Raw genomic sequence first — 71,498 nt, forward strand, 5'->3', positions numbered from 1 at the left:
GGACAGGTGAGGGGCGGGGCTTCGCCCACTTCCCGGGAGCCGGATTTTAATGCAAACCCGTTCCAAGTTGTGGTTCCTGCCCCGCCCAGGGGTGGCTACCCTGGCTTAGCCCCTACTAGCTGGTGGGGCTTGTCGCTCTCGCTGCATTACCTCGATATTTGCACGTCGAAGAATTATTTCTCACCAGGCAATTCCTTTAAGCAGCCCACTCTGGACAGTACCAAATCCCCCCCCCCCTTGGTAATTAGGCTCGGAGGTGGCCGCACGTCTGCACTGATCGAGCTCCCAGAGGGCCATGCTCATTGAATGAGTGGGTGGGCCCCCGCGCCCTTGGGGCATCACGGAGGACTGTGAAGGGAAGCGGAGTGGTTCTCTTGTGAGCGCCTGGAATGGGGACGAGACAGCCTCGAATGCAATTCTAAAGCTCCTCCAGGAGCCATTGTAATGACAATGTCAAGGTGTTTTTAAAATATAATGAGGACATCTTCACGGTGATGATCATAGAATATCAGGGTTGGAAGGGACCTCAGGAGGTCATCTAGTCCAACCCCCTGCTCAAAGCAGGACCTATCCCCCATAGTTGCCCCAGATCCCTAAATGGCCCCCTCAAGGATTGAACTCACAACCCTGGGTTTAGCAGGCCAATGCTCAAAACCACTGAGCTATCCCTCCCCGCAAATGATATGGACCTGTGGGTGCATGTGCACTCACAGGTTACACCCGGGTTCTCACCCTTTTTCTTCCTGAGGCCCCTCCAATGTGCAAAAAAACTCCATGGCCTGCCGGTGCCACAACAACTGGTTTTCTGCATATAAAAGCCAGGGCTAGTGTTAGGGGGGAGCAAGCAGGGGCCCCAGCTTCAGTCTCCAGTAGTGGGGCTCAGGGCCTCTGGACTTCAGCCCCATGTGGTGGGGCTTCAGCTTTCTGCCCTGGGCCCCAGCAAGTCCAACACTGGCCTGCTTGGCAGACCCCTGAAACCTGCTCGTGGGCCCCCCCCACCCTCCAAGGGCCCTGGACTCCTGGTTGAGAACCACTGGGCTACACAACACCCACATGACTCCAGCCTCACTGCCGGGCCATTTCATCTGCCTTTGTTTTAAAAGCTCTCCATGGACTTGCTGCAATTTACCTCTCTTCCCCTTCGCAACTTGCAAGTGCCCTTGGTGCAGGTACCTTCCCCTGTGCAGCTCCTGCCACCTGGCTCAGCCTTTCTCTACCCCAAATCGTGGAAAGAGGACAAAATAATGGAAAGAGGAGAGGATGATGGGTGGGATTAAAGGGTTGTCAACAGCTTCACCAAAAGAGATCACAAATGGAAGAACTAACGTCATTTTAATATAGTATCAAAATATAATAGAGCATGTTTTAAAGACCCACCCATACATGCTAAGTCATGACATCATAGGGATCAGGATGGAAAAGGCCAATGAAGGACTGCCCCTGCAATGTTCTTACGTGCTCTGTCTAGCATAGTGTAAAATGTTTAAGTGATGAAACAGTCCAATAGACCTCTGATATTCCTCCCCCGCACTCTTGCCCCCGCCCCAATCTCATCCTACTTTCCCTAGGGCCAGATTGATGTGTGTGTGTAGGAGTTCTCTGTACCTGGATTACCCCTTTCTGTGTGAATGGGGAACTCAGCACTGTTCTCCATCACCTCTCCTCCAACCCAGTAGAGACCTCTCCATGCTGGCCAGTGGCCATGGACAGAGCGGAGACCGGATGGGCTGTGAGGAGTAGGAAGATCAGGGATGAGGCCAGAGAGAATGCACACCACTTACATTATATAGAGAGCCAGTATATTAGGCAACATAATATATTTGCAGCCATCAGCACCAATACACAAGTCAAATGGTAAAGAATTCTGAGAGTCCGTTCAGAAATACTCAGCTACTGTCTCTCTTCTTCGACCAATTTATCCATCATAGCTTATTAAAGTCCTGATCCTGCAAAGAACGACTCAGGTGTTTAGCCATATGCACAGTCAGCAACCCCATTGACTTCAGTGGAATTGATTACTCACGTGCGTACAGTCAAGAATGTATGTCAGTCTTGGCAGGATCGGATCCTAAGTGTAAAAGTCATGGCGGTGGGAGAGCAAAGCGGGGAGGAATACAAAATCACTTAGCTGTTTCCAGCCTGGGAATAGATTCACTCTTCATTCTCTCAGACAAGCAATTAAAGCAATTTCCCCAAGTAGTTCCCACTCAGTATGGAGTCCCAAAATATGAAAATTCTTTCCTCTCATATTATTTTCCAGATGTTAATTCTGTGCTTGCCTTTATTAAGGCTTCTATTACCAGGGTGACTCATTTAATAATTAGCTCAAGCATAGGGTGTAGCATCTGTTACAGTTTTTACCTGTGCCTCTAAGGCAAAGCTTCTTACCTTAATTTTTTATCCATCTCTCCCTTATCTTCTAGGATTTTAATAACATGTAAAAAGGTCTTTAAATTAATGGGAAACCCTGATTCTTCAACCAGGTCACCATATGGCTCATTTGGGCCTGCCTTCAATTCTGTAGCTGGAATGTACCAAAACAGAGGTGAGCCAAATCAAGCTGTTACTTCCCTAAGTCCTGCAGATCGAACAGGAAAGATGCATTCATCCTTTCCCTAAAAAATATTTCCCAACGTCTTGCCCTAGGCTGCACTAACACAATAATATTGTATGACCTCTTGTATGCAAATCCCAGATTCAGACTTTGAGTTCTAACAATGCAGGCATTTTGGTGACTTCCAGACATTGGCTTTAATATTGCTGGATCTTCTGCCATTATTTGTGGTGTTCTTCAAATCTGGAGCTCTCTTCTTTTTTTAACATTAATAAAAAGTAAATATTTAAAATGAGAAGGGACATATACCTTCCAGACTACAAATATACTGAGAAGTCATAACGTCCAGTGGATGGGGCATTGGGCTGGGACTCAAGGCTCCTGGCCCGTATACTGAACTTCACCACTGGCCTGCAGTGTCACCTTGAGCAAGTCACTTTTTTTTGTTTTTTCTCATTTCTCCTGCAGCTGCCACTTTAGTTTAGTTTCTTAACTATTATCTCAGACTGCTCTCTGTGATGTGGAATGGATCACGCCATTCACTTCTTTGCTAGTAATTGCTTTTTCCATCAACTTACTGAAGTCTTTAATTTGCAAAAATAGTTTGCTTTTAATGTGATGAAACATTACGACAGCAGCTGCAGTAACATCATGAAATACTTAGAAGCAGTGGGAATTATGGACACAGTGCTAGGTGTACTGACATTGCTTAATGCTGACTCCTATCGCTAAACACTGTTGTCCATTCTCCATTGGGAGTTTACTGAAGAGCTCATAAAAAGCCATAATACAAAGTGTGTGTTTGTAGATGCAGAAGAACTGATCCTGATCTCACCCCAATTTTACACTAGTGCAAACACTGACTAACATTAGTCAGCTCACAATCAGGCCCAGAGTTTCTGAACCTGATTTTCATCAGTTTTACTTTAGTGCACTGCACTGAATTAATTAGTGTCACTGTTGTCTTACAGCAATATATCGGAAAGGTCCTCAGTTTTGATTAAAGCAACAAAATTCAAACAAACAATAATGAAGTCTGAACTGTAATGTAAATAAAATGTCCTCAGTTCCTAGCAACTGTGTTAAAACAAATAGAATGAAAATTCATTATCTTGTTCACTGTCAGTTAAAAAATTGTGAAACTAAAGCCCAGAATGTCACAGTGGCTACGAGCCAGCTTCATTTTAACGCTGACAATGAAAGATCATGGCACAAGAATAAAGCCAAACATTTGTAATATATTGGGTAAAATACATTTTATTATTTTTCTTCTGGATGAGTGTCATAATTTTATTAAAGTCCTCCTGAAACGAAATGATGATACCTTGTTTATCTGTGGAACAAATGCCTTCAACCCTTCTTGCAGGAATTATAAGGTAGGTGTTGTGTTCAGGAGATTGCCGCTGTGCTCTGAAAAATGTAACAATTTATTTTGACTGTGCAGTTGGCAGCACAAAATGTATCGTTCAGGAATACAGAGTTTATCCTCACTTGTTTGACTTCTTCAGCATTCTACACAGCAACTCAGTGTGCAGCAAGCCAGGATGTGAATCGACAACGCGCTGCCCTGCCATGCACTGTCTGGCTGCGTGGGCTGTGACTATGCACTGAAAGTTCTGTAAAAAGAAAAGGAAGACTTGTGGCACCTTAGAGACTAACACATTTATTTGAGCCTAAGTTCTGTAGTGCCCTTTGACACATTCCAGTTTAAAACAGGAGTATGCCCAAGTGTACTATGGAACTTTTTAGAAGGGACCACACAGTGGACTAGTGTGCTGAAAATTCACATCCTGGCTTGCCACGTTGTGTAGAAAAGCCCTGAGTAAGACATGAATAAAGACTGAGAGGAGATTTTAGGATTTTGCCCTATGTAAAGATTTCAGGATCTGACCCTGCTAGTAGACATGATTATCTTCTACCACTACTCACTGTAGCTGTAGCCTTTGCTGTTTGCTACTGCTTGGTCCAAATCCTGAAGTCCTTACTCAGTCTTTACATAGCCCATCAGAGTGAGTTCTCCCTGAGTAAGCCTGAAGTAGGGAGTGTAGGATTTGGCCCAAGGGAGTTTTGACAGAATACAACTGAGTCAGGTCATCAGGATCTGAACCTCTGCTGCTAGTACTCTCGGCCTCTGTTAGGCCTTGTCTGCACTACACAGGCTTGGCTGATACAGCTACACTGCTACAACTATACTGGCAGAACCCCCTCATGCAGATGCAGCATATGCCAATAGAAAGAGGAGTTCTGCAAACATTAGTAATACCACCTCCCCGAATGACAGAAGCTCTCTTCTGTCTGCCTAGCTGGATCTAAACTGGGGGTTTAGCTGGCGTAGCTCTGTCACCAGGGGTGTGTGGTTTTGTCGCACTCCTGACTGACATAGCTCTGGTGTTTGTAGTGTAATCCTGGCCCTAGTCTTTTACCGCTACTCTTCTCTGCCTGTAAAGCTTAACATCTTAAGCAGGTGCGTAATGTTTAGCATGCGAGTAGTCGCACTGACTTTGTTACTGACTTCAGTGGGGCCACCAACTTGTTTAACATTACACACATGCTAAAGTGCTTTGCTGGATTGAGGCCTTTCTAAGTGGCATATCTGAGTACTCCAGGGAAGCAATTGCTACTCAGCCTCTTAGCTCTCTCTAGAGAATTAAAAAAATAAATCTGAAAATAATCTCCATGTCGTAGAGTGCTGCATGGGAATGTGTCACATTGCTAGCCCAGACAAGATTTCCTGTTGCGCAAGACACTTCTGAAAGGTTTGGTCTTTGTTCTGTATGCTTATTGCTAGGTAATACAGCAGAGTAATACAGCAGAGCGGCACAGGAGCTAGCAAACAGAGCTGTAAACAGGGGAGTTTGAGTGGGAGTTCTGTTGGAGGAGAAGGTATTTGTGTTTGTTTGGTTTTGTATTGGTAGTATCTGTATGTGTAGAGGCTTGTAGGGGCTTTGTGCTGGGAGAGAAGCTGAGCCCTGATTAGGGGGCGGGGCTTCACTGACTAGGGGTCCTATAAAGGCAGCAGCCAGTCAGGCAGCGGCACAGGAGCTAGCAAACAGAGCTGTAAACAGGGGAGTTTGAGTGGGAGTTTGACAGGGGAGTTTATCTTGTGGTGCTTGTGTGGGGTTTGTTTTTGCTGTGGGTGGTGGTGTTTGGGTGTGGTTTGTGTTTCCCTGATTAACAGGATTTAGGTGGAAAGGCTATGACAGATTCAGAGGTGGCAGTGGGAGTGACCCATGTAGCAGATGACACAATGAAGATGACTGGATGTGGAAGCTGTGGTATGTACATGATCCTGGAGGGGGCACCTGGTAAGAGTTTTGTCTGCATGAAATGCCGTCTGATAGAGCTGATGGAGGAAAAGATCAGAGGTTTGGAGATGCAGGTGGAAAGTCTGGTAGAGTTTAGGAAGGGGTTTGAGCAGATTATGGAGCAAAGACATGAGGTATCTGAAGGGAAAAGCTCAGACTTGCAGATGGAAGCAGGACTAGGGAATTCTGAGGGGAGACTGGGTGAGGAAAGTGGTCAGTGGAAGCATGTGACTAAAAGAACTAGGCAGAGGAAAAGACGGGCTAGTGAAGGAGAAATAGAGCTTCAGAATAGGTTTGCAGAGTTGGAAAATGACGAAGGGGCTCAGCAGGTAGTCACTGAAGGTGACAGGGCAAGGAAGAAGAGAAGAGCGGTTAGTCCTATAGGAAAAGGGGAAGAGTTAATGGAGATTACACCAAATATGAGCCCTAGGAGGATACAGGATGGGTTAAAAAGGATTACAAGGGAGAATGGGAATGGAAAGAACTTGCAGCCAGAGGGAACAGGGGATAGACTGGAGAATAGCACCGTCACTAGGAAAAGGCAGGTCTATGTGATTGGGGACTCTTTACTGAGAAGAATAGATAGGCCTGTAACCAGAGCTGATCCAGAAAATAGGAGGGTGTGCTGTCTTCCAGGTGCTAAGATACGGGATGTAGACCTGAGGTTGAAAAGGATTCTAAAGGGAGCGGGAAAGAATCCCCTAATTATCCTTCATGTGGGAACAAATGATACGGCTAGATTCTCGCTGGAAAGTATTAAGGGAGACTATGCTAGGTTGGGGAGGACGCTTAAGGAAATTGAGGCTCAGGTGATCTTTAGTGGGATTCTGCCTGTTCCTAGAGAAGGGCAACAAAGGTGTGACAAGATTATGACTATCAATAGATGGCTTAGGCAGTGGTGCTATAAGGAGGGCTTTGGGATGTATGGTCATTGGGAGGCATTCATGGATAGAGGACAGTTCTCTCGGGATGGACTTCATCTGAGTAGGGAAGGAAATAGACTTCTAGGATGGAGGTTGGCACAACTGATTAAGAGAGCTTTAAACTAGGAATTTGGGGGAGATGGTTGGGAGATGTCCAGGTAATCTCCACGCCAGAATTTAGCATAGAGTGGAAAGAAAATGAAGTAAGAGTGGATACAGCTGTAGGTAGGAGGAAGGGCAGTGTAGATACAAGTCTAATAGGTTATACTGGTAGTAAAATAACCGTGCCTAATAGGGTACAGAATGTGAGTGAGGCCAAACAGCAAAAATTAAGATGTTTGTACACCAATGCAAGGAGCCTAGGTAATAAAATGGAGGAACTAGAGTTACTGGTGCAGGAAGTGAAACCAGATATTATAGGTATAACAGAGACCTGGTGGAATAGTAGTCATGACTGGGCTACAGGTATTGAAGGGTATGTGCTGTTTAGGAAAGACCGAAATAAAGGTAAAGGTGGTGGAGTAGCACTGTATATCAATGATGAGATAGAATGTAAAGAAATAAGAAGCAATGAAATGGATATGACCGAGTCTGTCTGGGCAACAATTAAATTGGGGAAGAAAACTATTAGAGCCTCCCCTGGGATAGTGCTTGGGGTGTGCTATAGACCGCCGGGATCTAATTTGGATATGGATAGAGCCCTTTTTAATGTTTTTAATAAAGTAAATACTAATGGAAACTGTGTGATCATGGGAGACTTTAACTTCCCAGATATAGACTGGAGGACGAGTGCTAGTAATAATAATAGGGCTCAGATTTTCCTAGATGCGATAGCTGATGGATTCCTTCAGCAAGTAGTTGCTGAACCGACTAGAGGGGATGCCATTTTAGATTTGGTCTTGGTGAGTAATGAGGACCTCATAGAGGAAATGGTTGTAGGGGATAATCTTGGCTCAAGTGATCATGAGCTAATTCAGTTCAAACTGAATGGAAGGATTAACAAAAATAAATCTGCAACTAGGGTTTTTGATTTCAAAAGGGCTGACTTTCAAAAATTAAGGAAATTAGTTAGGGAAGTGGATTGGACTGAAGAATTTATGGGTTTAAAGGTAGAGGAGGCCTGGGATTATTTTAAATTAAAGCTGCAGAAGCTATCGGAAGCCTGCATCCCAAGAAAGGGGAAAAAATTCATAGGCAGGAGTTGTAGACCAAGCTGGATGAGCAAGCATCTTAGAGAGGTAATTAAGAAAAAGCAGAAAGCATATAGGGAGTGGAAGAAGGGAGGGATCAGTAAGGAAAGCTACCTTATTGAGGTCAGAATATGTAGGGATAAAGTGAGACAGGCTAAAAGTCAAGTAGAGTTGGACCTTGCAAAGGGAATTAAAACTAATAGTAAAAGGTTCTATAGTCATATAAATAGGAAGAAAACAAAGAAAGAAGAAGTGGGACCGCTAAAAACTGAGGATGGAGTGGAGGTCAAGGATAATCTAGGCATGGCCCAATATCTAAACAAATACTTTGCCTCAGTCTTTAATAAGACTAAAGAGGATCTTAGGGATAATGGTAGCATGATAAATGGGAATGAGGATATGGAGGTAGACATCACCATATCTGAGGTAGAAGCGAAACTCAAACAGCTTAATGGGACTAAATCGGGGGGCCCAGATAATCTTCATCCAAGAATATTAAAAGAATTGGCACAAGAAATTGCAAGCCCATTAGCAAGAATTTTTAATGAATCTGTAAACTCAGGGGTTGTACCGTATGATTGGAGAATTGCTAACATAGTTCCTATTTTTAAGAAAGGGAAAAAAAGTGATCCAAGTAATTATAGGCCTGTTAGTTTGACATCTGTAGTATGCAAGGTCTTGGAAAAAATTTTGAAGGAGAAGGTAGTTAAGGACATTGAAGTCAATGGTAAATGGGACAAATTACAACATGGTTTTACAAAAGGTAGATCGTGCCAAACCAACCTGATCTCCTTCTTTGAGAGAGTAACAGATTTTTTAGATAAAGGAAACGCAGTGGATCTAATTTACTTAGATTTTAGTAAGGCGTTTGATACTGTGCCACATGGGGAATTATTAGTTAAATTGGATAAGATGGGCATCAATAGGAAAATTGAAAGGTGGATAGGGAATTGGTTAAAGGGGAGACTACAACGGGTCCTACTGAAAGGTGAACTGTCAAGTTGGAGGGAGGTTACCAGTGGAGTTCCTCAAGGATCGGTTTTGGGACCAATCTTATTTAATCTTTTTATTACTGACCTGGGCACAAAAAGTGGGAATGTGCTAATAAAGTTTGCAGATGATACAAAGCTGGGAGGTATTGCTAATTTAGAGAAGGACAGGGATACCCTACAGGAGGATCTGGATGACCTTGTAAACTGGAGTAATAGGAATAGGATGAAATTTAATAGTGAGAAGTGTAAGGTCATGCATTTAGGGATTAATAACAAGAATTTTAGTTATAAGCTAGGGACGCATCAACTAGAAGTAACGGAGGAGGAAAAGGACCTTGGAGTATTGGTTGATCATAGGATGACTATGAGCTGCCAATGTGATATGGCTGTGAAAAAAGCTAATGTCATCTTGGGATGCATCAGGAGAGGTATTTCCAGTAGGGATAAGGAGGTTTTAGTACCATTATATAAGGCACTGGTGAGACCTCACCTGGAATACTGTGTGCAGTTCTGGTCTCCCATGTTTAAGAAGGATGAATTCAAACTGGAACAGGTACAGAGAAGGGCTACTAGGATGATCCGAGGAATGGAAAACTTGTCTTATGAAAGGAGACTCAGGGAGCTTGGCTTGTTTAGCCTAACTAAAAGAAGGTTGAGGGGAGATATGATTGCTCTCTATAAATATATCAGAGGGATAAATACCAGAGAGGGAGAGGAATTATTTAAACTCAGTACCAATGTGGACACAAGAACAAATGGATATAAACTGGCCACTAGGAAATTTAGATTAGAAATTAGACGAAGGTTTCTAACCATCAGAGGAGTGAAGTTTTGGAATAGCCTTCCGAGGGAAGTAGTGGGGACAAAAGATCTATCTTGCTTTAAGATTAAACTCGATAAGTTTATGGAGGAGATGGTATGATGGGATAACATGGTTTTGGTAATTAAATATTCATGGTAAATAGGCCCAATGGCCTGTGATGGGTTTTTAGATGGGGTAAGATCCAAGTTACCCGGGAAGGAATTTTCTGTAGTATCTGGCTGATGAATCTTGCCCATATGCTCAGGGTTTAGCTGATCGCCATATTTGGGGTCGGGAAGGAATTTTCCTCCAGGGCAGATTGGAAGGCCCTGGAGGTTTTTCGCCTTCCTCTGTAGCATGGGGCACGGGTCACTTGCTGGAGGATTCTCTGCTCCTTGAGGTCTTCAAACTACAATTTGGGGACTTCAATAGCACAGATATAGATGTGAGGTCTTTTTTAGGAGTGGTGGGTGAAATTCTGTGGCCTGCATTGTGCAGGAGGTCAGACTAGATGATCATAATGGTCCCTTCTGGCCTAAATATCTATGAATCTATGAATCTAAGAGTATATATTTGTGTTAATTTTCTCTTTTGTATATCAAGTCAAATTCTGCTCTGCATGACACCTCAGAATTGGGTTTCCCAGACGTTGCCAGATTAGTGAACTACAAAATCAAGTACTGTTTACATTTCAGGAAAATGTTTTCAGCAGAGCTCTAACTATTGCTGTAAGATATTGGCTTACCAGGACAGAACAAAGTGTGGGATGGATACTGCTCAAAATCCTGCTCTATGTTCCACTAGGTTAGGCATCTGGGAAGAGACAAGAGTCCACTCAAAAGAGAAGGTGACCCTGGTTGCTTATAGGAAAAACGTAAATGCCTCATGGACTAAAAACTATTTTAGAAAAATTCATAGTCACGAAAATGTAAGCATGCAAATTGATTTACTAGCTACAGTCTATGCACAAGAGAGGATTCCATAACAGTTTCCAGCAGTTTTTTTCCAGCAATATTTTTAGTCTTTCCCCCACCCTCCTAATCATGCTTAAAGTTATGTGTATTTATAGGATGATGGTCTGCTCTCAAAAAGAAAAAGAGGACTTGTGGCACCTTAGAGACTAACACAAACAAACACATTTATAAATGTGTTAGTCTCTAAGGTGCCACAAGTCCTCCTTTTCTTTTTGCAGATACAGACTAACACGGCTGCTACTCTGAAACCGGTCTGCTCTCAGATACACTGGTGTCAATCCAGAGTAATTCTATTGAGCTACTTTCCACTTTGCCTGCAGCTGCTCTCTGAAGTAGCCTGGCACACCTCTTCCTAAGCATCCACCCAGGGGTCTGGTCCCCCACCTAGAAGAATACTAAACATACATTGTGACCCAGTTGCTTCTAGAATTCTGCAACTATAGTATAGCCAAGGCCTGGTGTATTACCTGGTAAATTGTACCTCAGCCCAGTAGCAAGTTTCCTGAATTCTTCAGCACTCTGGTGAGGTAGAGGGGACATTCTGTGGCAGTTTTATTCATATTTTAGGAAGGAGGGTTTTAGTGAATTAAATGTAAAAATGAATAAGACAATTGGTAAAGCGGCCCTTCTGTTACCAATTTTGATGCTGAAGTCAGCCTTAGCTCCACATTTTCAGTGTCTGATGTGCTTTAGATGTTGTGTTGACAGCTACATTATAGAAGTTATCAGGGAGGAAGCTGGAGGTTTTGGCAGCTGGATAGAGGAGGTGGGGCTTTGGGGACCTGGGATGGCATCAGAGGCTGTTTGGGATTATTGGATAAACACATTAGCTGAGTGTTTCTACTAAAGTGAGCAGAAGTGAAATAGTTAACAATGTTGATAGTTAAATAATCATCTGTAGGTTTCAGAGTTAACAGTTTACTGAGATGAGCAGCAAAGGTCACTCTCCCCTAGAACTATAGTTTCAGGTTGCCTTCAGTCTCTCAAGGACAGCACAGTGTTAGTTACACTTAGCTGACCTTTTAAAGCTGTTCTTCACAGCCATAAGGGCTAGAAAGATTTGGGTTGTTTGTTTATTTAATGAAAGCTCAACTTCCTGACTGCAGTTCTGAAGCAAGGGGTGGATTCAGTGGCAAATTCTACAGCCAGATTTCCCTGACTATCCCATAGGGGAATTGTAACAGAGTGAACACTGGTCCCTTAAGGGAGCTGTGATGGGGTTTGTACCTAACACAGGTAATGAAAGAGTTAACTGGAGACAGGGCTATCAATGCACCTGACCACACCTGTAAGGTGGGCCAGGCCCAGCTGGAGATGTAGCCCAGTTTGGAGTGAGCATAATGGGAAGAAGCCCAGATGAAAGGGAGGGGGCAGCGAGTGAAGGGAAGAACTCTGCAGTCCCTCACTGGTTGTTAGAGTGTGAAGGAAAGGTCTAGAGAGAGGCTGATGGACCATGAGCCCAGGGAGGAGCTATGGGAAAAGGCCAGAAGGAAGGCCAATGTAGGAAGAAGTCCAAGGAGGCTGTGATGAGTCTGAGGGAGCAGATCTTTGCTGCTTGCCCTTGGGTCCATGGGCTAGAAACCAGAGGAGAAGGAGGGCCTGGGGTCCCCTAAAAGTCTGCTGGAAAAGGTGGTACAGAAACACCCTGACACAAGGGGGAGGACTACTGAGTTTGGAGTTGGCCTCTAGGGAGAAAGCCCTGGGAGGTGTTGCTCTGTGCAAGGTGGGGGGGTAGGGGGAAGAGGAGACCCCTGCAGAGCCTGGGCAGGAGTGAAGAGGCTGTGGTGGAGCAAGCTGGGTAGGGGTGAAGAGTGATGTTTATTTGAGTTTAGTTTATTGGACTCTTTGTACGACTCAGAAGTGAGACTAAAAGTGACCTGGCCAGAGGGCTGTCATGAGAAGAGGCAGATCCCTGCATGACCAGAGAGGCTGTTGATGCTAGAGGAGGAGACCCTGCTATGCCACACCAAGCCACAAGGAGGTGTGCCAGCCGGGAGTCCACTTTTCTACAAGCGCCTATAGGCCAGGCATAGTCCTGGTCTATGTGCAGTCCTTAACGAGGGCATTTTGGGGAACGTAGTCGGGGGAGAGAGACTGATGTGAGGAAGTCCAGGAACTTATCATTAAGGTCAGATCTTAAATAATTGAATATAATGAAAGGTCTTGGAAGCATAGAAATGTAGGGCTGGAAGGGACCTTGAGAGGTCCTCTAATCCAGTCCTCTATGCTGAGGCAAGACTGAGTAAATCGGGACCATCGCTAATAGGTGTTTGTCTCACTTGTTCTTAAAAACCTCCAGTGACAGGAATTCCACAATCTCTGTAGGTAACCTGGTTCAGTGCTTAAGTAGCCTTAGAGTTGGAAAGTTTTTTCCTAATATCTAATTTTCCTAATAACGTCCTCATTTCTTCTTGGCTTCGTTTGGGAGAGACGAGGGTGGGTTGGGAGTGTAGTACTCTCCCACTATTACTGGGATAAGAGCCTAGGAGAAGCTGTGAGAAAGAGGCTGGGAGGAGGCTAGAGACAGGCTGGAGAAGAGCAAGGAACTCCAGGGAGGGATAAAGCACATCAAGGAAAAGGCCTGAAGCAATATAGCAATGGTGTGAGCTTGAATCTTGGTGTACACACCTGTGCTTCCCCAACAGAGAGTTCCAGTGAGAACTGGAGGAACTCCACCTGCACCCTCCTGCATCAAAGGAGAGTTGAAGCTGTGGCCTGGGGAGAGCCATGGAAGGAACTGTGTAGCCGTGGGAGGACTAAGGGACTGTTTAATCTAGGGAGGGTGTTGGGAGCTTAGTTGTGTGTCAGTGGGGTAAAAGATTGTCAAGCTGGGGGTGGCTGAAGGAGTAATGAGCCCAAGAAGGGCAAAGGGCTGTTCTGTTTTGAACTCTCTTTGTTGCTGTGGATGGGGAGAACTTTATGGTTTGGCCAGAAAAAAACCCGCCAGAAAAAACCCCACCAAAAACCACCCAGAATTTGCCTAGTGTAAGGGGGGGAGGGGGGAAATCAAGACAAGCTCTGCAAAGGAAACTGAGGCATGGTCATACCTGACAACAGAAAGACAGGTTTGGTTAGAAGGACAGAATGATTCAGTAGCAACTCGGCGAGGGGAACTTCAAGGAGTTTGCAGTCTGTACATTAGATGTTTTCCCACAGAGATGAGCTAGGCCCACAAACTACTTGTGATTGAACAGGAAAAAAGTGCAACAGCAGACTAACAACTGACACTCTCTCACCTTAATTCCTCCATAATACTTAGACACAGCTGTGTCCTTGGGTACCAGTGGTCTAGTACTACACACTAGGGGTCTGATCTTCATCCTACTGAACTCAATGACAAAACTTTCAGGACCTCTGAAGATGATGCAGGCTATGCCCCTATCTTTGCAGGACTAAAGTATCTGGCCCACATCCTTACACTGACTAATGTTATGTTGCTGGCTGAAGAATGTAACTTTCAAGTGAGGCATATGTAGTGTGGAGGGAGGCAGAGGAACTCCTACCCTGGCGGGAAAATCCAGGATTTTGTGCAAATATTCCGAGGTCCAAATCTTGATCCTTCAAGCAAAGCATGAGTAAAAAGTCTTTGCCCACGGGAAATATGTGGGGTGTGTGGGGAAGGGCAGAATCTTCACCTGCACAGCCAGGCTGCAGCTACTACTGTAGCCTATGCAGAGGTGTAGCACGTACAGCCTGCTGCATCCCTCACAAGTTTTGTGGCCCACTGGCACTCACCCATCCACTCTAGCTTTATACTGAACAGGAGGGTCCAGTGCCTCTAGGCTCGGGCCACCACATCTCTGGCAGCACTGAAGAGCAGCCCTGCTGCTGTGGACTTGAATACACCTATATTATACCTCTCTAATCCTCAATGGGGAAGAAATCAACGATTAGAACCCCAGAAATATACCATGTGGGAGGAGAATTTTTCCCCCAATAGATTTTCTCCTGCAATGCCGACGTGAGGGATCAGTGTCTCTTCAGATGTTCAGACTAGATGAAATCACTACTGTCCATTTCCTAAAGCAATACTGCAGAAGAACCTAAACTTTTCAGAAACACTGTTGAGTGGCACAAATAGTGAAGCTCTATGCTTTACCCACAGAAGGTCTCAACAGCTGTGTGGTGCCAGCCATGTGTTCCAGCTGACTAGACAAATGAGCACTCCTTCTGTAGTTAATCTGTTGTGTGGCCACTCTGTGGATCGTGTTATAAAGGTCTGATGACATATAGGGCTAGATCCACAAAGAGGTTTAGTTTAGGCACCTAAATGCCACATTAGGTGCTAAAGGCCATGTTTACAGTGCTATTTATGTCAGGAAAATGTATGTCACTCAGGGGTGTGAAAAAAAACACCCCCCCTGGGCAACATAAATTATGCCAGCATAAGTGCTCAGGTGCACAGTGCTATGTCAGCGGGAGAGCTCTCTCCTGGCGGCACAGAACAGCTACGCAAGAGATCTTACAGCTGTACCGCTCTAAACTCTCTCGTGTAGACATAGCCTTAGTCTGAAATTTAGATCCTCCAAGTCCTTGCCCAACGCTTTAGGTGCCTAGATTCTCTAGCCCGCCGACGTTTTTGTGGGCAGGCATACACACAGCTGCCTAAAGTTCCAGCTCTGCCAAGCAGCTCGGTGCCAAACTCACACCTAAGCTCTGGCGGGATCCTCAAACTAAGCAGTCTCCTGCCTGTGGGGCACCGTCCCGTGTTTGGAGGTAGCCCAGCTGATCAGGCCACATGCAGCTGTGTCTCCCCTGCCCCTGCCCTGCACCTCAATAGCCCAGTGATTAGAGCACTCCCATGGGATATGGGAAACCTTGGTTCCAGTCCCTGCGCCAATGGATATTTAAGTATTTTACAAAAAAATAGAACAACTTCAACAGGAGAGATTGAAAGAATCCCCTCCGCCCCCCCCCCCCCATCACCAAGTGGTTGGGGTACTCAGCTGGCAGGGGCAGCCCCGCCTTCAAGTCCCTGCTTCACAACAGGCATAATGGAGATTTGAACCTGGGTCTCCTACAGGCCCAGGTGAGTGCTGTGACTATTGGGTTAAGGGGACAGTAATATCTCCTCTTCATTTTTTTGTGAGAAAGGGATGACCTGGCTTTGGTGCCTCCCTCCAGAAGAGGGTGCAGAGCTGTGAACCCCAGGTGGAGATAGGCATGTTTCTCCAGTCCAGGTTTAGGGGCCTAACCCCTTTTGAGGGGTGGGGCTTAGGCCACATCATCTCCTGGGAAATTCCTATTGGTTAGTTTAGGCAGCTGCTTGCTCAACATTCTGGCTTTTGTGAAGCCCCTTTTAGGTGCGCAATTCTCCTCATGCAGTGTATGTGTAGGAGCCTGGGGATTCCCAGTGAGTCTGGGTACCTAGCTCAGAGCTGTGGATTCCATTAGGCAGCAAGGCACCTAATTGCTAAGCATGGCAAAGCTGAGCCTAAGTCCCCTTTGTTGGTCTAGCCCACAGAGCCGATATTTTCCAATATCACTTTCAGTGCCTATCCTAAGATGCCTTTTAGGCAGCCTGATTTTTCAGAGGGTGTGCATGTGTAATGTATAATAATCACATAGACACACCAATCAGGAAAGGGTTAATCTTAAAAAACTAACCTCAGTTTAGCTAGATGCAGTCAAGGCGGATACATCCTCCAGTATACATAAACATAACACTGTGAACGAGCAAGTGAGTTAGTCCCTCACTATCACATCGAACTTAGCCAACTAGCCCAATGCTTAGCTATCATGTTATTATAAGAGCCCCTTTTAATTCTAGCGGTCACCTTCAGCCCCCAACTAAAACCCCTCCAACGCATTATTAAGGATCTACAACCTATCCTAAAGGATGACCCAACACTCTCACAAGTCTTGGGAGACAGGCCAGTCCTTGCCTACAGACAGCCCCGCAACCTGAAGCAAATACTCACCAACAACCACATACCACACAACAGAACCACTAACCCAGGAACTTTTCCTTGCAACAAAGCCTGTTGCCAATTGTGCCCACATATCTATTCAGGGGACACCATCACAGGGCCTAATAACATCAGCCACACTATCAGAGGCTCGTTCACCTGCACATCCACCAATGTGATATATGCCATCATGTGCCAGCAATGCCCCTCTGCCATGTACATTGGTCAAACTGGACAGTCTCTACGTAAAAGAATAAATGGACACAAATCAGATGTCAAGAATTCTAACATTCATAAACCAGTCGGAGAACACTTCAATCTCTCTGGTCACGCAATCACAGACATGAAGGTCGCTATCTTAAAACAAAAAAACTTCAAATCCAGACTCCAGCGAGAAACTGCCGAATTGGAATTCATTTGCAAATTGGATACTATTAATTTAGGCTTAAATAGAGACTGGGAGTGGCTAAGTCATTATGCAAGGTAGCCTGTTTCCCCTTGTTTCCTCTTGTTTTTTCCTACCCCCCCCCCCAGATGTTCTGGTTTAACTTGGATTTAAACTTGGAGAGTGGTCAGTTTAGATGAGCTATTACCAGCAGGAGAGTGAGTTTGTGTGTGTATGGGGGTGGGGGGGATGTGAGAAAACCTTGATCTATGCAGGAAATAGCCCGACTTGATTATGTAAAGAGTTGTCACTTTGGATGGGCTAGCACCAGCAGGAGAGTGAATTTGTGTGGGGGGGTGGAGGGTGAGAAAACCTGGATTTGTGCTGGAAATGGCCCACCTGTTGATCATTTTAGATAAGCTATTACCAGCAGGACAGTGGGGTGGGAGGAGGTATTGTTTCATATTCTCTGTGTGTATATAAAGTCTGCTGCAGTTTCCACGGTAAACATCTGATGAAGTGAGCTGTAGCTCACGAAAGCTCATGCTCAAATAAATTGGTTAGTCTCTAAGGTGCCACAAGTACTCCTTTTCTTTTTGCGAATACAGACTAACACGGCTGTTCCTCTGAAACCTTTTAATTCTGGCTCTCCTCCTCTGAAGTACTTACGTGTCTGTTTGGGTCGATAGATACAGAATGCTTTTGTCTATTCATAAAAAAATACCAATGCATTTTTAATAGAAACATGAAGCCCAGCAAGATTTGAATTTACTGGGGCTGATTCTCCATTAATGCATTTGCATCAGATTAGTGTCACTACGCTGACTCCAATGGAGTTACATCAGTGTAAAACTGGATCCCACAGTGGAGAATTAGCCCTACATTTTTTAGCACAAAACTTGCTCACTTGCGATCTTCAGATTTTGTTTTCTCCTGAACGTTCAGAGGCTGTATTAGCCAGCAGAGGGAGCCCATACTGTCCTATGAAGATTTATGAAACAAAGAAATAATGATCACTAGGACTGCAGAGTTCAAAGTGCTTCCCTGGGGTCATATCAAGCTCTGCATGTGGTGAGACACACAGGAAATAATTGTAAATTCCCAAACGATAGATTCTCTACCTTTTGTTGCTGAAGCAGAGCACGAGAGAGGCACTATTTTGCCAGGGCTATCTCCCGATGGGAGATCTGCAAGCTTTGCAGGCCCTCTCTGCTCCAAGAGGTGGCTTCCAGTGGCCACAGGGGAGCATGGAATTGTGGCCACTGAGTTCTTGCTTTTCAAAAGCAAGACACAACTACTCACTGTTGTTAATAGACTCGCTGTCATGGGAGCCAGAGTGTAAAGATAGACACCAACTGTAGCTGAGTCAGGTGGTGGTGAAAGCAAAATACACAATTTAGCTAGTATGTAAAAATATACATGCCACTTAGTGGTTTGGTAGATATGGAGGCTTGACTCCCTCATCCTGCCACCACCCATATGGAGCCCTAGAAAGGAGACTTCAATCTTCCCTCACCTTTCCCACCCTAGTTGCCATAGTTGAGAGAGGCTAGAGCCACATGGACCAAGAAGGCAGGAGAAGCAAGGCTGGTTCTTTCCCCACCCACAGGAAGTCCTGGAAATAGGGTCTTTCTGTTACCTTCCCCTCTGCAATGGAAGGAGTGTCTGGAGGCATATGGATTGAAATGGCAGGTCCATAGGTACATTTAGCTGCCTCAGCATCATCTGATTATTCAGCCTGTTGCTTAAATCTGTCTTTGTGGAACATGCAGTGTGGATGGAGGGCAGATTGGGTTAGCTATAACTAGCTGGGTAACCTTGACAGCGGTTAGCAGAGTGGGTGATGGTTAGTCAGAGGTAACCTAATAGTCAGACAAAGGCTAAACCCAAGGAAAAAAATGATATGAACTTTGACCTATGTGACATTTTGGATACTATTGTCTAGGGTGGCCTCTTTCAGATTGTCCTTGGGGACCTTAGTCCTTCAGAGGTAACACGTGCTAAGTCCTTCAGAGGTAACACGTGCTAACATGTCCCTAGAAGTTAAAAAGTTGATTAAGACCTGCAAGCCTTTGCTCGGCCCACTAGTCCCATTAAACTCAGTGGGACTCTGGGAATGAGTAAGAGTTTACCAGATCAGATCCTGTAACTTCAAGCAATGAAGTGACTAGGGTTTTCCATTGTGTGGTTGGAAGCTGCTTTGAGACATCTTGGCTAAATATGAACTATGACCTACACCCTCAAAAGGTATTTAAATCAATGGGAATTAGGTTCCTAAATACCTTTGAGAATCTGGATCGGTGTGTCTCAGGATATGTCTATACTACCCGCCAGATCGGCGGGCAGCGATCAATCCAGCAGGCGTTGGTTTATCACATCTAGTCTAGATGTGATAAATCGATCCCCGAGCACTCTCCTGTCAACTCCTGTACTCCACCACCGCGAGAGGCGCAGGCAGAGTCGACGACGGAGCGGCAGCAGTCGACTTGCCGCAGTGAGGACACCATGGTGAGTAGATCTAAGTACGTTATTCATGTAACTGAAGTTGCATAACTTAGATCGATCACACACCCCACCTCACCCCACCCCCCACCCCCCCGGCAGTGTAGACCAGGCCTCAGAACAGCAGATCTATCAAGCTCTCCTACAATGACAACAACACAGGATGTACTTACAATGACTTTGTTTATAGTAAAAAGAAAAGGAGTACCTGTGGCACCTTAAAGACTTACAAATTTATTTGAGCATAAGCTTTCGTGAGCTACAGCTCACTTCATCGGATGCATTCAGTGGAAAATACAGTGTGACAGAGCAGGGGAGGGGGGAGTGTTGACATGGGAATGTGGCAGGGGAGTTTCAATGGGAGACCTGAGAGCCTGTAACCTGAGCCAGGAGGGGGACGGGGAGGTAACACCTCTGCCCAGGAGGAAGCCTGCTGGGGGAGGGAGGTAGTATTTTTGGGACTCCTTCCTGCTACCTCCTGTATTATTTTCCACTGAATGCATCCGATGAAGTGAGCTGTAGCACACGAAAGCTTATGCTCAAATAAATTGGTTAGTCTCTAAGGTGCCACCAGTACTCCTTTTCTTTTTGCGAATACAGACTAACACGGCTGCTACTCTGGCACCCTTATAGTGTAGATGGGGTAGGAAGGAACTCATTTGCAGCGTGCTACCCTTCTTGCATACAGAATCCCATTTGTATCTCTTTTGGATCCCAGTATCAATATAGGTTAGCCAGGGTTGCTTTATGTACCAAGGTACAAAATTACTGTTTATTAAGGATGGGTAAAAGGTGTGACCAAATCCGGGTGACATTTGAATCATTCAAACCAAATACTACATGACAATGCACCAAGCAATCCACTGAAGACTGAACAGTGAGGGTGGGAAGATGGGGCATCACAAAGACATGAGGAAGGGTGGCAGGGGGAGAAAGAATGTCTGTAAACCACATCCCCCCCAACTCACCTGCAACACAAATGCAGCCGTCAAAGATAAGAAGGTAGGAGAGTCTTGGGAGGGGTAGGGAGTTCAAAGAGAGACAGCTACTGAAATACTTAAGTCCTGAGTTTTTCTGATTAACAGCTGTATCTCCTTAATAGGCCAAACTTCCTGCCAGCCAGAAAACCAGCATGTGTCCTGGTAGAGCTACCAGCACTAAAACTTTATTCTCTTGCGATATTACAACAGAAAAACTTCAAAACCAGACTCCAGCGAGAGACTGTTGAATTGGAATTCATTTGCAAATTGGATACAATTAACTTAGGCTTGAATAGAGACTGGGAGTGGCTAAGTCATTATGCAAGGTAACCTATTTCCCCTACCCTCCCTTCCTCAGACCTTCTTGTTAAACCCTGGATTTGTGCTGGAAATGGCCCACCTTGATTACCATACACATTGTAAGGAGAAAAGGAGGACTTGTGGCACCTTAGAGACTAACCAATTTATTTGAGCATAAGTTTTCGTGAGCTACAGCTCATCCGATGAAGTGAGCTGTAGCTCACGAAAGCTCATGCTCAAATAAATTGGTTAGTCTCTAAGGTGCCACAAGTACTCCTTTTCTTTTTGCGAATACAGACTAACACGGCTGTTACTCTGAAACCTGTCATTGTAAGGAGAGTGATCACTTTAGATAAGCTATTACCAGCAGGAGAGTGGGGTGGGGGGAGAGAAAACCTTTTGTAGTGGTAAACACGCATTTTTTCATGGTTTGTATGTATAAGAACATCTTCTGTATTTTCCACAGTATGCATCCGATGAAGTGAGCTGTAGCTCACGAAAGCTTATGCTCAAATAAATTGGTTAGTCTCTAAGGTGCCACAAGTACTCCTTTTCTTTTTATTCTCTCTGTCTTTACACACACACTCCGACACAGCATCATTATAATATCTATCCATCTAGCCTGCTCACAGGTACCCTATTTACAAAGAAGGATGGGTAAAAATATAAGAAAATTATTTTTCTTCCTTCTTTTCAAAATTAAACCCAAACATATGGAAATTAGGTCTGGTTTTCATGAAATTTTGCGTGGAGGTAACATATGGGAGGAATTGAGGAACAAGATTTGTTAGTACACCTTTTCTATATTAATCAGGGAAAATAAAGGAACTTTAATTACTATTATTAATATTTGTATTGTGGTGGTGTCCAAAGGCCCCATTCATGGATCAGCACCCCATTATGTGAGGTGCTACACAAACGCATAGCAAGAACATAGTCCTTGTCCCAAGGAGCTTACAATCTAACTGTGTGTTTTATTTGGCACACACATTTTTATGTGTGTAACTAAGATCTTACCTTACTACTTATCTTACCTAACTGCAGAGGTATTCAAAGGCAGTGGGAGTGAAGACTATTGTTATGAGAAAACTTATATCTCTTATTCTCTGTCAATATCAAACACATTTCCGGTGTCTAGAGCTTTATTCTGTAATACTCACCTACTGAGAACAGCCCCAATGTCCCACTGACTTCAGTGGAGACTACCTGTGGTAGTAAGCATTTCTCTCAGAAGCATTTGCAGGCGGTGCCCTTAATTATCTTTGTCATCCATGAGGGTGCTACACTCTCTTTTTGTTCAAGTAGTATAATATATAGTAGTAAGCCTCATTTTCATGAGCTGCTGGGTTAATATTTTCATATGCAGTGAGGCACAACTGAGGATTTCAATTTCATTATTCATCTCAGTATGTTCTTAATGCATTCAGGGAATGGTAAAGAAGCCACCTGTGGCTAATTTAACACCTTCAGATTCCCAGGGTTATAACCAAAGACTATGTAGCATAGTCAGTGGATAGTTCCTGCTGACTCATTCATAGGATGAGTCATTCCACTTCTCATTAAGATTGAACTTTTCCATTAAAGTTTTATACACACTTCCCCGTCTAACACCATACATTGTATTGTGGATTAATTTGCACTAGTTCTTTAAGACAAAAACTGACCCCAACCTTTTCCGTTCCTTGTCAGAAAACCCCAGGAGAGAGCTTGCAGGCTGTATGACCTTCCCACACATTACTTAGATATGTGAGGGAGAAGGGAGGCAAATAACATGCAAGTCTGGATATGGAGATCACACTACAGTGTAACTATAAGCAGCACCGGCTGATCCCCTTTAAAAATTATTGCAGAGCTCTTCTATATAAGGGATATTGCTGACCCTAGGGAGCATTGAGTAACAAAGCCCTCCTATTATCATCTGTGCTTCCCGTTTGAGAATTCAGGAGCAGTATCAACTTCTCGCCCATGTTGTGGTGTGGAGGTGGCTTTCAACTTAGGAAGGCTTGGAAAGAAACTGAAGCCTGTGAGCTGGGTAATGTAGAAACATAGTTAGGCCAATTGAATTTGTCAGGGAGCTGGACTCGGGGGAATTGGGGTTAAAGGTGTCTGAAATAAAGGAACTTATTTGTGATGCAGCTGTCACAATTTAAGAGTAATTGCACCTGCATCCTCACCTTCTGTGGTTCACTCCAGGAGTGCCCCATTAGGTCTCCAGCTATCACCTGTCTCAGGGCAGGGACCTTTGTCCTATTATCTTCTGACCTGGGTTTTAAAGTGGCCCAACTCCCTGCCTTCCACTGCAATATCCTCAACAAGCTAGTCTGCCTAAAGGCCAGTGCCTGCACTTCGCCTTCTCTTTGTGAACAGTGTATAGCCAGCACTTACAAAAAAAAAAAGGAGGACTTGTGGCACCTTAGAGACTAACAAATTTATTTGAGCATAAGCTTTTGTGAGCTACAGCTCCCTTCATCCGATGTGTGCATCCGATGAAGTGAGCTGTAGCTCACGAAAGCTTATGCTCAAATAAATTTATTAGTCTCTAAGGTGCCACAAGTCCTCCTTTTCTTTTTGCGAATACAGACTAACATGGCTGCTACTCTGAAACCAGCACTTACAAGTTACCACAGCTCTTTCTAAGCAAACACATTTATTCTTAAATTCAAAGCAATGCAGAGAAAACGATAGACGCAAACACACAAAATATGCCCGGAGTTACCCATTAGCCTTATGGGGCCCAAACAGGCCAAAGGCTTTCCACCCCTTCCACAAGGGCTGGGGCCCCGCTTCAGCAGAAAGTCCTGCTTTCTGAATCAGAAAGGTGGCCCTGAGTAAGTCTAACTGCAACCTTTTTATGCCAAAAGTCCTTTAATCTGTCAGTCTCTGGAAAATCCAGTTTGAACCAGTATAAGCAAGGGTCTCTGGGGGCGGGGGTACCTCTGTCCAGGTGTTTAAAACCTAAAAGTGATTCACTTTAATCATCCCCTGCTGTTTTAGTTCCTTGAGGAACTGTGATAACCCTCCCCCATGTAGGTCAACAGTTATACACACAGTCCCTGGCCCACAGTGATACATAAACTTAATATAGTATGTTCCCCCAGGAATACTGTATGCAGTTGCAATATCTGTCTCAGCTATGTTTGTAAGATTTTTAAAGGTATAATTCTTTTATATTGTCATATTATTGCATAGAATGGTGTTAGGCTCAAGCCTACTTCATTTATCGCTACCCCACAAACAGTAACATACCCTAAAAGTCTCATTTTTCCACCCTGAGCTCCTCAGTGCTGGCAGTAGAAACCATGTGCATTACTCCTGGCCCAGTCCCCATTCAGAAGGCAGCAAAGGCTTGTTTCCATATAATTTCCTAGAGATTTTATACCCAGAGTATCTGCTTAGCCCACAGATTATGGGGAAAATTATCAGGCTCTAGGTTATAATAATCTAATTTGAGCATTTTAACGAGACTTTTTCCAAACAGCTATATCTTTTTATAGTTGAACTGTTCTTTGAGCTGGCTTTATTTGTATTGTAATAGCATGGCGGATGCCTGTCTGAGACCTGGACCCCAATGTACCAGGCAGTGTACAAAAACAGAGACCATTGTTTTGGACCTAAACAATAATTTGAGATTAGATGTGGTATATAACCATGCTGTGTCAGATCAGCCTAGGCATCCCTGATGAAATGCAAGGCACGGTTGTCAAAATGCAAGTTCAGCATGTTTATGGCAACATTTAAGTTAAAAAAAACCTGGTATCATGAGCTATTTGTCAAGCTTTTTGTTAGAAGAGTCATTGATTTAAAGGTATGTATACTCCAGAAAATGATTCAGGTGAAGGTCTACTGTGGTTAGTAGTACCCATTGCCTTTTCAGGGAATATTGTTCTTAATCATTATAAATGTAATCAACCATGGACTATGAGTTTCTTATTACTTCAGGTTTCCCATGAGAAAATGTGCCTCCCTCAGAATTGGGTCCACTGCTCAGCTGCGATGGAGCACCTATTGAGTAGGCAAATGATGCAGTTATCTCAAAAATACAGCTGAGTTAACTGTAAACTACTTAATTTGCCCTTGATGTATGTCAAATATGGCACAGACCTTCACAAGAGATTCCATTATATGGCAAATTTGAGAGCACTCCTTATTGCACGGTAATGAAGTAGCTCCCCTACCATTGTACTGGGAAGGAAAATTTAAATTGTACACTTGTTTTTTCCCCAGAAAGTCTGAAGATTTTAGCTGAAGAATTAGAGCATCTTGGAAGGAAATGAGGCGCACCATCCTCACATTGATTTATTCTCTCACTGGTATTCAAATCACACACCAGCAACATATGCTGGTCTGCCAAGAAGAATTAAAAGATGTACTGAATTGTGTAAGACAGGAAAGGGTTTCTGTCCCCCTATCCCCCCAAAAATTCTTACCATCTTCAATCACAATGAGTTGTAAACCATGGTTTGTTTTATTTTTAAAAGACAGCTGCCTCAAAATTTCACTTAATTTGAGTTTTAAAAGGACGTGTGTTAGATGTAGTACTTTCTGCCAATCAGAATGAATGACTGAATGGCTATCACATTTGGACTCATTCAACAAGTTTTTCTTAAAGAAAATCCACAAAAAATAAGTCACTTGGTCTTAAACCTTTAATAATAAAAAGGTAAAACAAAACACACTGCTGAAAACTTATCAGTAAGAATGAGATTTTAAGTGTTCAAATCCTGAATAGTGCAAATTTCTCTCCCACAACTGATCACTTTGGTTAATATACTTAGAAGTATTGGCAAAACTGAACTTTTGACTTACATTTTTGGCTGCATTATTTCTAATACATACAGATTTAGTTGGTCTTTTAAAATACCTTAAATACTTACTGCTGTCTTGATCAAATATATTTACAGCTCATTGTGCCCTTTAATCACATCTGATTATTTAGGCATTGACATTGGTAACAACAGTTATTCCAACTTAACGGGTTTCTCCAAATAGCACAGTCAGCCATTTTATTGAATGAATTAGCTCAATCCTGATCTCAGGCCTTGCTGCCTTGATCTTGCAAGCACTTATGCACATAACTTTCTCAGTAGTCCTACTGAGCTTAATTTGACTATCTATAGTTATTCCTATCATAAATGTTTGCAGTAAAAGGCCCTTATACCAGTGATATTCCATTGAAGCAAATGGAGTTACTGATTTACACTAAAGCAAGATCAGAATTGGGCTCAGTTTAAGATAGCCTTTGTGCTAATCTTCAAGCTGAAGGCAATTTTACTTTTGTTTACTCCCTTCCCTTCAAATTCAGGATTTTCAAGTCTGCACCAAAGTGTTAATATTTCCCTCAAAAAGGAAATAAAATTACAAACACTGTTATTTAGTCTCAATGTTCCTTTTGCTGACGGCTAAGCCTCTAAACAGATGTCACAGGCTAGATCTGAAGATACAGAAGATTGGAAATGAACAAACTTGCTTAATACAAAAGGCAAATTCATAAAAGTATACAAGCATATCATAACCACAAAACTGGAGTATTTCTAAAAGTTTGGGTTCAATGAAGGGACAACAATAAGCTAACTTTGCCAGTTAAATTATTGCTGAATTTTTCCTCCATGCAGCATTGAAATGAAGTCAGAACCCCTCTCTTTAATATATCATAAGAAACAATGAATATTGAAGAGAATACAAGGCTCAGATTTTACTGTACATTGCACTTTCATTTTAAGACCTAATACTTGCTATTTAAGTCTACTGTGGTCTAAGCTATTAAATGTATACATTGTGCTCACTAGAACTAAATATTTAGAAACACCAAATGTTCAATGTAGTGACATAAGCACTATTTTTTTTACAAGGCAATCACAGATTGCAAGTTTTATAGGGTTGTGAAAAAATAAAGTGGTGATCTCTCCAAAAACTGAACAGAGAAGTAACCTAATAACTGCTTCATTTATTAAATAGTAAGTGACAATCCTGGTCAGCGCCTGATTCCATTGAATTCAGTCAAAACTCTTACTGACTAAAGTGGAAGCAAGATTAGGCTCATAATCTGCTCTTTACAGGGCCCAATTCCACTCCCCAGGAAATAAATACAAGTATTTTCATTACCTTTAGTGGAAGATGGGGTCAAATTCTGAGCACCTGCAATTCCCACTAGTAGCAGTGGGACTGCAAGTGCTCAGCGTATCTGAGGCCCAGATTTACTAAAATACTAAGGTATATACCCACCTTTAAGCAAGCACACTCACACACTTCAAGTACCTTATTGAATTGGGGCCAGATTTTGGCCAAGATACAGACAGAAGTATTAAACAGACAGATAAACTATAATGAAACTATCAGATTTGGGGCTTTTAGCTGTTTCATGCAGTTTGCGTTAAACAAGATTGTCTAATTCACCTATTGTTCTGAAATGATTTATAGATTCTATATTAAGTTACTTCAAAAATGCAATGCAGCATTACAAGTAAGGGCATGATTCCTTCATACAACTCAAAGCATTGCACTAATGCTTTTAATTTAATTTAGATCGCTTATTTTTAAACAACCCTTTTTAAAAAAAGATTTGGATAAATACTATTCCTATTAAACCATACTTCACCTTTTTTAAGCACCATCAATCTACTTCCTTTGGGCACTGATACAAGAGCTTATAATTAAATTTTAGTTTCAAGGCTTTGAAATATAGCAGCTGCTTCAATAACTGAAACTGGAATCTAGTAATTGGAAAACTGCCACCTAGCTAGAACTGCTGTATGTAACTTGATGTTAAATTCTTCGAGAGAACAGCCAGGCACAAATGCTTATGCAGTAAATCAAGGTCAGATTTCAAGATAAGCAGTTAATTTCAGTTGGCTATTCCAAAATGGATTAATATTTTTCACAAGTCATTTGTGCAGTGAGCCCATATAGATTTAGAAAAAATAATCCTCAGTCAAAAACAAGAACACATCTTCTTAATTTTGTTTTCATACTGGCACCATGTCTTTTGCTCCAAGGATCTAATCAGTGTGTGGTTTCTCAGGAATACCCTGTGGTTAAAAAAAAAAGAAAAAAGTGATTAATACAGTAAACAATACTGCATTCTATTGTTGTATGACTTACATTATCTAGGGAGGTACACATTACTGTACTAAAGGTTTCCAGTATTTTTAGAAATTATTGAAATAACTTGAACAAATTTGGACCTTTATATTTGTCACTGGCCTGGGAGTTAGAAAACTTGGGTTCTAATCTGAGCTCTGCTACTGATGTGCTGTGTGACCTTGGACAAGGCACTTCACCTCTGTCTTAATTTCTCCCATCTGAAAATGGGAAGGATATTTTCCCGTTGTACAGCAAGTTTCATTAGACCTAAACTATAAGCGCTACATATTAATGCTTACAAAAATGAGGTTTAATAAGTAGCATTTAGAGTACGCTCCCCCAAAACAATTGTTAAGAATAGATTGTTAATACTTCAGAACTTTGACCAGAGAATAGTCCATCTTAATGAACTCTCATCAGTTTTAATACAGCATTATAGCTAGTTATACAGACCCCAATTTGGGAGAAGTACATCCAACTTTAATTCAGGAAAACCCTTTTGCTTTAACTTTAAGCATGTATCTGCACTTAAATCCCACCGACTTCAACAGTGTTTTCCGGAATTGAGGCCACATATTCCAATCTACAGAAGTAGTGACAACAGAACTATCCATATAATGAATTGGGTAGAACTGACTTGCTATTAAAGACTAATAGAATGCACCAAATCTGCTTTAGCTCCCAGTTGAGTTCATTTTTATGAATCTCATTATTCTGGCAATAACTGTCTGTGTCAATTGCTCATTGTCAAAACTTATTTACTGATTTCTGTTTTAACATTGTAGTGTTCTGACACTCTCTCCCATTGTTGTAGACTCTTCCCCAATTTTTTATTTAAGTCTGCTTACTGTTTTCCAACTTTGGCTTGAAACATAACTTTGTGTCAAGGAAGAATACAACTAATGGCATATTTAGGTAGTATCTTGCAGTAAATCTCACAATAGCAGGGAAACATTATTTAACATTCTCTGAGAAGTTTATCCTTAGAATCTATGCTCTGGGGTAGCGTCCAAACGTTAACTATATTGAAATGGGTTATGAAACAATTGTACATGACCAAGCTTTCTAGGGGAATATTTGTACTAGGAAACAATGTAGTTTTCAGGGCAAGTCTTTGTACAAAGATGGAGAAATCCTTGGATGTTTTGACATAGCTTGCACTTCATAACTGGTTTGTCTTCAAAGGATTAGCTTGGGGATTCATGTCTAAAACTGACTAGCTGCTGATGGAGTTAAACTGCATATTGATTCCATACACTACATGGCCCTACTGTTGTATGGCCTGCTCACCCAGAACAATGCAGTCCATGGGAGTTCTGGAACTGCAAGGAACAGAGCTTGTGCCACAAATCTCCAGAAGATATGACCAAAGGATTATTAGTGTGGTCCCCTACTATTTTAGTAAGAGTCCTCGAGGTCATTGTTCTCACAGAATGCAAAGTATTCCCAGACAGTAATCCAGGAAGATTAAAACCTAGGCAGTCTGAAAGAGAGAGATCAAGATGCACATAGAATGTTAGTGTTGAAAATGGACATACCCCTGTGAAAGGAACCAAGGTTGGGTTTGCAATTGTTTATAACCTAGTAAGTTCTCCTCTTTAGGGCCAAATTAAATGTATATATTAACAGTATCAAGAGTAAAAGGATTATGCTTCAGATAGAGTACTTTAAGGGGCTTCTATTAGCAGAAACTAAGAGTGATCTCAAAGCACTACTGATTTAAACTATAATAGTCAGAAGTGCTGTACAGCACATCCTAAAATTAAGCACAAAAAACTATTAATGTCAATATTGCAAAATAAAGCACTCAAATTAGGAAGTGCCAAACTTAAGGTTCCCCTTGTGTGTATTCATTATAATAGTCTTTACATGATTACATTCCCCCCCATCAGAATCTGCTTCATTCAGTGCACAAGACAGATAGTGCTCACTTAGCAGGTAGTGATTCAATATTTCTTTTTATTTTCATCACTCAATGTGTGACACCAGGCCCTAATTATTGCACATGATCCAAGTCCTTTAAGGAATTCAGAATTCTTCATTTCCTCACAGGCTCTTTTTTTAGTGTTCATCTGAGTGCACCACAAACATTAATAAATTTATCTTTACAACACCCCCATGAGGTGAGAGGGTGGTACCCCCAGTTTATAGATGGGAAACTGAGGCACACAGATTAAGGATTAAATTGACAAAAATATCAACTAATTTAAGTGTCCAACATGACAATTTCCCAGAGTATTTAGCATTTTATAACACCTGACATGTTCAAAACACAGCTCTCGTTGTCTTGAATTGTAGTTGTGAGCACTCAGCACTTCTGCAAGACAGGCCCGAAGTGTCTTAAACTGGGCACCCAGAAAAAAAAAAGAGAGTAGCTACCTATGAGAAGTTTGTTTAGTAGCTACCTATGAGAAGTTTGTTTAGAAGACTTGTTTAGTGTTACAAACTCTGTGGCAGATGCTGAAATAGAATCCAATTCCCTAGGGTGACATTCAGCAATCTTAACCAGGAGTACATCCTCGTCATGCAGTTCCCTATTTTACACACCTTCCAATTTCCTGCAACAAGTGAGACAAGGGCCCTACAAAGTTATTTTTATGGGGAAGTATAAGAAGGTCTCCTATACACAGTTACACTAGCACTGAGAAACTCCTGTTGGGGGATAAGATCCCCACTGTGCTAGGTGCTGTACAAATAAAGATACAATCCCTACCCTAGGAGAGCTCACAACCTTGGTTAGTGACAAGATACAGCAAGAATAAATTCAATAAGTGAGTAGAGGTGGACAGAGGATGACTAATGAACATGTTTTAACAGCCTAGCTATGTGCATGAACCCACACTTTTGGGGGAAAGGGTCCAAATTCAGCCCTGACTAAATTAGGCAAAATTCCCATTGCACTTGCTCATGCCAGGGATGAATTTGTTCTAGAATGTTGTTTGTTTTAAGTGAGGGATGTCAAGTGGAATGGGTTCCACAGGCTAGACTCTAGCACTGCCCAGCTACCTGCCACATTAAGATGCAATGGTAGGTTCCCTGTAAGGCTGGTAACAGCTCAGTACAAATGCTTCTCAAGGTAAGACTCAGGTAGGAGTTCACAGGCATAACGAGGGCTTACACTATTTTGGGGGTTTAACAACTACTGTTAAGTGAAAAGTGGCTGATTCATAACCACGAGTGCTCAAAATAGAGGGCAAAAGTACCATTTTTTCCCCCCAATAAGCAAACAGGGACAGGTGTCTATGGCTGAAAGCCCTATTAAGAGTGAACTATATTATGAAACTTCAGTCATGTGGTCATGTTACTGTTGCAAGGTAATCACAGAATAGAGCCACAGCTTGTGTGCTGAACAAAAGCAGCCAGATTTGCATGCCATGTCCAACATGGGACTTTCAAAGGAAATAGTTTCAGCAAAAGGGAGGAGTCCACTTAATTACAGAAAGAATGTGAAGTTTCACAATAGAAACAACACTCTAGGATATGTTCATTATACAACATAGTCAACCTTTAGTGCAAAAAGCCACAGCAGTCAAGTCATGGATATATAGGATGACATGTTCTGCAGTAGGTTATTACACTTTAAAAGGGCTTAGTGAGAAACAATCTATGTTTGACTGAAACCATATACATTGTTAGTGGGCAGTAAGCATGCTGGAGTTCTTCTGACTCTGATGGATCTCTAGAGTTAAACTAGGGTGTGAAGTTAGAAGTCCAGCAGGCAGAACCTTAGGAGCAGCCAAGGCAGAGAAGAGGTTTAAGATGAACTTTGATCTTAGTGTTAATTTGTGCCAGTACAACCAAATCCCAGGACGGGGACTTGTGTGGGCTCTACATGGTCACAAACTGTCTTAGACAGTGACAGGTACCTATTCACACAGATTTATTTTAAAAGTGAATAATTCACCAAGAACAGTTCTACAGTAATGTTTATTTTTCACAACAGAGAGAGGATGAACCAGACAGGGAAACTTATCATGGACTGCGGTAGGGCCTGGAGTTCACACCAGTCATCAGTGGTAGGTTAAAAATCACAGATGCTGTAGATTAGGATTAAGACATACCATTTTTTGTTGTGTAACAGCCTAGATTTTTTTTTTTTTTAACAAAAACTTTATCTAGACACTCCAGAGGTACCAAGCAAATACAATACATATAGGGTGCATTTTTATTTCTTAGTTCCTTTGCTGTCTGAACATGGTAGCAATACAAAAATAGAGCCTTTGCCCTCCAACTTTGGTTAGGCAACTAGCTCCAGACATGGCAGGGCTGGTGGCAGCTTCTCTTTGGAAACCATATTATTGCCTAGTTAAGAAAAATCAGGGGTGGTTGTAGCCTCAGGCTAAGGTGCTTCACCTAGTACCAGGTTGTCACCACATTTAATTATAACACTACACATGTTCAAAATACTTATTAAATCTTCTGAAGTCCAGTAATCAGAAAGCTGGAGCTACCTCACAGTGTATAGCCTTCACCTGACAAAACATACAGTAGAGGGGAGGGAAGGGAAGACACTCTTCTACAAGTTAGAATAATCAGGAAGTGTAGAAAGGTACAGTTCTGACCTCTAGACCCGTGAAGGCTTACATGCCTTGGGCTTGATTCTCCATCTTTGCCATGTACCTTTGCTTGCAAATAAACAACTAGACAAGTGGGTATAAAAATGCTACCTTTCTGATTTGGTAGAATTTCTCTCACACACACACCCCCTTATAAGTGACTAGACAAAGGTGCGATGCAGCAGAGACTCAAGCCTTCATTTTCAATTTTCCTTTGGTCCAGAATGTGAACAGAGAAAGATTTTTAAACTCCCTTATACCTGTGCCTGGTCCAATTATTTCAAAATAAGAGCAAGCTTTTACATAAGATGTTTAAGCTATTTGCATGCAGTACAGCAATCTGGTTAGTGGAGAAGAGGCCTTATAGTGTCAATGTGTGTGGCAGTAGATAGTCACATGGGTTGTACACCTCCTCAGCAGGTCAAACTGCAGCTTCTATCCAAAACCACATTTATGAAGGTCATTCTATTTCTTCAGACCACAAGAGTTGAGAATTGCAAACAAAGCAACTTTTCTTCCACTGAAAGAACTAAGCGTACAGCTTTTTGTTTTAAGCAGTGCCAAAAAGCATCTACCACAAGTATTTGTAGGATTTCAAGACCTTTTAACTGGCTCACTGCCTGGATATAGGCTAGAGAACACGGTTACAAAGTAATACCACTTTGTTCAGCTTTAGTTTAAACTACAATATTGTACCATCTCCCATTCTTGTTTACTACAAGGGTGTCCAGTGAGCCACACAGGATCAGCAGAAGATTGATATCATCCAAAAAGCATCAGAGAAGATCTAGTGGAACAGGTTACATGATTCCATTTTCAGTTTATCCTCTTGCATTTTCTTATAACAACTTTTAGTGATAATGGATTACTCAAAATTGTAATAAGACCTGGCTGGAAATGGAAATCTCTTCCCATGAGTAAAAAAATGCAATATTTTCAAAGGAAGGAATTTCCAGAAAAATTCTGCTTTAGGAAAACTACAATGGAGTTTTCAGCTTGCTGGCAGCCTGCCTGCCTAGAAGGCTAGTGAAATTGAACAATTTCTCCCTGCAGGAAGGGAGTGAAATTGACAAACACTTCCCAGGTGGACAGCTGTCATTTTAATTTTTCCTCCATGGAAAAGAGAATTTTGGGGAAAAATTGAAGTTTTCATGCAGAAAGTTTCCATTTTGCAAAAACAAACAGTGTTTTCCAGAGTCATTCCAGTGGAAAATTACCAGCTCTGGTAATGACAGATAGCATTTGTTACAGTAACTCCTCACCAACACATCTGTCAAGTTTTGTCCTTTCTTTCTAGAACTTTAATTTTGGAATTCTTCCTGACAACCTCCCTGATTCTGTAATTAGTCGGCATTGCCAATTAAGTAGTATTACCAGTGTGAAGGGAGATTCTCCTAAACATATTTGCAGTTTGATCTGCCCCCACCCCAGATCTGAACAAAGGCAACTAACTTCCTTTATCACAGCTGTTGAATAAAGATGTTGCACAATGCAGCATGAAATAAACACATCAATATCTGTATAGCCTTTAAAGAGTTGCAACTGGTACTTCCATAATAAAGATCCATTTTGCACTTAAAGCAGTGAGAGAGTTGACAGATCTTTCTGTTTAGGCTTTTGATTTATCACTAGAGAACCAATATCACATTCACCCCTTTAGAAACTCTCATTTCTTCTTATCCATCTGAGTTGTGTTCAGCATCATCTTACCCTAACTAAAATATATGCAGAGACAGATTACATTGTTACAGGTTTTTAAAGTTGCATTAATGGTCTTGCACATTAAAAAGTAAATTCATGCAAACTTTGATACTGACTGAAAAGTTTGAGAGCATGAATATAGCCATGGGACTCAGGACCAGGTGTCAAATGAGTAGCCTCAAAATTTGCCCCAAAATTCGAAAGGGAAGTGACCTCCACTGTGCTTTCTTCTTCCTCTCTTTACTGCAAGACTCCCTCATTAGTTCAGTAACAGACCCTATGGCCCTTTGTACACTAAAGAAATTGATGTTTGACATTGGAGAGAAGGGGTCAAACAATCTCCCTAACCTGGCTTTTCTGCAAACCAGTGTTGAAAACTACTGTCCCAAAGGCATTGATGGGGTCGGCCAAGTTCAGCACCTCAGTAGCAAAGCATACTACAAGGTATGTTGAACTATGACCCCATTCACACCAACAGGACAATAGTTTTCCAACACTGACTTGGAGAGCTAGGGTAGAAGGGATGAGATAAGAGGCCTGTTGTGTTACACACATGCCATTCAACAGCTTCCCCTACTCCTTTACTAAAATCTTGAACATTGAGCCTGACATTTCATGTACTTGAAAGCCCCTGTGCCCTTCTTTTGGGAGAGGTTATACACCTCAATCACATCAGCATTGCAGGGTAGCAGAGAGAGTCAAGTGGAGGAGGCTTTCCAGGATCAGAGAATTATGGCTAAGGAGACAGAAGCCAAATCAACGCAGTATTAATTAGGACTATCCATCAATGTCAGAACGCATTTGACAAGCAGGTTTTAAGCTGATATGCAAGCCATAGGCAAGACAAAATGTCTTAAATGTTAAATAGTGCTGTAAAGAAAGTAAGTTTCTACTAGATCTATTTAAGAACTAAGTATATGAGGCTATTATCCAGCATGTACAATCACCTCATGTGTGAAATTACAGTTATGCAGGAGTAGGCCCTGAACTACATGTTTGTGAGGAGAAAGACACCATGTATTTTCATAGTAGGATGAAGATAAAGCTATATAGGGCAACACTTATGAAAAACTGAATTTTCTCTCTCTTTTTTTTTTTTTAAAAAAAATAAGCAGGTTTCCCTCCCCAGTGTCTTTCTACCTTCTACCCTCCCCACAACTTCTAGTCTCTTTAAGTGTTAAGACAGTCAGCGGAGGGGCATCAGAATCTCTCCTATGATCCTGCACTTCACAATACTAAGATTCCAATCAGGCCTATGACACCCAGTATGATTCAAATTGCCACTTGAAGAACTCAGATTAGGAGAAAGAGCCTAGTCCTAATGAATACTATAGAATTCCATCCCAGTGACAACATGCCAGATTTCTATGCTCAAGTTTCAGCCCTTGGGAGGAGGTTCTATAAGGCTTACTAGTCAGTTCATGAATCATGTCCTCACAGGCAGTCTCCATGGACAAACATCTACGAAGGACGCTTCCCTTTTGAATACCCAAATACTAATTATACAGCAGTTACCATAGCCAGTTGTCTTCCTATGTTTCCTACAGTCACGCCTCCTGAGAAAAATATACATGGTAGCCAAGAACGGATGTAAAGAAAATCCGGCGATGTATACCTAAAGTAAAAAATTAGTCAATTAGAAAAAAAGACATTACATTTCCATTACATAGAAGCATAATAGTCCCATAGTCTTGTACAGAAGCATAACAGTAATGCAAAGAATTCCCCTCCACCCACATAAAAAAGTAGTAACAGGAGGAAATAATCCTCATCTTTCTTAAAAAAAGCCCTACGTTGGGTTAAGGCCAGCTTCCAGCCAAAGAAGGTTAGCAATCCCCTCCCTCTGGGGCCAGTCAATGGCACTTCAGAGTCAGTGAGGGGAGGGCGGGGAAGAGGGAGAGAGGACTGAGCTTATTTTTAGTACCATTTTCTCCAAGAGCTCACAATCAAGACTGATCCTCTATGGCAGCATGCTGCGATGCCACTGTCTTATGTCCCAATATGGTTGGCCCTGCCTTTGTTTTAGGAATAGTGCATTACACTTGTTTATATTCTTTAGGTTTCAAAGTTCAATATTTTGCTTTATATCTGAAGTTACTGTAATTTTTATATTTTACAAAAAAAGTGAATTCTCTAGAAGTCAGGTGAGTTCAAGTTTTAAATGTGTATACTTACTGATAAACACCATTATATACAAGAAACTGAGTGATTAGAGTGGCTAGAAAGGCTATTGTAATTCCAAGACCAAGACCACTTCTTGAACGATCAAATGTCCACCAAAGACCCAATGACAATGCTGCTAGAGTCAAGGAGAGCTGAACGTTATTTGCAAAATCCAGTTTCTGATAAGAAAGTTAAGGACAATTCCTTAAAGACTTTAGCTACAGAAACAGGTTTCAGACAAAACTTTAATACCTCACGTAGACATCAAGAAATGGAAGTTGACAGTTTAAGAATGATCACTAATTCTGGATGCCCAATGAGAGACCTTGGAGCTCATTTTCAGAGAGCCTATTGACTTTTAGTTGGAGTTGTGAGCACTTAACCATGAAGATCAGGCCAAGGCTGCTCATACCAAGTACCCAAAGATTAAGGAATCCCAATTTTTAAAGTTTTGGGCTATAAAACCAAGACTTTCCCACCTTTCTGTGGATTTAAGTTTTCTGCAGGAATAGTAGCTATTCTAAGAATTTCAGTACAATAAGCATCCAGCCAGGAAAGTGACTACTAGTAACTTCTGAGATTGCTGTTTGCATGGGTGAGAAACCCATCTTTATTGACCATTTTAGTAGCAAAAAGGTCATATTTTTAAGTTTAACAGTTGCCTCAGTTCAGTTGGCATGAACTCGAATTACAATTCTGAGAGAATAGCATATGATCCATTTTAAAAATACGTATTTAGTAATAAGTATCAATTCTTCAACTGTTGTGTAAGCTATGACCATGTCTCTCCTATTAGCATTAAGTCTTACCTGTGTAAGTCACTCAAGCATGAATGGGAAGAAAGACTCTTAAGACAAACTTGCTACTGTGGTTCATTATAATCAACATTTAAATAAACATGCAAAAAGGTAAACTAGTTCAAGGATACAGCACTTGCATGGTTAATACCAACAAAAACTGCTATACATCGCATTACACTGGCCCATTCTCTCTTGAATTTGTGTGGTTCTCCAAGATGGCTGTCAATACAGGGATACAGCAGGCCAACAACAGCTGTAAAAAATGAAATAGAGACAGCTTGTACATAGAATTTATACAATATTTCAATATTAGTCTAGCAAATAAGTGCATGGCAAAGCCTTTTAAGCAGTTAGGCTCATCACTTTATATGTAGGGCCCTACTAAAATTCTTGGTTGTTAAAAACACATCATGGACAGTGAAATCTGGTCTCCCCTGTGAAATCTATAGCGTAAAAGTACACAGCACTTAAACTGGGAGGCCTGACCCAAAATAGAGTCACAAGGCTATTATAAGGAGGGGGGCTTGTCACGGTATTGCCACCTTACTTCTGTGCTGCCTTCAGAGCTGGGCACCCAGACAGCTGCTCTGTGGTTGCCCAGCTCTGAAGCCCAGCACAGAAGTAAGGTTGACACAGTAGAGAAGACAAGTCCATAGAGTCAAGGGACTTCCTTCTCCCAAGAGTAACAGTTCATACTCACTTTGTATCTATACGGCTGGATACCTGTTACATAACAGAGTCAACGAATGACATTACCAAAAATTTAAATTAAAGTGAAGAGTGGAATATTTCTTTCCTTTCAAGAATCCAGTATAGCCAAGACACCCTCCAGTGACAACTGAATAGGCATGACTGAGTTACAGGTATCTTACATTTGGGGCTGATCCAAAGTCCACTGAAGTCAATAGACTTTGGATCAGGACCATAAATACCTGCCTGAACTTAAACCATGGGCAGAGGAACTCTCCCCTCATATAGCTATAAAAAAAAATCTTTCAGGATTGTCACTCTGAAGCCTTAAATGTCTGAGTCAGTGTGAAGTGATGGAAACAGCTGCAAGCATGGGTTTTTATGTATGTGTTTAGAATATCACCAGGTTTGGTCATCACTGGGATTCATAATCTGTTACTATCCACTTTTTAAGTTCTCACCCATTTTGACTTTAACAATTACACCCATGCAACAGCAGGGCCTTTCAGCTACATCTATCCAGCAGTACTAGACCACTGACAGAAGTAACAACCAATTGCCACCCTTATTGTACACCTAATTTACAAACAATAATTTGTTGTTACGAGTCAGTGATATGAGGGAGCCTGCGCAAAATGGATTACTTGGTCCAACTGCCACAATTCTTCAAAAGTTGATTTGCCACCTATACAACTCAAATGCCCCAATGCAAAGCACACCCACAAACAGATCAATGTAACCACCCACACAGGATTCCAAGATTGAAAGCCTGTGACAGAGTGACAAATACTAATTGGATTAGAATGGCCCATTTCTACTCCCCTTCAAAGCAAGGAAATTGTGGGAGCAAACAACTTATTTAGTTTTAAGAGAGCTGGACAAATTTATGAGTGCAATTGTATGACCAGGTTGCTTGTGATGGGAGGGAACAAGTCTCAACAGCACTGGGGCTCACTTCTAGTTTGTCTTATCTTCTTCCTAAAGATCATGCTTCAGCATTCCAGCCTGCCACCTGCAAAGATCAGAAAGTGACACCCCCTCACCCCACAACCCCAAATGTATTCTAGGGAGGGGGTTTGTTTGTTTTAAATCTCCTTCCTCTGAAGCATCAGGGATGGTGACAGCTGGAGATAGGACATTGGATGGTATAGGCCAGGGCTCTAAGGTGGTACAGAGCATCCTCTGATCAGAAAGCACAAAACTCAAATGAAAGCTTACAATCTAGTCCTGCTGAAGAAAACTTCTGGTCTATCAGTGATGATGATGCACTCAGCTATATACACTTACTCACCAAGACAAATGCTCTGTTTAAAAAAAAAAACCTTGCATTTTCAGAGGGTTCTTACAAGAATGATAAGATTGTGAGATTATACCTGGCCAGAGTTGGAAAATAAAGTTGTATGTAATCTGCTATAATTGTTATCCTCATATTAGATTTAAAGATTGATTGAAAGGTATGTTTTTAAGAAGGAAATTTTCTTGTCAATGTTGCAAATAATGCTTTACTTGGATTATTAAAACAATTCTAAAGAGCATAGTTCCTTTTCACAGGTTATGGTGTTTTCAGTGTTTCCAGCTTCCACAAGCCAGAGTCTACAGATTTTCACTCTTACTTTAATGCACTAGCACAATGCTATAACGTTTGGCTTGCAGATGCTACATGGGAAGGTTTAAGATTTTTCTTCTATTTGTGTTTTAAAAAAAAAGTCACGGGAACATCTCTTGGTTTTATTTATTTGTTTTTAATTTGACCTGCCATCTCCCTCCCCATCCTTTCCCCAGTGCCATCTGTATATACTAGATGTACGGTAAAAGCAGGACTTAGATTATTAGTACCAATACTGAAGTCTGCGGCCCATTTTTGTTCCAATTAAACAGCAAAATGGCTCTTATTTTCATTGTGTGTTTTGTTACAAATTGTGCTGTAGCTTGCAAGAACTCAGTTTCTGGTGGTTACTTGTGGCTGCTGGCAGTAGCACTGCTTCAGGCAGAGAACAGGGAAGGCAGCCAGAAAGGCTTCCCTCATTCCCCACTGACATGTGACTTCCTTGTTTTCAATTCTCTGTCTGTGGCATGTTCACTCAGGCAGCCAGTAGTAACTGAACCTTGCGACTCACCAGTTTCAGGGGGAACCAATCAGACAGCAAGCAGTAATGAGAGCCATGCCTGCTGCTGCACTAGGTCTAAGCACTGTTCACAGTCCTGCCAGACAACAGGACACCCAGGATATACCCCAATACTCTGCAACAAGTGGAGAGAGCTTCTCTAGGCTACCAGGAGAAAAACCCTATACTCCACAGCCTGCAGAAATCACCTCAGCCCTAAAGAGCTGTGTGTAGAGAGGTATCCAATTCCCCCAGAACACTGCTGAAATATTGGCCAGCTGAACAGAGTATTCATACCTCAAATACACATCAAGGCAGTTTGAAAGAGAAGCACATCACCTGGCTGGGATGATTTAACTGGGAATTGGTCCTGCTTTGAGCAGGGGGTTGGACTAGATGACCTTCTGGGGTCCCTTCCAACCCTTATATTCTATGATACCTTTGTAAAGAGTGTGCTTAAGCTCAGGAAGCACTTTGTGCCAGATATGAAATTAGTTTTCTCCTGGTTGTGGGAGAAAGCTGGACCAAGTCTATTTCCCCCCCCAAGCCCAGATGTCATGCCAACTAAATACACATGAAGTGTGGCCACTGCCAAACCCCAGAACATGCAGGCCACAGACCCCCCCCCCCCATGCCAGTGCCTTCTTTCTCACATTGCAGCTGACCAAGCCACCTATAGGGACTCACCTGCAGCTGTCCCACAGCAAGGGGGCACCCACCAGGCAGAGGAGAAGATAGTGGCAATGACTTCCTCAGGGAATAGGGTCACATTCCTCTGTATCTGCAGTAAGTTTAACACCAGTGCCATGAAAGCACCCACAGCAAAGAGCACCAAGCTCCGTTGCACCAGGTGTTGGTTCAAGTTCAGGCTGTTGGTGCTGCTGCTACTGAGACTGGAAGTGCTCGGGGTCCGTGTTCCATGACCCACCAAAGTCAGTGGAGAGCTTGAGACCGAGGAGCTCAGCATCTCGCCCACCTTGGCAGCCAGTCCAACAGCAGTTTTCCCCAGTTGGTTTTTATGCCTTCCCGAAGCAGCGCAGGAACAACTCCAGGTGCAATTCTCTAATCTGGGCATTGGCTTCACCATCAGGATCCTAACACACACACAGAAGAGTGCCTATTAGTGCCCCAAAGCCTAAATCCTCTGCACTTGTGTGCATGTGTACACATGTACACACACGCAATAATACTTTGCATGTCTATGGCACCTACCATTTGAGGAGCTCAAATTAATTTAGATCCCCAACACCCACAGACTCTGTTTACAGCTAGAGAATCAAACACTGATGTCAAATAACTTGCCAAAAGTCAGAGAAAGATTGTGGCAGGGCCAAGAACAGGCCAGATGGTGCAGCCACTTCTCTGCAGTTGAATCCATCACATGTCACACAGGGGTAGGGGAGAAAGACCCTCAGGGCACCTCAGACAATAAGGTCAAGGGCGCTACACCCGGCTGGGCAGGGGAACAGGCAGCGTTGGGGCAGCCTGGTGTAGACCCCGGCCCCCCGGCTCTCAGCCCTCGGGGCCCCAGGATGACAAGCTACCCCCAGGCCCCTCCCCAGCCCAGGGGGGTGCGAGGGGCCAAGCGCCCAGGCCGGAAAGGGCTGACCCGCCTCCAGGCGGCATCCCCGGGAGAGCGGGGTCCGCAAGCAGGCGGGCGCGGCCGGATGACCCAAGCCCCCCGAGGCGCAGGCAGCGCAGCCCCTGCAGGGGACCCGGGCCGCACGTGCCCGCGACGGGCAAGAGCCGCAGGACAGTGCCCGCCACTAGGCGGCTCCGGCGCTCCCCCGGCAGGCCCCTCCCTCCTCCATCGGACAAGGAGCCGCGCTGGGGGCGGGGGGGACAAGACAGCCGCCCCCCCCCCCATTTCCTAGCTCCAGTGCTAGGGGGGAGGGGCGCTGCGCACCGCGGCTGCCGGGTCGCCTACCTGCCGCGGCTGGGCTCCCACCTGCGGGGGCGCTGCTCGGCTCCCTCACGGCCCCGTCCCGTCCGGCCGCCGCAGCGGGCTGGGGAAAGGTTTATAAGCCGCGAGCCTCGACGTCACGTTACCCGCTCCCGACCTACCCCGGAGGCAGAGGGAGAGTCGGCCCCCGCCCCCGCCCCCGCCCCCGCCCCTCGGAACGGTGGCTGGAGGGAGCCTCCGCGCGGCGCCGGGAACAACATTCAGTCTGGTGAGGCTCGGCGGCCAATGGGAGCCAGGCAGCCCATATGACGTGCGGGACACACCACCCACCTTCCGTTTCGGCTGACAGCTGCGCCGCGTCGGGGCTGCTGGGTGGCGCGCGAGCGGGCGGTGAGGGCGCGCGGCTGGGCTGGCTTGGGCGGGGCGAGGCGAGGGCGGGCTGGTGTGCGCCGGTGGCGGTGAGCAGGGGAGGGCTGGGGCGACGGGTCCCCTCCGAACGGAACGAACGTTCCGGTCCAATCCCAACGGAAAACGTAGCCGGTTTAAACCGTCTGAGGCCAAGTGGGGTGAGGAGGTCGCGTTGCAACTGCGGGGAGGGGCAGGGCAGGGCAGGCCTCAAAGCCCAGAATGAACCAGGATGGTCAAATGTAGGGTGAGCTGAGCCTAGCAGGGGACAAGGGGGCTGCCAGGTCCTGCTGCCCTTTGGGCACAACCCCCCCCCCCCCGGGATTGCACCACCATCGCACCAGGGAACAACCCCCAGCAGCTTCTGATATTGCCCCAACTCCATGCGCCTGTGCAAGGGGGCATGGTGCATTGTGCCCCCATGCACAGCCGATCTGCCCAACACAGACCTAGGAGCTATGGTCTGTGTTATGCAGGAGGTCAGAGTAGATAGATACTCACAATGGTCTCTTCTGGTCTTAAAATCCCAGGGCATGAGCATCGCAGGATCTTGGTTCCAGCTTGAGCCTGGCAATTTTTGGCCTTGAGCTTCCACACTGGATTAACTAAAAAATAAGGAAGTGTCGCTCCTCTCCCTTCTTTGAAGAAATCTGGATCTTGATGTGTCCAGTCCAATAGCACTGAAAAACACATACGTGATTCCTGCCCCTTTTTGACCCTAATCCCCCAAATTCTGACAAATCCGTGTGCAGTGCATAGAACTTTTCAAAAAGGTCTAAGCGATTTAGACATCTTCCATTAAAATGGGTTTTAAATTAAGGAATATATGTCAAAATTCACGAGGCAGCTTTGATAATTTCAGTCAAATGCTGAGCTGCTAAAGCCACATCTATAGTGTGATCATCCACTTCTGCTAGGCCAGTTCCATGGCAGAATTTCAATGTAGAGCTGTGCAATTTGCTTGTATCTGAAAACATTAAGATGTCAGATCTGGGTTATCTGGATACAGATTCATCTGATGTAAAAGAATGGCTACAACCTGTCTATCTAGAAGGCAAAATTATGGGAATCTATGGGAGGGTCCCTCCCTCCCTCTCCACTCCCCTCCTCTAGGACACTCGTTGGGCAGTTAATACCTAGTTTAGGGGCGAGAAACGGTGCCCCGAACCCTCCCCAAGAAGAAAGAGTGCAAGACCCATCAAAGTAGTGCCAGCAATTTGCCACAAGTGGCATGATATTTTCTGTTTTGTTATCTATCCGCTTCCTAATGGTTCCTAGCATTCTGTTAGCCACTGCACATTGAGCAGATGTTTTCAGAGAACTATTCACAATGACTCCAAGATCTCTTTCTTGAATGATAACAGCTAATTTAGATCCCATCATTTTGTGTGTATTGTTAAGATTATGTTTTCCAATGTGTATTAGTTGAAATTCACTGTTGATAAATGCAATCTGCCAATTTGTTGCCCAGTCACCCAGTTTTGTGAGATCCCTTTGTAACTCTTGGGACTTAATTATCTTGAGTAGTTTAGTATCATCTGCAAACTGTGCCACCTCACTGTGTATCCCTCTCCAGATCATTTATCAATATATTGAATTGTTCCCAGTACAGATCCTTGGAGGACTCAGCTATTTACTCTCTGTTCTGTCTACTGCGAAGACCGACAGTTTATTCCAAAGGGTTGTTTCCTGTCTTTTAACCAGTTACTGATCTGGGAGAAGATCTTCTCTCTTATCCCATGACTGCTTATTTTGCTTAAGAGTCTTTAGTGAGGGACCTTTTCAAAGGCTTTCTGAAAGTTTGAATACACTATATCCACTGGATCACCCTTGTCCCATGTTTGTTGAGCCCCTCAAAGAATTCTAAGAGATTGGTGAGGCATGATTTCCCTTTACAAAAGCCATGTTGACTCTTCCCCAACGTATTGTGATCATAGATGTGACTGATAATTCTGTTCTTCACTATAGTTTAAACCAATTTGCCTGTTACTGAAGTTAGCCTTACCAGCCTGTAGCTGCCAAGATTGCTTTTGGAGCCTTTAAAAAAAAACCAACAGCATCACATTGGCTATCTGCCAGTCATCAGAGGCTGATTTAAGCTATAGGTTACATACCACAGTAGTAGTTCTTCAATTTTGTATTTAAATTCCTTTAGAACTCTTGGATGAACACCATCTGGTCCTGATGACTTACTATTATTTAGTTTATCAATTTTTTTCCAAACCTCCTCTATTGACACCTCAATCTGGGTCAGTTCCTCAGATTTGTCACCTAAAAAGAATGGCTCAGGTGTGGGAATCTCCCTCACATCCTCTGCAGTGCATGCAAGTAATTCATTTAGCTTCTCCACAACATCCCTGTCTTCCTTTAGTGCTCTGTTAGCACCTTGATCATCCAGTGGCCCCACTTTGGCAAGTTTCCTGCATCTGATGTGCTTAAAAAAATTTGCTGTTAGCTTTTTTGTGTCTTTTGCTAGTTGATCTTTGAATTCTTTTTTGGCCTGCCTAATTATGTTTTTACACTTGACTTGCTAGAATTTATGATTCTTTCTATATGTTGATTAGGTGGGGAAATTGGCCAAGTTCTTTTCTGCAGCCTTTATTTCTGAACTTCCTGTACACAATGATTTATTTAAAGAACTGTAAATGTTGGGTTTCTACTGATGTTTTTTCCCAACAATGTAATCATTTGTTAAGATGGGCCTCCTATAATATAATGGGTTGGATTATTATTTGTAGCAGTAGTTTTTCTGAGGAGTTGTATCCGTGTAGACATTTATGCTGCAGAACGGTTCCTTGTAATGCTTTTATAGCCAGTCTGAAGCACCCTGATATGTTTATTGCTAGGCCAGGTTATATGTAATTTAGAGTGTGTTCAACCTTCATTATACAATGTTACTTTGTTTTGGTTGATTTGGGGCTTTCTTGAAACATCATGAAAGTGTCACTGCAACACAGTGTTGTAGAAAACAGCAGTACATCATAATGGGGAAAAGGGAATAATGCAATGTAGTCAAAAATGGCAGCACAACAGATTGTGGCAGCGTGGTGGGAAAATTACACTGAGTGTGCCCAAATCATTTTTGAAATGGTAGCATGGAATCACCCAGGTGAAAATTAGGATGATTCCACAAAATGTGGGGCTAGTGGTGATATGCAGCAACGGTAACAAATTCTAAAGAGAGTCCCTTCTAGCACTGAATAAGGATTTTTATCAGAATAAATGGGAAACTTTCACAGGAACTGGATCATTAATATTGAACTCACCTGTCAGAAGAAATAAGAATGACCACTAACCTTGTTACATTCAGAGCTGAATGCAAAATCTGTCTCTGCCAAGCATTTCCATAATAGTACCCTCTAGCTTAAAGATTAATTTAAAAAAACCTCTAAGCCTGCAGAGAAGGAAAAGCAAATGAGTGATAGCATTACCAACTTTTAACTCAGAGAAGATGCTCAAATATTACAATTATGAGGCTACATAACAACGTGGAAAGACAGGATAATGAAAACATTATTATTCCTGAAGCAGTTTTCTCTTTCTGCTTCACCCCCTCTTAATCAATCATGCTCTAAGAACTGTAGGTGGGTTTGTCTTAGCCTGTCTTTTTCTCTATTTATTTTTAGGCCAGCAGCCTTCAGGACTTGTTTTAACCCTATCTAAAGTTCTTCCTCTTAACTTTGCATAAACTAAAATGTCATCCAGAGAAACTTCCACTCTCTCCCTTGTAGAATCTAGCTTATTTTTCCTTTGAATGATTTGTGACGCAGGTTGTGATATTGAATGGGAGGTGACCAAAGCAATATCTTGTTAGTGGTTTGGTTTAGATTGTCAGTGTAAAAAGACATCAGATAATTTGGCTCAGTTTATTGAAAATAGATAAAACAGCAAAATCAGAGATGTTCATACATTATGAAATATGGAGAACTGGCTTGTGGCAATTTCAGTCTGTTCCAAAGTATGAACCCAATTATTGTTATATGTATATTCCACTAGTTTATGAAATCTAGGAAACTAATACGCCTTTCTCCCCTTTTCTTATCTAGTTTCACTCCGATTTTTCAGAGTACAGAGACATCTGCACTAACCATACACAATAACATTCCAGATATTAATTAGGGTTACCTTATTTCCCTATGCTGAATACGGAACACCTGGTACAATTACTCCAATTCAAGCAAGTTCAACGGCAATCAGTCAGAACTGTGCAGTACAAATGTTCAAATTGACTGAGCCCCTGTTAAAAAGAAATACTGTGTTTATTATAACATTAATAATTAAAAAATTATAAGTATATACTCACAAGTAAGTGGTTACTGCTCTTTAGAAATGCCTGCCCTGTCCATCTTTCTGTCCTCCACAGTGTGATGCTTCTTGTGGACTGTATTTGTCACTTGAAGCAATTTTTTGAAGGTTCTGCTTGTCTTTCAGCAGCTTGTCATAGAATGCAGTACAGTCCAGGTCAAAATTCACTCACACAAACAAAATAGCCTTCAAAGTAGAAACACTGACCATTACTGAAAGGACACATTCAACAGGAAGAAAAGGAGTACTTGTGGCACCTTAGAGACTAACCAATTTATCTGAGCATTTGTAGCTCACGAAAGCTTATGCTCAAATAAATCGGTTATTCTCTAAGGTGCCACAAGTACTCCTTTTCTTTTTGCGAATACAGACTAACACGGCTGTTACTCTAAAACGTTCAACAGGGGCTGTGGTGCCTGGCAAACACAAAACAAACTCAGCTGCCTTTGCCAGATCGGAGTATTCTACTGCCTTATTGTCCATCTCTTGAAAAACATTCCACCACCTTTCAGAAACGGGTGCTTTCTGACTGTTCCAGTCATACGTATAACGGGACATTATTGGTTTTACATTTGCCCACTCATCAAAAAGATGGTTCTCGTCAATCGAACTTAGTGTGGGAATTTTTGTGTGGCAAGTGGCAAATGCTGCTTTGTATATTATCCCACACTGGCGTGCTTCTCAACAGGGCACACTCAAGCTTTTTTGTGCACTCAAAGGCAGGTTTCCAGTACTCCAAGTACTTCAGAGATGTTGACTAAAATTTCTGCACTGCATTGTAAAATTCCTTTTCCTTAATTTCCCCACCCTCAACCAAAGACTGCAACAGGATTTTTGTGTGTGATATGACAAATCTTTCTCTGAGCCTCTTCACTAAAGTATCTTGAAGGGTATGAATATGCAATGCAACTTCTGTCACCGATTAGTTGTTTTTCTCTTTTGCCTCTACTGTCTTCTGAAAGATGGCTGTTTGCTTACTAGCAAAAACAAGCCACAGTTTTGTGCAAGGGCCATTGAAGACTTTCTTCAACAGTGTTGGGCATTTGTTCTGAGAGAGAAAATATGCCATGAGCCCATCAAAAATCGACAACATTCTGTCTAGCGCTGGTCCAAGAGAAAGGAATCGTGTGCTGCTATGCTCTAGTAATTTAAAATACTTGAGATTGACAAATCAGCAGAAGTCTTTCAGTTCTTTGACGTGAACAGTGTCATTTATATTTTTATAAACTTTCACGACAAAGGACTCCAAGTCAATCGGAAGACAGTGAGCTGCTGTTTGCAGACAGTTACAAATGATGTGAGCACCGCAACCAATACCAAGGATCTTTCCCTCATTTGACTTGCAGTTTTCGTCCTATGTTGTTTTTTCCAGCATGTTTAGCACCACCAAAATTTGTACTGGCATTGTCTGCACAAAGCCCAACAAGCTTTTCACTCAATTTTTTCTCAGTCAATTGATGTAGAAGTTTTGTAAGGTAGAGAAGAAAACTCAATAATTTGTGTTTACCCCACTGATTGGAAGAAAATAGCACACAAGAACAGGAAATAGCTTTTGGTCCTTTTGGTTTGATGCATCCATGCTAAGTGTGATAAATGAGCACTTCTTTAATCACACTGCAGTTCTGTTGATAATGGAGTGGATACATTCAAATTATTGCCTCAGATTTGGTGTGCATAGATGAAAACTTGGGTTGGTAAAGTTTTTTTTTGTTTTTTTTTAATCAATTGCAAGGTACGATCACTAGATCTGAAGCTGTGTCCATGGCGCTCAGAATGGTAAGCAAACAGTCCCTCAATTGCATGTATCCATCAGCTTCTATGTTTTGCTTAACAAAACATTCTGAAACACTTGGAGTTGCACACGTATTTCGTTCAGTGTCCTTTTGTTTTTTTTGTTTGAAGATGCTGAGTAATGTCACTACAGCTGCCATAAGCAATTGAAAAATGTGCTCCACACGTCTGACATATAACCTGACTGTTGTCAGCTACGGAAGAGTCTTTTTTCAAAAACTTGAATTGTTTTTGAAGGTCACCATTAAAAGAACATGCATGCTTTTGTGACCTTTCTTGAGTAAAGATTGAACTAACTTCACGTGGTTGCAGCCTTGCAATGCTTCACATCTAGCACTGATTCGGGTTGCCCAGAGCAACTGCCGCTGCCACCGCCTATCATAAATTTGACCACAGTAAGAATGTTACTGTGAGTGCAATAAGATTTTGTTGTGTGCATGCGTTACAAAAAAGACAGTTACCTTTTTCCGTAACTGGTGTTCTTTGAGATGTGTTGCTCATGTCCACTCCACGCTCCTTTCCCACTTTCTTTCTTTCCTGTAAATGTCCTGCAAATGCTTTCAGTAGCTGGGCAGACTTCATGTATACTGTATCCTCCTCGTTTGTGCCCCAGAAACTCATTCTGTTAAGAAGCTTCATTTTTATTGCGCTTCTTTTTTCCTCTATGGGCATGTCCTCTTTGCTACTTCTTGCTTCATCCTTTCATTACTTCCTTGTTCGATAACTTGCATTTTTACTCATAATGCCATGCCAGTTGCACTGCCTATTCCTGAATTACCTCAGATATTCAGGGTCAAATTCTCAGCTGGTTTAAATTGATGTAGCTTCATTTAAACAAATGGATCTACACAGATTTATACCAGCTGAGCATCTGGCCTTAAACATAATTTTTCTGAAAGTTCCTTGTTTAAAACCCAAGTTTAGATGACCTCACAATGCTTTTTATTTTTATATGGGACCCTTATAAAGGCAAGGCCTCTGCACTTTTTGGTAAAAGCATATATGTTCATTTGTTACCTTTTTGTTTTTGGAATGAAATGCTTATCAGATTTTTAAGACTAATGTCACTGTTATTTTTATCTCATTTCTCAGCAAGCACAATTGATTAATAAAAAGTGCTCAGCATCACTACCTGTTACATAAATTAATTAGCTGACCTGTACATCAATACTCTCTATATTAAACTTTGTTGCATTTTGGAATCTGGTGACGTGCTCATTCTACTCAGTCCCTTCCGTGGAGATGATCAAATTGAAAATCTTATGAGGAGCTGAATATTGGCATTTTCCTCTTATTTATGCTGGGTCAAAATGAGTCAACCTCTGACACCATGTCAGGTGACAATGTTAAAGAATCACAGAGTCAATTTCTTCCAGCACTGAACAAGACCAGTATTATCCCTAATGCTTCTGTCTCTCTCAGCTTCAATGTAGAGCTTTTGGCTAGAATTTTCTCCAATCTTAGGATTCCTGCCTGGCTTCCTGCTATAGATATAAAGAAGTAGTAGTCACATCCTTACAGGCGATGCCCCAATCATGGGCATGGGCTGAATAGTGGGTAAACTTTATTCTCCTGTTGTTTTGTCTCATACATGGCATTTAGTCTCATTGTATGTCTAGCAATTCCAAAAGTTTTTGGACAGCTGTAGCAGTTTACCAGACTAAGTCCTCTGCTGTACTAGCCACCTTCAGTTCAGCTGTGCATACTTTAACCCCATTGGCTCCTTGGTTAAGCTGTGTGGTAAATGACTATGCTTGCTTGGAGATCAAAGTACCCCAGTTTTCAGTCATGTATGCAGTATCCTGCAGCTCAGTTTGGGCTGCTCTAAATCCCGCTCTTATGAGGAAGTAGACCAGGCTCCACTGCAGGGCAGAGCATCAAAAGCGGAGTGGGAGGTGGGCCAGTTATATAGTACCATCTACGTCATTTAAAATGTATAGAATCTAAAAAGGACAGTCTCTGAGCAAAAGAGATCACAATCTGTGTATGACAAACAGTACTGAGATAAAAGACAGAGGTAGTGGAGAGAAAGAATGGTTGAAAGTTAAAACAAATGTGTCATATTATACAGTGAACAAAACTTCAGTATTGTGCTCTTTTTAATATCATCTGAAGGAGGAAAATGAGGAATGGATGAAGGCTGAAGGGGAGTCCAGAGTACAGTAGTCAGAAAACCCTAACTTGCCAGTACCATCTCGTAGATTCACTAGTGGCTGTGAGCCATTTCTTTTAGCAGTTAATAATATCATGGCAGGGATATGATAAATGTTAATTGAAGTTCTTTTGTTTAGTCACAGGCGACTCTATAGCTCCTTTCTGTTTTGCACAGAACATAATAAAAAGAACAATTATACATATGCCCCAGTTTTCAAGTGTGTTAAATTCATATGACTACCATATAATTAGCTGATCAGCATCCCACATACAGCTGCAGATACTGCATCACTATCAATGCTCAACTGTCATGACACAAACAAGGAAAGCTGTCCCCATTTTGCTAATCAGCATTCATGTAGTGATCAAAACACTTCTCACTGTATAAACTGCATTAATTTGACAGAATTCCTGATAAAAATGACCATTTGCTGGTTGTGATTGTGATGGGGCATCTTCCCCTCACTGGCCCATAAAGGGTTAGTAGAGCCCTAGGGAGTCTGTGCAGGAGGCAGCCAATTAGAGAGGGGCTGCAAGGAGCAGCCAATCAGGACTGGGCTGGCCCATATAAGAAGGGCTGCAGAGCAGAGTGATTTCAGTCAATCCCTGGAGCTTGAGGAGGACTGGCTGCCTTGTAGGCTGATGGTAGTGAGTATCCCAAACAGAGCAGTGCTGCAGGCAGAGACCTAAAGGCAGTTCCTGGTGGGCTGCAGGCATCTGCAGGCTGAGGCCAGGGAAAAGAAGATGCAGGGGGCTCTGGGGAGGTGGCCCAGGGAAAGGTACTGAGAGGTTGGAGGAGGATGTAGCACATAGCTGCCATCTACAGGCTCCCTAGTCTGGGGACTTTGCCCTGGTCTACACTAGGACTTTAGGTCGAATTTAGCAGCGTTAAGTCTATGTAAACCTGCACCTGTCCACACGATGAAACCCTTTATTTTGACTTAAAGGGCTCTTAAAATTGATTTCCTTACTCCACCCTGACAAGTGGATTAGCGCTTAAATCGGCCTTGCTGGGTCGAATCTGGGGTACTGTGGACACAATTCGACGGTATTGGCCTCTGGGAGCTATCCCAGAGTGCTCCATTGTGACTGCTCTGGACAGCACTCTCAACTCAGATGCACTGGCCAGGTAGACAGGAAAAGAACCGCGGACTTTTGAATCTCATTTCCTATTTGGCCAGCATGGCAAGCTGCAGGTGACCATGCAGACAGAGCTCATCAGCAGAGGTGACCATGATGGAGTCCCAGAATTGCAAGAGCTCCAGCATGGACTGAACAGGAGGAACGGGATCTGATTGCTGTATGGGGAGAGGAATCCATGCTATCAGAACTCCGTTCCAGTTTTTGAAATGCCAAAACCTTTGTCAAAATCTCCCAGGGCATGAAGGACAGAGGCCATAACAGGGACCCGAAGCAGTGCCGCGTGAAACTGAAGGAGCTGAGGCAAGCCTACCAGAAAACCAGAGAGGCGAACGGCCGCTCCGGGTCAGAGCCCCAAACATGCTGCTTCTATGATGAGCTGCATGCCATTTTAGAGGGTTCAGCCACCACTACCCCAGCCGTGTTGTTTGACTCCTTCAGTGGAGATGGAGGCAACACGGAAGCAGGTTTTGGGGACGAAGAAGATGATAGCTCACAGCAAGCAAGTGGAGAAACCAGTTTTCCTGACAGCCAGGAACTGTTTCTCACCCTGGACCTGGAGCCAGTACCCCCCGAACCCACCCAAGGCTGCCTCCTGGACCCGGCAGGCGGAGAAGGGACCTCCGGTGAGTGTACCTTTTAAAATACTATACATGGTTTAAAAGCAAGCACGTGAAAGGATTACTTTGCCCTGGCATTCGCGGCTCTCCTGGGTGTACTCCCAAAGCCTTTGCAAAAGGTTTCTGGGGAGGGCAGCCTTATTGCGTCCTCCATGGTAGGACACTTTACCACTCCAGGCCAGTAACACGTACTCGGGAATCATTGTACAACAAAGCATTGCAGTGTATGTTTGCTGGCGTTCAAACAACATCCGTTCTTTATCTCTCTGTGTTATCCTCAGGAGAGTGAGATATCATTCATGGTCACCTGGTTGAAATAGGGTGCTTTTCTTCAGGGGACACTCAGGAGCCCGTTCCTGCTGGGCTGTTTGCCTATGGCTGAACAGAAATGTTCCCCGCTGTTAGCCACGGGGAGGGTTGAGGGGGTAGCCACGCAGTGGGAGGAGGCAAAATGCGACCTTGTAACGAAAGCACATGTGCTATGTATGTAATGTTAACAGCAAGGTTTACCCTGAAAGAGTGTAGCCACTGTTTTATAAAATGTGTCTTTTTAAATACCACTGTCCCTTTTTTATTTTTTTCTCCACCAGCTGCATGTGTTTCAATGATCACAGGATCTTCTCCTTCCCAGAGGCTAGTGAAGATTAGAAAGAAAAAAAAACGCACTCGTGATGAAATGCTCTCTGAGCTCATGCTGTCCTCCCACACTGACAGAGCACAGACGAATGCTTGGAGGCAAATAATGTCAGAGTGCAGGAAAGCACAAAATGACCGGGAGGAGAGGTGGCGGGCTGAAGACAGGGCTGAAGCTCAAATGTGGCGGCAGCGTGATGAGAGGAGGCAGGATTCAATGCTCAGGCTGCTGGAGGATCAAACCAGTGTGCTCCAGTGTATGGTTGAACTGCAGCAAAGGCAGCTGGAGCACAGACTGCCACTACAGCCCCTGTGTAACCAACTGCCCTCCTCCCCAAGTTCCATAGCCTCCACACTCAGACGCCCAAGAACGCGGTGGGGGGCCTCCGGCCAACCAGCCACTCCACCACAGAGGATTGCCCAAAAAATAGAAGGCTGACATTCAATAAATTTTAAAGTTGTAAACTTTTAAAGTGCTGTGTGGCATTTTCCTTCCCTCCTCCACCACCCCTCCTGGGCTACCTTGGTAGTCATCCCCCTATTTGTGTGATGAATGCATGAATGTGAAGCAACAATGACTTTATTGCGTCTGCAAGCGGTGATTGAAGGGAGGAGGGGAGGGTGGTTAGCTTACAGGGAAGTAGAGTGAACCAAGGGGTGGGGGCTTTCATCAAGGAGAAACAAACAGAACTTTCACACCCTAGCCTGGCCAGTCATGAAACTGGTTTTCAAAGCTTCTCTGATGCGTACCGTGCCCTCCTGTGCTCTTCTAACTGCCCTGGTGTCTGGCTGCATGTAACTAGCGGCCAGGCAATTTGCCTCAACCTCCCACCCTGCCATAACCGTCTCCCCCTTACTCTCACAGATATTGTGGAGCACACAGCAAGCAGTAGTAACAGTGGGAATACTGGTTTTGCTGAGGTCTAAGCGAGTCAGTAAACTGCACCAGCGCGCCTTTAAACGTCCAAATGCATATTCTGCACTTGCTCAGCCTGCAGTTGAACAGCTCCTGACTACTGTCCAGGCTGCCTTTGTACAGCTTCATGAGCCATGGCATTAAGGGGTAGGCTGGGTCTCCAAGGATACATATAGACATTTCAACATCCCCAACAGTTATTTTCTGGTCTGGGAATAAAGTCCCTTCCTGCAGCTTTTGCAACAGACCAGAGTTCCTGAAGATGCGAGCGTCATGTTCTTTTTCCCGGCCATCCCATCTTGATGTTGGTGAAACGTCCCTTGTGATCCACCAGAGCTTGCAGCACTATTGAAAAGTACCCCTTGCGGTTTATGTACTCGCCAGCTTGGTGCTCTGGTGCCAAGATAGGGATATGGGTTCCGTCTATAGCCCCACCACAGTTAGGGAATCCCATTGCAGCAAAGCCATCCACTATGACCTGCACATTTCCCAGGGTCACTACCCTTGATATCAGCAGAACTTTGATTGTGTGGGCTACTTGCATCACAGCAGCCCCCACAGTAGATTTGCCCACTCCAAATTGATTCCCAACTGACCGGTAGCTGTCTGGCGTTGCAAGCTTCCACAGGGCTATCGCCACTCGCTTCTCAGCTGTGAGGGCTGCTCTCATCTTGGTATTCATGCGCTTCAGGGCAGGGGAAAGCAAGTCACAAAGTTCCATGAAAGTGAACTTACGCATGCGAAAGTTTCGCAGCCACTGGGAATCGTCCCAGACCTGCAACACTATGCAGTCCAACCAGTCTGTGCTTGTTTCCTGAGCCCAGAATCGGCGTTCCACAGCATGAACCTGCCCCATTAGCACCATGATGCATGCATTGGCAGGGCCCATGCTTTCAGAGAAATCTGTGTCTATGTCCTGATCACTCACGTGACCGCGCTGACGTTGCCTCCTCGCCCGGTATCGCTCTGCCAGGTTCTGGTGCTGCATATACTGCTGGATAATGCGTATGGTGTTTAATGTGCTCCTAACTGCCAAAGTGAGCTGAGCGGCCTCCATGCTTGCCTTGGTATGGCGTCCACACAGAAAAAAGGCGTGGAACGATTGTCTGCCGTTGCTCTGACGGAGGGAGGGGCGACTGACGACACGGCTTAAGGGGTTGGCTTCAGGGAGCTAAAATCAACAAAGGGGGTGGCTTTACATCAAGGAGTATTTCAGGCAGGACTTCACGGAGGGTTCCAATAAGAAATGGTGCACCTAAGTTATTGTTCTTATTGGAACAAGGAGGTTAGTCTGGCCTCTGATTGATACATGGCTAGATTTACCTCACTGCACCTTCTCTGTGAGTGACTGCAGTGTGACCTAGAGGAACGAGTCTCCTAGACGGGGGAGGGGGAGGAACAAATGAGTACAAAACAAATCTGGTCTATTTCTTGTTTTGATCCACTCCATCTATCTTTTACATCTTTGGCTGGCAGCAGACGGTGCAGAAGGACTGCAAGCCATCCATATCTCATGGCTGCTCGGCAGAAGACGGTGCAGTAGGACTGCTAGCCATCCTCATCTCTTGCCTGCCTGGCAGAAGATGGTACAGTACGACTGCTAGCAATCCGTATCACCTGCCTGCTCACCATAAGATGGTTCAATAGGACTGACTGCAGGACTAAAGAGATCAAGTCACTCCAAATTTAGTACCTGCGCCCATGTCTGCCCAGGCGCTCCTGATCGACCTCACACAGGCGACCAGGAGCACCTCGGACATGACGATGACAGCTACCAGTCCTATTGTACCATCTGCTGCCACAAGGCAACGGGTTGCTGCTACTGTGTAGCAATGCAGTACTGCGTCTGCCAGCACCCAGGAGACATACGGTGACAGTGAGCTGAGCGGGCTCCATGCTTGCCGTGGTATGGCGTCTGCACAGGTAACTCAGGAAAAAAGGCGCGAAATGATTGTCTGCCCTTGCTTTCACGGAGGGAGGGAGGGAACGGGGGCCTGACGATATGTACCCAGAACCACCCGCGACAATGTTTTAGCCCCATCAGGCATTGGGATCTCAACCCAGAATTCCAATGAGCAGCGGAGACTGCGGGAACTGTGGGATAGCTATCCATAGTGCAACGCTCTGGAAGTCGACTCTAGCCTCGGTACTGTGGAAGCACTCCGCCGAGTTAATGCACTTAGAGCATTTTCTGTGGGGACACACACACTTGAATATATAAAACCAATTTCTAAAAAACGACTTCTATAAATTCGACCTAATTTCGTAGTGTAGACATACCCTAAGAGTAATGGGTGGGCACAGGTTCTGCCCCTCCCCTGCCTTGCCACTGAGGAAGTGGCCAGACAATTGGCTGCAGAAGCCACTGAGGGAATGTGGCTGGACAGCAGACTTTATACTGTCCCCTCGAAGGGGGAGCACAGAGTGTGTCACAGCTGGAGGGCTGTGTCATGAAGAGGATGCTGTGGTCCTGGGAGTGATGTGGGTCCCTGGAGCAGAAGTGATGGTGGTGAAATGCTGCCAGAAGAGGGTGCACTGGCTAGCAGAGCTGATCCCTGGGACATCTAGCAGGGGGTGCCGCAGTGGTGAGTGGCACCCCATCACAGTGCTGCATTGGTGAAAAAGCACTTATTTGCTGACAGTTTTTGGTGAATCCCGTGTCCGTGATAAGGAGTACTGTTGCCCACTGTCATGACCAGCTCTGTCTAGATGAAATGGACAAATAATTGGAGTTCTCTCCTTTGGGTAATTTAAATTTGTTGATGCTGTCTCCAAATCCTTAAGTTGAAATGTTCAAGGAAAGGATGTGGTCTCCTCCTTTCTTTTATATAAGATTAGATGTAAAAGAACAGCATGTTTTAAGAGCAGATCATGTTTCAAGTAAAAGTTCTTGGTTATCCCTTTGTAATTGAACAGGCAGTCAGTCAGACCAAAGGGAGATTTGTTACTATCTGTAATACTTCAATGTACAGGTAAACAAAAGATAGATGTACAGCATTAAAGTAAGAGAAGAAAAACCATCAAGTTATTCCTTGAAAGAAACACTTGTTGCATGAAGGAAAAAGGTTGAAAAACAAATTACTACCATTACTTATAATTTGATAAGGATCAATCTGTGCATCAGCATACAAGTCCTTCTCTAGTGTGTACATAGAGATGATTCCGACACACCAATAGTAAGTTCAAGATTTTTTTTCAGTTATCCTATATCTTGGGCCTCCGTCATTTACTCATGGTATCAGAGCAAGATTTCTGCAGTTAGACACTCCACACTTCCTTCCCTCGAGGCTTACAAGACAATTCATGTTCTTTCCACACAGTCCTTCTATTCTGTTCTATTTTATGTAGGTTTTTACACCACACTCATTGCCATATGTTGCTCTTTGCTTATGGGGAGCATTGCCTTGTGATCAGGGCTTAGGTGTTTCAACCTACAGTGTGGTTATTGGTGGGGGAACACTAGGCTCTGGCTCAGGGCCCTCTGAGGGCAACAAAAGGGTCTGACACAGAGGACCACGTTAAGGCTGCCCTCCCTGGGCCACTTCCTACCTCCCTTCTATTGTCCACAATTTGCAGTCTGCACTGGAAAGCACGAAGGGGGTCAGCTCACTGTATGGTGCCTCTTCATGGCCAGGTAGCTCTCTCCTTATCGGGGCAGCAGCCGCCTTCTCTCCTGCCTTGGCTGTCTGGCCTAGTCAGTTCTGAGTCCCCATCCTTCAGGTGTGGCCCATAAACAAAACACAGGGAATTAACCCTAATAAACTGGGTTAGTTTGTGAGAGGGGTAACTGCCTCCCTCTCAGGGTCTATCAAAAGAAGGTCCTCACTTCCCTCAGAGAGGGACCTTCAGGTAGTTGTGCATGGGAGAGACCCTGCCTCTCCTCATCCTTTCTTCATGAACATGCAGGTGAAGGTCCTTTCTCTTCCCTGGCCTGCCCACATGTGAGCTGGGCTACTCCTTTTTCATTCCTTCTCCAGCCTGTGCATCTCTTGCAGGTGTGGCATGGCACGGCTGGCTGAGTCTAGAGCAGCTTCTTAACCCCTTGTTGCCCAGGGTGGAGTTTGTATATCCCATCACACAATAGTATCTGAGTGCCTTCTAGTAGTGCATTAAGTAAGATGATTACACATCTGCCATGTGTTGTGTGTTCTCTCACACTCTCCCCAGAGGGGGAAGTGTGTGCAATTCAGTGTCTTGTTTTGGTAGTGTTTTCTTAAAAATAAATAAACCTATTGCTATGTATTTATATTAAAGAAAGCAGGTCAATGAAATGGACCTTGCACTTGGAGCAGGAAGTGGTGGGTTTTGTGATGGTCCTTAGTTCCTGGGGGAGTTCATGCCACAGTCTGACTGCCCCCAGAGAAGGTTCTGTCTCTTGCACAGAGAGTTCCATTGTGTCAGAGGAGCAAAATTGTTGACCACAATCTTTTATGTATCCTGGGCCCAGGGCATGGAGAACTTTGAAGATAACGACTGAGGCCTTGAACTTTATTCTCAATTCTATGGGAACCCAGCATAGAGAACAGTTGTGACAGGCTCATAATAGCCTGTGTTGCTGAGGAGCATTTTGTACTAGTTGTATTTCCTAAGTGCTGAAGGTGTTTACTTCTCCCATGGCTGATTCCAGTGCTGTCAGCCACATCATCTGCTGATGCCAAGTCTCCCACTCCTTCCTATCAGATAAACTTGTTAAATATGTCTCTGGAATTCACATATTGGCTTCCAGGGTTAGGTGTGATGCTACTGCACATTGCTGAAAGTCCAAACTCTGTAACACTACCATTTAGGAGACCTATGGCACTAGAATCTCTCCTCTGCCAGGATATGCTCAACATAGGAGAGGAGGGGGTTGTGGTGGGGAAGGCGGGTAACGGTGAGTTAATTACAGCTCCCTGTTTTTCGAAATGGCCATTGCCATTGTTCTGATGTAAGGTGGCAGCAGCCTAGGGCTGCTGGAATTTGACTGCTGGCTATGGTCCCTATGGGATCATAAGTCAGCTGAGAGTTGGCATCATGAAATGGAGATCTTCTGTGGTCTGACCCTTTCCTGTCCCTTCCCATAATAACACCTGGAACATTGGAGACTCTTTACTGTTACAGCAGCCAAGAATAGCCAGAGTGACACACACTTTGGCTATACCCCAATGCCCATATGTCCTCTGTGCTGTGGGAGTTAGTGTAGAATACTGTGGAGCTGTTCCAACAATTCTACACCAGCAGGGGGACCCCTCAATGCAGGGGGTATTCCTTGTAGGATGGTTCTGCCCAGCTTACTTCTGGCGGATGCTGCTGGTTTTGGAAACTTAGTTGAAAATTTCCATCTGCTACTGCAGTTGCAAGGAACTGAGGCAGCCAGAGCACAGTGCCCCCGGTATAGTCCTGCCCTCAAGACTTTTCAGGAGTTGCGGGCCGGGGGAGGGGAGGGAGAGAAAGCACAAAGTTTCCAGAGGCCGTTGCCACTAGGAGGTTCACCTGATCCAAGCTGCAAGAGTGTGAATGTGCAAAGCTCATCTCAAAGAACTCCAGTTACAGGTGAATAACCTTTGTTTTCTCCCCTTCATATTGCTGTCGATACATCAGTACAGAGGAACAACTTGCCTTCCAACAGCATACTGGGAAATGTTTCTGACATGCAGATACAGCTCAATACAGGGTTAGCAAAATCAACACAAAGAAAATGAGTATCCACAGGCAGAGAGATCATAGACACTAGTGTCTGATATAGTGATATGGAATTGTGGGTTATGGTTTCCGCTATGGCTAGTGCCATAAGAACTGTCTTTTTTCAGTCACAAGCCATCTTAAGTCAGATTTGCCATTTTAATTAATAAAGCAGTTCTTTCAAATAGAACTCACTGTACATCTCTGGTGAGAAATGTCTGAGTCACATTTGCAAATGCTGAGCTAAACATTAAGTAAAAAAGGTGCAGCATGTGGGAAGCCAACAACTTCTTGACCCAAGCAATAGCTGAGAAGCAGCTGAGCCCAGGGGTTCAATGTGTACGGTGGGGGTGCTGAGAGCCACTGAACCAAACTGTAAACCCTGTATATAGTCAAGTCAGGGGGTGCAGGAGCACCCCTAGTCCAGTACCTATGGCTGAACCCAGATAATCTTGAAGTTAGTTACTTAGGGCCCAGTCCTGCAGCTCATACTCCAGTGAGTAGACCTACTTCATTGGAAATATTGGGATTGAGTTTCTGGATTGTACACTCTTATACCAGTTTTAGGCCAGTGTAACTTAATTTCTGTCCTAAAACTGGTGTAATGTAGTGGGGAAACAGGTCCTTAAATCTAGGCACCTAAAGTGCCATGGAAATCTATATAGCTGTATAAACAATTTATCCTAATTTAGTATTACTATACTATGAGCTTTACCTCATTAATAATCTGAGACAGATAGCAGATTTCACTTACAGTATTAGAAATCAGGTTTACGTTAAGAGTGTTATAAAGATATTGCTCATATGAAGCTCTGTTATCCAGCACACAGTTAAAAATCCATACGCAGCCAAAGTGGCAACATCACAGCATTACATTAAGAACCAAAATGCAAGGTGCGAAAATATGCACTTGATGTCAGAGGACCAGTAGTATGTCTACACCCTATTGCCATACAAAATAGATTACAATTCCAAAACTTGTCTGGGTTTCACTGTTGGTCAGATTTAGTAGCTGTGACCCAGGAACCTTTGTGCCAACTGGTAGAGGGCACAAGGTGGCACAGAGTTTTACAGGGTTCCTCTGGGTCAAGCATATGCAAAGTAGTTCACCAAAGGGTGGCATGTGAGGTCTCTGCTGAGAGCTGGTAGCCCACTGGCTGTCATAATCATTGCAAAATGTGTCTGTGGATCTTCTTGAAGTTAGGTATCTATACTGGAAATGATGTTCTTAAAGCCTCAAAGTTAAACACAGGTCACCAGGAAGTGACATGCCTTAGACAGGGTCCGTTCAGGCCGTGGGTAGTAGACACTGCCCTGTGTCTGATCATTGTGTATGTGTGTCTCACAATGTAAATCTATTTGCATATGGAGTTGCCAGCTAATCAGACTATGAATTCTGAAGACTCTGAATATGAATCAAAAGACTCTGAAATCTACAGGAAGGAACACACAGCAGGACAGTGTCTAGTTTATGAATAAATATCAAAGGACTGTTTTGATATATTTGGGATTTCAAAGAGACACACTTTCCTTTAACCATGGGACAAGCTGGCAGGGCATCTTGTCTCATGAAAAAAGGATCACTGCCAGGTTTCGTTGAAAAATGCTAGGGGGACCTTGGGAGTGAGCTTTGCTCTATAACTTATAAGATATAAAGGTATCTAGTTAAATAAGTCTAGGGTCTAGAATAAGTGTTATGATTTTATTTTATATGTAACCACTTGTTTCCAGTATTTCTACTTGCTGCTATTTGCATCTCTTCTCTTCGTTAAATTAGAGCTTGTTTTCACTATAAACATATCTAAGTGCTGTGTGTTAAGCGAAGCAGTGATTGGAGGCAAAGCTGCTTCTTTAGGAATCTGAATACTGTGTCCAGTGGATCGGGGTTGGAGGCTCCAGGGAGGCAATCAGAGGGCTTAGGGGTTGGAGTGTGCCAATTGCTAACCTGCAGAGGGAGAGCAGGGCCTGTATAGGACTAGAGGGGACTGCTTGTGTTTCTTGTGGCCGGTGGAGTAAGGGCTGATTCATGATCGGTACAAACAAGGTTTCCTCACTCTAGGGGCAGGGTTAGCAAAGTGTCTGATGACCCCTAGGTACTTTCAGGAAGCTTCACAGAAGTGTTGCTTCACAACACTGGTGTTTGTGATGGCATTAGCGTCACAGATACTTGTTGTGATTGTTCCTCATATTACAGAAGGTGTTGTTGCAATCTGTAGGGTGTGACTTAACCAGTTTCTGGTGTCCTTGTTTTGATAGAGTAAGAATGTCAGCCAATTTATAGCGAGTGATACTCCAGGTTTAGTAATATAACCTCCACAAAGAATAGAGCATTAGGCCTCAGCCAGTGAGCTAGTTTTAATCAACAAGAAACAAATACAAACAGCTTTATACTACAGTGGCATTGTATCATGCCTTGGGAGAGATCAATTTTATCACCAAAGCACTTAAGTCTATGCATAACTTTGAGTATGCACTTAGGTCCTATTGACTTCACTGGGGGAATTCTCAGCTGGGAAGATCTGGCCAGTTTCTGGGCCCTTTGTTACTGGAACAGTACAAAGAGGTGTGATCACGAGACCCTGACCTTGATTGTTTGTTTATATATAAAAACATGCCCACAGTACTGAATGCCAGTTTGTGCTCTTTAGTGTTGGACAGTTGCCACTTTTTGTATGAGCAAGTCTTTGTTCTTTCACTAGCCTGTTTCCTGGAATATTGTGAGCAGTTGTTTTGTTTGTCATACAAGGGTGGAGAATTTAACTCTCACATGCTAGCTGCACACGAATTTAATTGGACAAATGTTTACAGTACTGAAATTAGTTTATACACAGTATAATGGGCCTGATTCTCATTGACTGTGAGGACCCTGCCCACCAGGCAGGCAGCATAAAGGGGCCTGGCCGTGGCTTTAAATAAAATCAGCACCCATTTTAAGGCCCCTGTACACTGTCAGAGTAGTGCTGGTACAGCATTAATTTAGATCAAATAAACAGGGCAGAGGTGTCACCATAACCCAGTCACTGTCCAACATTTAAACTGGGTTTGGTATACAGAGACCTCCGCCTGCTTAGACAGCAAACACCATTACAAATCCTTTGAACCGTTTATTAAAGATACAGAACAGAAGGCAAAGCAGTTAAAGCATTTGAAATGGAAAATGTTAAATAAGGCTTTCATTTTAACACTTCTTTATTCCCTTGCTAGCCAGAGAGAGTTTTAGAAGGAACCCTCCCCCCCGCCCACCTTGTTTGACAGTCTCTTAGATGGTAATAACTGTCCTCTTGGTGAAGGGGAAAAATTACTTGAGAAGGGCTGGAGCTGTTCTTGTTAAAGTCCGAGCCCACTTTAGATAACATTGCTAATAACTACCTCTACTAGCTCCAGCTGAGATAACATTGCTAATAACTACCTCTACTAGCTCCAGCTGAATGTTTGGGATTCAGCTGGAGCTAGTAGAGGTAGTTATTAGCAATGTTATCTTGGTCCCTCCCTCTGGCCGGATCTGGTCAGGATCAGCCAGAAGAATTCCTGGAGTCCCAGGAAACTGTGTGGTTGACAGCCATGATAGGTGATGCTTCCTCCAGTAGCCTCCATCTGTTCTTCCTTATTCTCACCCTCTCCCCTGAAGTCTTTGAGGACCCAAAAAGGGAGCAATGGTTGGTATAGCCTATGCCATCATTATTTTGTCGACCTACTAGGCCTAATATCTGACATCCCAGTTTTGGTTCATTAATTTCCAGTTCTACATCTTCTGTTTTTTACCAGGTACCATCCTTTAGTCATATCAGTGGGGCTTTTTCTTTAGACTAATTCAGTCTTTCTGTCTCCTTTGCATACCTTTTCCCATCAACATTTTGTTATTGTGACCTCTTACAAACTTTCACATATTTTTACAGTTGAGCTCCCAATTAGTGCACATTTGTAGGCCCAATTATCACAACGGGGCAATGGTGCCTTTGTGTAAGTGGGTATCAGGTCCAATATATACTTCACGTTGTGTCCCAAAATTCTCAAACATGAGTGGGCAGCTTTCATTAGCCAATCTATGGTCAAGCAGCACTTAAGTGACTTAATTTTCAAAGATGCTGAACTTCCATTGATTTCTATGGAAGCTGTTGGTGCTCAGTACTTCTTAAAATCAGGCCACTTTTATGTAGGTGTCTGACATTAGGTACCCAAGTTGAGATTTACAAAGCAGTTTAATGGATTTAGACACATCTTCCATTAAAATTAATGAGACCAGGTGAGGTAATCTTTTATTGGACAAAAGTCTGTTGGTGAGAGACAAGCTTTCGAGCATACACAGAGCTCTTCTTCTGGTCTGTGTAAGCTCAAAAGCTTGTCTCTCTGTTGTATCAACCAGGCAAGCTACTAACGAGCTTCAACAGGACTTTATTTTCAAAGTGGAAACCTCTTTACCAAGCTGCTGCTGCACCCTCTGTAGCTTTCTCCCAGCCCCTCAACTCCTCCCCCCTCCTTCCTGTTTCCTGTCCTTTCAGACTCCCAACAGCCAGTGCTCCCAATTCTAATAATTACAAGCAACATCTAAACACCACATTCCCTCCTCTCTTAAGAAACTCTCCCAATTAAAATAAACATTATTGTTCTAACCACAGGAACAAATATGAAACAAGACACTATACTGTTGGCAGAAATATTACACTGAAAACACTGTAGATACTACATAACATAGTCTCTAGTCCAGACAGGTGGTCGTCTGGGTGTGACAGGCCATCTCTCAAGCCCTGGTTCCAGTGCAATGTCTTGTTGTGTTGGTACTACGGTGAAGTCATCCAATGCAGACTGGGTGTTGGCATAATCTCCTCTTGGTGCATGGGCAGGTGCAAGATAAGAAGCATTCCATACCCACCCATCAGAAAGTCAATAGGTGTAAGGTCACTTCTTCTCTATGATTTTAAGAGGAGCTGTGAATTTATGGTCCAGTTTTTGTATTCTAACGAAGGAACCACACTGAAAGTTTGGTTCCTTAGCACCCCGCCGCTTGTCTGTGAAAGCCTTAGATTTTGCTTGGTTCTGTTCAACTGTTTTTCTCACATCATCCTCTGTTGGGGCATCACGTTGTGCCTTTAACAATCCAGCAATGTTCAGTTTAGTATTCATCTGTTTCCCACGCAGTAACTCTGTGGGTGATCTTTGCATTGTGGCATGTCGTGTAGCTCGGTATGCTTGCAAGTAATCAGTAGGGAAGGGTATCCACAATCGCCCTTCCAGTTTAGCCATTTGCAAACTCTCTTTCAAACTTCTGTTAAACCGTTCAATTTCCCCATTGGCTTGAGGGTAATATAGGGATGACCTTCTGTGTAAAATGTTCCTCTGTGCTAGAAAAGTTTGAAACTCCACGGAAGTAATTTGACTACCATTATCTGAAACCAGTTCTTTGGGGTTACCTTCCCTGCTAAAAACTGAAGAGAGGAACTTAATTATTGTAGCAGAAGAGATTTGCGATGTAAACACTACCTCAGCCCATTTACTGAAATAGTCTATCAAAGTGATGGCATAACGACAGTCAGTTGGAGCAGTATCAAAGGGTCCTACAATGTCAATCACCACTTTTTCCCATGCAGATTCAGGAAGAGGAACAGGCTGTAATGGAGGGGTACATGTCACTGCTGTCTTATCATGCATTTGGCAAGTGACACAGGATTTTATGAGTGCTTCAGTTTGAGAGTCCATCCCTGTCCACCAGTTCCTGTAGTCGTTTGGTTCGGACAATTCCTTGATGAGTATCGTGTGCCAGGTGCATGAGTTTTGACTGTAATTCTTCCGGCACAAGGAGCCGGTGTGTACCTCGTAGCACACAGCCATCAAACAAAGAAAGTTCATCCTGAACTCTAAAATAAGGCAGCAAAACTGGGTCAAGGTTTTTAGGGTGACTGGGCCATCTCTTTGTCAGAAATTCCCCTAGTTTTTGTTGAATTGGACACGCTAAACAAGCAGCTTGAAATTGTTCTCTTGTAACTGCAGTAAGAGCGCTTATAATAAGCGCAACACTACATCATCCTCCTGTGGACCATCTGGTGAAGGCAAAGGCAGGCGGGAAAGGCAATCAGCGACCACATTTTGGTTTCCAGGCTTATATTCCAGTTCATAATTGAAGAGAGTAGTCGTGCAGGCCATCTAGCAATACGATATCCTGCTCTTCCCAGTCCTTTCGTGGTGAGCAACATCGTCAAAGGGCTGTGGTCTGTGCGCAACTTGAACATGTGGCCCCACAGGTAAGTTCTCCATTTTTCAGTAGCCCAGACACAAGCAAGTGCTGCTTTTTTGACTGTAGAATATTTTCTCTCTGCATTACTTAGTGTCCTTGAAGCAAATGCAACAGTCCTCTCTGTGTTGTCCTCATGAAGTTGTGTGAGGACAGCCCCAAGTCCATAATCAGAAGCATCAGTAGTTACAATTGCAGGACTAAATAGTGCAAGTACTGGACTATGTACAATCAAGTCTTTCACCGTTTCAAAACTAGCTTGTGCATTCGTTGTCCACACTAAGATTGAACTTCTCCATAGTAATTCCCGTAATGGTTCAATGACAGAAGCATAATTGGGAATGAATTTTGCATACGAGGAGGTAAGACCCAAGAAGGAACGTAAGGTTTGCAAATCTGTTGGAGGAGGAGCATTTGAAATTGCCAGGATATGATCTGGATCAGGTTTTAGTCCAGCCTGTGAAATTGTATGCCCCAGAAAAGAGAGTTCAGTTTTTCTAAATTTGCATTTGGACCAATTGAGCTTGAGGCCTGCTTTGCTGATGCAGTTTAGTACAGACTGCAGGTTATTGTCATGCTCCTCAGAAGTATTTCCAAACACGATAATATCATCCAGATAGCACTGAACTCCATGTTGATTCTTCAGAATCAATTACATCATTTTTTGAAAGGCACTTGGGGCAGATGTAAGACCGTATGGAACACGTTTAAAACTGAATAGTACCTCATGTGTAATAAATGCTGTGAGGTCTCTGCTATCTTCATGCAACATAACCTGGTGGTATGCGCTCTGCAAATCAAGAGTAGAAAACATCTTTGCTCCACGGAGTTCTGCAAATACTACTTCTATGTGAGGAAGAGGATGGCTGTCAATCACAATAGCTTTATTTGGCTCCCTTAAGTCCACACAAAGGCGAATGCCTCCACCCTTCTTCTGCGTCACTACTATAGGTGAAACCCATTCCGAGGAGTCGATCTCTTCAATAATGTCCTCTTGAGCAAGTTTTCTAAGTTCCTCTGAAACAAACAGCTTCCCTGACTGAAAATGGTAAGCGCCGTAATTTCTGTCGTACAGGCATCACATTATTCCGCATTTTAACTTTATGCAGAAACCCATAAGCACAGCTGAGTTTCTGTTTGGTCCCAGCTGAAACTGTGGTGTGTGTACCACAAGAGTGCTTTGCTGAGGAAGATCAATTCGTCTATTAACTACCCTGAGATTTAAAGCAGCCAATAAATCTCTGCCAAGGATAGGAGTGCCTTTGTGGACAATGTAGAACTCTGCAGTTACACAGCAATCACCAAAAGTAACTATTACTGGCAGGCAGCCGTGTACTGGAATATGGTTTTTCAAATAGCACACCAAGTGAAGTTTGGGTTCAGTAAGAGGCACATCTTTAAAGTAATGCAGATAGATGGAATCAGGTAGTATAGATACTGCTGAGCCAGTGTCCAACATTAGCTGAATAGAGTGTGGTTTGCCTGAGGGTATGGCGGAAACATTTGCAGTGCACTTTATCTGTTCTGGAATATGTGCAGTAGTGATTTTGTCCACGCTCAGCACAGTAACATCTGGTATTGTAACTGCATGAACCTGTTGATTGATTGAACTGGCTACTGCAACATACTTTAGCAAAATGTCCAATCTTTTTGCAATGATTACACTGAGCTACTTTTGCCAGACATCCTGTGTAGCTTGCAAGGTGTCGTGGGGATCCACAGCGAAAACATGCTTTTACTGAATTTTGAATTTACTGATTCGGTGGTTTTTCATTAGTTTTCCTCTTGCAATTGTGTGTCTGCAGTGGTAGTGAACTTTTCTGCAAAGGAGTCACAGCCTGGACTGTGCCTCCTGTATCCATGCTTATTATTTTGGCTTCAGCTGTAGCTGACTCAATCTGGTTAGCAACGGTTATTGCTTTTTCTAGTGTAAGTTGTGGTTCTAGAAGTAAGCGTTACCTTACATGAACCATGGTGGTGTTCTCAATGATCTAGTCTCTAATCATCTCATCTGCCATATTCCCAAAGTCACAAATTACAATTAGGCTCCTCAGGGAAGCAATATACTGCATTATAGTTTCCCCTGGTTTCTGCTCATGCTGGCAAAATCTGTAGCGATTAGCAACTATATCCGCTTTTGGCACCAAAAAATTCTTTAATACAGTGAGTGCAGTCTCATATTTATCATCTGCAAGGGGAAAAGTGTAAAATATACGCTGCCCTTCTGCTCCAAGGCAGTGGATTAGCAGAGCACGCTTTCTTTCTTCAGAAATCTCTGTAGCACTGATTGCAAGCAGATAAATCTCAAACACATGGATCCAGGTAGTAGAAGCAATTGGAGGCTCACCTGGGCTTTGCAGAAAGGGTGCAGGTGGGTTCAGAGGCAGAAGATCCATCCTCGTCACCAAAATGTTGTATCAACCAAACAAGGTACTAACAAGCTTCAACACTCTCTCACATCAGATGTTTGTCCAGTAAAAGATATTACCTCACTCACCTTGTGTCTCTAATATTCTGGGACCAACACAGCTACAGCAACACTGCATACATTAAAATTAATGGAAGATAAATGTGTCTAAATGCATTGGACTGCTTTGAAAATTTTAAGCCCCTAGTATATAATGTAGTCTATTTAAATGTAGTAAATACAATTTCTTTAGTTCACTTAAACCTTACCAACTGGCTCTTGTTATAATGTCTTTGTTAGTTTGCAATTTAGCATCTTGTACAAATATCTCTATAAATAAAATATATATTATAACAGGCACTCAATGGTTGTAGTGACTGAAAATAGTATATTGAGCCTCTCTTCTTTTAAAGCTGTCATGACTTAGGCAAAAGTCCAATTGAACGCCACAGTTGAAGCACTTAAAGGCCTGGCCCTCAGTCCTTTCAAACCCAGGTAGGGTTGACAAACATCCAGGATTGTCCTGGCATCTCCAGGAATTAAAGATTATGTTATGTGATGAAACCTCCAGGAATATGGCCAGCCAAAACTGGCAACCCTAATCCCAACTCAGGTTGGGAGTGACAAAGATTTGAGTGTTAAACTGTTTTTGTTTTTGTTAGAGAGTAGCAAGAAGTTAGACATGATTTAATCTCCCCTGAGTTTTCCATCAAACCAGTTCTGCACTGTTTGCTAAGCACTTGTGAAAATGAAAGTAAACAGCTCCATATCCAGTTTAGTAACAGCTGGAATGTGAAATACTGAGTTTTTACTGGATTCAAGTTTATTTTTAATCATTATGGGCCAGATTGCAAACCCTGCACTCACATTGGTTTCAGTGGGACTATTCCTGGAGTGAGGTGCTACTCAGTGGGAATAAAGGTGACAGAATCTACCCCTATATATCTCCTTTCTGTAACTAAGGTAATAAGAGAACCTTTAGCATTACCAGGTGAGCTGTCCAGAAGCAGCACCAGATATTAATAATTATTTGTATTGTGGTAGCACCTAATCATGGCTCTTTGGTGCTAGGTGCTGTACAAACAGAACAAAAATTATAAGATCTGCCCCAATTAAGATCTTACAATTTAAGTCTAAGCCAGAGACAACAGATGTATACAGGGAGACTGACAGAGGAGTACAAGGAAACAAACGAGACAACATGGGTCAGCATGATAGGCAGTGGTCTCAGCACATCCACTGCCTAACCATGATCTTGAGCAGGGGTAGGCAACCTATGGCACGTGCGCCGAAGGCGGCACGTGAGCTGATTTTTTAGTGGCACTCACAGTGCCCGGGTCCTGGCCACCAGTCCAGGGGGCTCTGCATTTTAATTTAATTTTTTAAATGAAGCTTCTTAAACATTTTTAAAACCTTATTTACTTTACATACAACAATAGTTTAGTTATATATTAAAGACTTATAGAAAGAGACCTTCTAAAAACATTAACATATTACTGACACACAAAACCTTAAGTTAAAGTGAATAAATGAAGACTCGGCACATCACTTCTGAAAGGTTGCCGACCCCTGGTCTTGAGTAATACATAATCTTTTATCAGTTTTACATGCATTTATGTGTTTTCAGCCATATACCTGGTGTGCAGGGTGATATTGAAGAAACTGAAGCTGTCTATATAAAAAATGACTTAACAAAAAGAAATGATTTGTTATCTACATTATAGATCAGTGGTTCCCAAACTGTGGGGCATGCCTCCCCCGGGGGGGGGGCTCAAAGGAGCATTTTGGGGGGGGGTGCAACAGGGTCTGGGCAAACCCCCATCAGGGGTGGGGAGGGAACGCCACCCAGCCCCACTCTGCCCCCAGATCTGCTCTGGCAAGTCTGGCCCCAGCTCCCGGCTGCAGCTCTGCTCCTGGTCCCACCCCCCATCGCAGCCCTGGCCTCAGCTCCTGGCCCGGCTGCAGCTCCACTCCTGGCCACAGTCTGGCTGCAGCTCCGCTCCTAGCCGTGGCTCCAGCCCCACCCCCAGCCTTGGGCCCCAACCACAGCTCCACTTCTGGCCTTGGCCCCGCTCCCAGCCATAGACCTGCCCCCAGCTGCGACTCCTGGCCCAGCTGTGACTCCAACCCCAGTCTCAACCCCCAAGCCCTGACCATGGCGTCACTCCCAACCATGCCACAGTTGTGGGGGCAGGTGGACAGGGGGAATGCAAGGTAAAATGTTTGGGGACCACAGTTATAGATTTTATATATATTTTTTTTGGAAGAGCTGACAAGGAATTAATGTTCAAAGTTCATGTTTAAATCAGAATAGTATATATGAGAGACTTGACCTTTGTATTGTTTGTTCTTTTATCTGTATGTAACATGGAAATATATTTTGAAACTGGTACTTTAAAACAGCAATAAGAGCTTGATCCTGCCAACACTTGGTACAAAGCATGGTGCTTATTATGATGAGTAAGCCGTAGGCCTATCTATAGTAGTGACCACTAATCCCTGGATGCACAAAAGGAGTTGGTGCCTATGCCCCTCTTACAGGCACCTAAGACCCAGTTCTAGGATCACTGTGATGCACAAAACAGCTTCTGAACCAAGTAAGTAGGCACCTAAATTCACCCAGTTCCTAAGTTTTTGTAGTAAAAGGCCCCTCTGCTCCTATGTTTCTGCCTCTGAGTGTGAGCACAGCTGCCTCCCCATAGGCACCAGATGCCTGTGTCTCACCTAAGCAGCAGAGCAAATCACAAAATGGGGATCAGCAGCCAAACATATGTCTAAGTCACTTGCGGGATCCGAACTGATAGGTGCCCTCTGAGCATGCCTAGCATCTCGGGGCCCATCAGGTGAGCTCACTAAAATACGGAGGGGAGGAGGCCTACCTCCCTCAAACTTTTAGCCTAGTGGTTAGGGTACTCACCATGGATGTGGGAGACCCCCCAGTTCAAGGGGAGGTCTCTGCTTGAGGGGAGAATAGAGGTGAACTAGGATCTGCCACCTCTCAGGTGAGTGTGCTAATCATGGGGCTATGGGATATTCTGATGTGGGGCTCCTTCACTCTCCTGATAAATAATTTAGAGTCACTGGAGCAGGGGGTTGAAGCATGAGTCTCCCACGTCCTGGGTGAGTGCTCTAACTACCAGGCTGTAGAGTCAATTTCCTGAAAGACCAGCTGTGACGAGGTCAGTCTCAGTGCTTTGGAACCGCTCTGCATGAAGCTCAGTCAGAACTCTGGTGCCACGTGGCTTCCCCTCAGGGCACTCTTTCACCCAGGGCAAGAAGCCTACTCAGCTTTGGCACTTCCTGGGTCTGACGTCAGAGCATTCAGCACCTCTGTTTACCCTGTGTGCTCCTCACAGCGAGTCCACCTGGATGGGACACCTGGGGAAGATTTACACGCCCCAAAGGGCCATGCACCCCACTTTCGCA

General features: G+C 43.6%; 2 protein-coding genes across 6 annotated transcripts; one reads left to right on the top strand and one right to left on the bottom strand.

Moving 5' to 3' along the window:
* Positions 1-25,444: 25,444 nt before the first annotated feature.
* On the bottom strand, positions 25,445-41,995 carry INSIG1 (insulin induced gene 1). Of its 3 annotated transcripts, none has more exons than XM_048837594.2 (6): positions 41,976-41,995; positions 40,599-41,005; positions 37,245-37,369; positions 36,329-36,495; positions 35,669-35,768; positions 25,445-27,841 (listed from the first exon to the last, which is right to left on the bottom strand). In XM_048837594.2, the coding sequence occupies exons 2-6, from the start codon at positions 40,996-40,998 to the stop codon at positions 27,812-27,814; spliced, it is 822 nt and encodes a 273-aa protein (XP_048693551.2). In that variant the 5' UTR covers positions 40,999-41,005; positions 41,976-41,995; the 3' UTR covers positions 25,445-27,811. The 3 variants fall into 3 exon arrangements, with proteins under 3 accessions (XP_048693551.2, XP_048693550.2, XP_048693549.2); XM_048837593.2 differs by having other exon boundaries at positions 41,860-41,988; XM_048837592.2 differs by lacking the exon at positions 41,976-41,995 and adding an exon at positions 41,839-41,973.
* Positions 41,996-42,009: 14 nt separating this feature from the next.
* LOC125631235 (uncharacterized) lies at positions 42,010-53,335 on the top strand. 3 transcript variants are annotated; one of them, XM_075125989.1, is made up of 4 exons: positions 42,010-42,082; positions 48,257-48,300; positions 51,651-52,235; positions 52,820-53,335. In XM_075125989.1, the coding sequence occupies exons 3-4, from the start codon at positions 51,851-51,853 to the stop codon at positions 53,299-53,301; spliced, it is 867 nt and encodes a 288-aa protein (XP_074982090.1). In that variant the 5' UTR covers positions 42,010-42,082; positions 48,257-48,300; positions 51,651-51,850; the 3' UTR covers positions 53,302-53,335. The 3 variants fall into 3 exon arrangements, with proteins under 3 accessions (XP_074982090.1, XP_048693548.2, XP_074982091.1); XM_048837591.2 differs by lacking the exon at positions 42,010-42,082 and adding an exon at positions 42,100-42,204 and having other exon boundaries at positions 51,848-52,235; XM_075125990.1 differs by lacking the exon at positions 42,010-42,082 and adding an exon at positions 42,116-42,204.
* Positions 53,336-71,498: the final 18,163 nt, after the last annotated feature.

This window comes from Caretta caretta, chromosome 2 (assembly GCF_965140235.1).
Source record: "Caretta caretta isolate rCarCar2 chromosome 2, rCarCar1.hap1, whole genome shotgun sequence".
NCBI lineage: Eukaryota > Metazoa > Chordata > Testudines > Cheloniidae > Caretta > Caretta caretta.

Excerpts from the sequence above, each read along its gene's own strand:
- INSIG1 (XM_048837594.2), bottom strand. The coding sequence starts at position 40,998 with ATGGTGAAGCCAATGCCCAGATTAGAGAATTGCACCTGGAGTTGTTCC. Across the intron at positions 37,370-40,598 it reads TTGCTGTGGGACAGCTGCAG|CTGTTGTTGGCCTGCTGTAT; the intron begins GTGAGTCCCTAT and ends CATTTTTTACAG. Across the intron at positions 27,842-35,668 it reads TAGGAAGACAACTGGCTATG|GGTATTCCTGAGAAACCACA; the intron begins GTAACTGCTGTA and ends TTTTAACCACAG.
- LOC125631235 (XM_048837591.2), top strand. The coding sequence starts at position 42,120 with ATGACGTGCGGGACACACCACCCACCTTCCGTTTCGGCTGACAGCTGC. Across the intron at positions 48,301-51,847 it reads TGTCCATGGCGCTCAGAATG|GGCATGAAGGACAGAGGCCA; the intron begins GTAAGCAAACAG and ends AAAATCTCCCAG. Across the intron at positions 52,236-52,819 it reads AGGCGGAGAAGGGACCTCCG|CTGCATGTGTTTCAATGATC; the intron begins GTGAGTGTACCT and ends TTTCTCCACCAG.